The following is a 71,790-nucleotide window of genomic DNA, read 5'->3' on the forward strand; positions in this document are numbered from 1 at the left end:
TCCCCATATACTCCAAAATATTTATTGCAGCATTTTTTTTTTGTGATAGCTAAGAATTGGAAATGAGGTAGATGCCCATCAATTGAGGAATGGCTAAACAGATTGTGGTGCATGAATATAATGAAATATTACTGTGCTGTAAGAACTATGTTTAATGAATACAAATAAGTAGAGGAAAGACCTATATGAACTGATGCAGGATAAAATAAGTAAAGAGAAGGAAACAAGCTACACAATAAGTACAGCAAAGGGAACTGGAAGAACACCTACACACCAAGAAATCAAAAGTGAATATAACAATATTAAAAAAGATCAAGCGGTACTGGAATGAAGAAACATGAGAGGACACCCCTAACCCAAGCCCCGTGAGAGGTCCACAGGGCTTGTTACAGATTGCATGTTTTCAGACTTTTTTTTAAATGTATCGATCAGTTGCGCTAAATCTAAAAAATTTAAAAAATTTTTTAAAATTTTAAAAAAATCTAAAACATACTATTTGCGATATGGAATGGTTCTTTTGGGGTGGGGATGAAGCGGAGGAGGGATGATTGGAAGAACTATGATGATGTAAACAACAGATGCTATCAATGAAAACTTCTTTTTCTAAAGACAATAGACTGTGAAGGTTTTACTTCCTTTCAAACATTTATAGCTTAAGCAGGGCGCAATGTAGGGGTAGGGGTGGGTGTGGGGGAGGCGTCGGGATCACACTTCCCTACCACCCCCATAACACACACAGAAAGACCTCTGTAACAGCCAAGAATAAGATGAGGAGGGACTGTTTTATCATATCCCTAGTATCTACCTAACATAGCTTTTGGCATATAGCAGGTGTGCAATAAATTTCACTAAAATGAATTAATTATGAATAAATATGAATTAAGGCATAAGGATATGAAAATAAATTATTTTTTATTTTGAGGGGTTTTTTGGGGGGAGATAGTTGAAGTTAAATGACTTGCCCAGGGTCACACAGCTAGTAAATGTCTGAGGTTGGATTTGAACTCAGGTCCTCCTGACTTCAGGGCTGATACTCCATCTACAGTGCTACCTAGCTGCTCCAATAATGTGTCCAAATTATGTAGAATGGGAGTTAGACCTTGTCTATGTGACACCCAGGGAACCCTGTACTCTTCTCTCCCCAATCCCACATTCACTGGTCCACTTATTCATTTAGCAAGCCTTTACTGAGGGTCACTTACTCCTTCATTCACTCATTTCATTCAGATAGCCAGCCAGATCAAATTGTGGAAGAAATAGAATAATAACAGACTTAGGCTTTCTGCTGGAGGTTCCCAGTTGGAAGAGAGGGAAAGAGAATGAGGAACAGGAGGAGGAACAGATGTGGATCTGCTTCTGTGAAGTTAGAATTCAGTCAAAGGGCTGCCCTTGAGGACCTAGAAGGCCACATGTGGTCTCGAGGTCACAGGTTCCCCACCACTGATGTGAAAGACTTGCTGCAGCTTGGAGTGACAGGTAGAGAAAGTTTTCTGAAAGATAAGTTTGGGCTGGAGTCCCAGGCAGCGGGGGAAGCTCTTTCCCACAATATAGGATCATAGATCTAGACTGGAAGGGACCTTAGAGGTTACAAAGTCCAACCTTCTCATTTCAGATGGGGAAACTGAGGCCCAGAGGGAAGTGACTTACCCAAGGACAAAGAGCTAGCAAGTGACAGAGCTTGAATTAGAATCCAGATCTTATTTATGGACAGGGGCTCTTTCTATTAGGCTGGGTTGCTGAGGGTAGAGCCTGATCCCTAGGCTTCAGAGTAAGAAGGACCCATGCTCAGACTCTGGGGTTCCTGAGCCCGAGAGCTGAAAGTCTCCCCTCCCTCTCTCAGGAACAGGGTTTGGAATGTATTTGAGGGAGGAGAGGTTCCTGCCTGTGAGGAAAGCCAGGAACAACCCTGGGGGTAAGGAAAGCAAACTGGAAACATGTGCCATGGTTGGGGCCCTTGCGTGGAAGGAGGTGGGGATTCTGGGTAAGAACATGGCAGCCAAGAGGCTTCAGTATGTCTGTTCTCCCCCACCCCCCTCCCCTTTCCACACCATGCCAGGATACCTACATGCACACACACACACACACACATACACACACGTACATGTACACCATCTCCTTCCTGCATAAGTACATTGTGCAGTCTTCCATCTCATCTGGTTGGGCTTGCCAGGATCAGTCAGAACGGCCATAGCTTTAGCCATTGATCTCAGACCAAGAGAGATAGCCACTGGTCACCCTCCCTTCCCCACAGATAGGCTCCCAAGTGGGGTATATGCTAGGTTCAGAGCTGTAACAAGGACTTTTTGCGCCCAGGCCAAGTACCACAAATTTCATCTCTGTTAGGTATAACTGGCTTGTCTTTTTATGTATACTTTTAATCTAATATCATAGGATTTAGATGTGGAAGGGTTGTTAGAGTCCCCCTAGGGCTAATCCTTTCATTTTGTGGAAGAGAAAACTGAGAGTCAGAGAAGGAAAAAGCTTGACCATGGACACAGAGGGAGCAATAGCTTATCCAGGCTTCAAACCCATGTCCTCTGACTCCCAATTTCTTCTCCCACAGCACTATCTCAAGTAGAAGGTGGGATTGGGTATAAGAACTCTGAACTCAGGAAGGTGAGAAGCTGGAGTCTTGACCCTGTCTGAAGGAGTCGTTGGTGGGGACATAGTATGTGGGCAGCTAGGTGGCACCAGAGTGTCCACAGTGCCTGGCCTGAAGAAGGAAGACTCATCTTTCTGAGTTCAAATCTGGCCCCAGACATTTATTAGCTGTGTGACCCTGGGCAAGTCACTTAACCCTCTTTGTTGGAGGAGAGAAGAATCCAGAATCAACACAGAAAATATGAGAAGATGCTGCTACTATGCCTGTTCCCAACAGGACTGAACATCTCACAGCCCTTGTAGGAAGTCAGGACTCCAAGAATGTTCCCTCTTATATTAAGGATTCCCTGAAAGAGAAGATGGAACTATGTTTCTTCCCTCCTACAAAAATGGGACTATGGATAACTCTGTCTATACCAGATGCCCTTTTAAGTTTTTCATTTCCCCCACTTATTCACTGAAGACACAACTGTAGTGGTCCAGGAGAAAGGAGAAGATGAGCCCTAGTCTTGTTTCTGGTCCTAGAACTCAATGGTCCTTAAGAACAGACTTGGGGAGGCCCCAGTGGGAGCACCGTCCAGCACATCCAGACTCCGGGGGAGAAGAAAAACATGAGGATGTCTGTTTTCAATTTGGCTAGGGATGCTGATCCATACTGATCCCCCTACACCACCACCCTGAGGGAAGGAGCCAGCATAAACTGGAAGAATGTGCCTTCTTCCAGACCCTGCTGGAGGTCTCCTTTGGGCCCTGATGGTTAGGACACAGGAATCTCTATGTCATGGCTCTTGTGTTTGGCTTCTCAGGGGAGAGCTCTCTTGAGGCCTAGGAGCCTCACCTCTTGGCCTAGGAGGACTCGGTATCCCAGAGCCCAGAGTACAGAAGTTGGAATCAGGAAGTTAATGCTCAAGTCTCAGTTTTGATACTACTAACTATGTGAGCCGGGCAAGTTAAGGCTTTTTGTGCCTCAGCGTCTCCTTTGAATGACCCAGGAGGGGAAGTGAGGCTGGTGCCCTTGCACAGCCCTCCCTCACTCAAAACAAAGTCAGGTGCAAGTCATGTCATCATTTCTCTGATGTCATGGTGTTCTTTGAAAATGAAGGATGAACACAGACAGACAGACAATAATTCTTTAACCAGGATGAATACAGTGGGTTCAATCTTGGAGGCTTATCAGCATCAACATGTCTCTATGACTCATTTTTGCCTTCAGCCAAGGTCTCCCCTGGAAATATTAGTTTTTGACTCTTTTCTAGTTCAGTGGGTCAATAAACATTTATTGAGTGCCTGTTGTATGCCAGGCACTGTGCTAAACATAGGGACACAAAAAGAAGCTAAAGTCAGTCCCTGACCTCAAGGACCTCACAGTCATTTTAATGGTGGAGATAAGCAAACACATACGTACAAACACTCTCTATGGGATAAATGTTGCCATTTGTCCTTCATCTTCTAAGAGGACCAACGATGTGGTGATGTCTTGACTTGTGAGTAAATTGGATTTAACTGAGGCAGAGTTGCACAGTCATCAGCCTCACTTTCTCTTCCAAAATCACTGAAGATAGTTCCAGCAGCAAGACAAAATTTCAGATGACTGGCGATGGCTGGGAGGCAGAGGATGACCATGCTGTCGGATGCCTGACCAAGGTCCTCAGCGCCTGCTTTCATGGCGATTCTCATCTGCCCATTCCGCCGGGGCAGTCTTCACACGCTTGGAGTCAACATCTCCCTAAATCACTGATGCATCTGAGGCCTTTCAGTTACCCTCAGCCTGGTTTAGCCTGTTTGCAGAGGTGGTTTATGAGGGTGTGGTGGCTGCAGCTTCTTGGAGACACAAGTGTGAGTTGGGTGAAAGGTAGACACCAAAGGTGGATGAGCAGCCTTGGGAAAGGCTGGAGAAGCCCTCACACCAGAGGTGTTAGTCCTCTCTGACCACCTCATAGACCTCACAGGATAAATAGGAAATAATTAACAAAGGGAAGATGCTAGAATTAAGAGATGTTGGGAAAGGCTTCCTGTAGAAGATGGAATTTTAGCTGCAATATGAAGAAAGCTAGGGAAACAAGTAAGTGGAGGTGAGGAGCGAGGGTATTCCGGGCACAGGAGGACACTCAGAGAAAATACCTGGAGTTTTTTATTTCAGTGTCCTCAGTTCCCTAACAAGCACCGAATTATTACATTCAAAGTCTGTGGAAAAGATCTGAACTCATAGACAATCAAGGACAGCATCCTATCTGGTGAACCCTTACTTCTCCAGGTCTTTATAGCATAAACATGGGATTGATGTTGGCTCCTAGTGAGGAAAGACCTAGGGCAGTCACTAGGAAATCAGTATTTCTTCCCCCTCCAACCTCCCCCCGCCCCCCACCAACCTCAGACCTGCTTAGCTCATGTAACTCACTGAAAAAAGAGGTCTCAATCTGCTCCTCCTTGTAATGGCTCTGTGTCTCATTAACCAACTTTAGCTCCTGCCCTCGAACGAAGTGCCTGAGCTTGGTCTAATGCCTCCCCTTGGTCCAGGAACTCCTCTTTTTGGCCCCAGAACCATTTGGCACAGCCACTGCCTTCGTCTCATGCTGCCACCTAGTTCCAGCTGCACCATCCTTGGGGAGGTGTCTCAGCTCTCTTAGAATGTGCTGGCCTGGGGTCTTTGAGCTAGTCATCAAACTGCCAGACTCTTTGTTATTCAGGCCCACACAACGACCCACAAAAGGATTTCATTAGGCAGCTGAAGGAACCTCTTTAAGACTTGCTATGTCATTCTTATCAAGTGAAGGTCTCCAGCTTTCACTCACATCTGAGTTAAGGTAACTGAATTCCATTTACCTCTCCGCAGTCTCCAGAGGCAGGTAGAATGCCCCTCTCTCCAACATCCCCCACCCTCCCCTCTCCCCAATACACATACATAGTACCTCCCACTGTGTTTTTATGAGACTAGGGAAAAACACTCAGATTATTTTCCATTTGCCGTCACAACTTCCATCATTCTGTCTAGTGATTAGTGCCAGGCCTAACAAATTACCCTGAAGTCTGGAGAAGTATGAATACCACACTAGGAACCCTGTTGGGTGAGGGGCAGAGGTGGCAACCACTGTTGGCAATCCTGCTACAATGTCCTCATTATACTTGTATTACTGACCTCATAGAGGCAACTTTGACATAATGGAAAAAGCTCTGGCCACGGAGCGCAGCCAGGGACGCTTGAGTTCAAGTTCAGTCTTCTACACATGAGCTGTGTGACCTTAGCCAAGTTACTTAACCTCCCAGTGCACTAGCAATTCCAAGACTATAAATTGCCGAGAAAGTGCTGACCTATGGTGGTAAAGGGGTTTTCCTCTCCCAGGAGTTTTCAGAATCAATAAAATCACAGACTCAGTCCCTATCCCCTATTCCTATTAACCTTACAAGGATTAGTTGGGACAAAAGCTCTTTTTCAACCTGACAGCACTGTAGAAAAATGAGTTGTTATTGCTTGTTTCTGAGCAGAGTTGTGTAGAAATCTGCGACAGTTCTGCAGTCAGAAAAACTCTTTGAGAGAACTGAGAAAAGGATGTACATGTTCATATGACCTTGTACATGTACATGTATATGTACAATGAGACATACTCTCATGTTTGTATGTGCACACACATACTTCTATGTATATAACTCACTGGGTACGTGTATTCACATGTTCAAATGCAATCAGGCTGGTTTTCCCAAATGCAGATGGGAAGCCTCATGCCTAACCCTCCCCTACCATCCCAACACACTTAAGACCTGTCCCAACATGGTCTGTGGTGTATGGTGTGTTCCTGGGACAAGCCTTGCTGGGTTCCCCTGGCTCATCCCTTGGCCTGGAAGTCATATCCAGGGCTTGGGCAGGGGAGGGGCTTCTATCCTTGACTGTGAGCCCTTAATAGGAGATGAAGCTGAGTTCCTATCAGTACTAGAGCTCAGGACAGGCTGACCCCTTCTTCAAAAAGATTATTGGGAAGGCTCTCCCTGTGGAAAATCTCTATCCTGTCCTTACCCTCTCCTTTGTGCAGAACACACCTTCCGTGCAACTGTGGTAATCCAAGTTCTGAGAAAACCCAGCCTGTGGAAACTCCCATCTTCATCCTTACAGAACAGTGGAGTCTCAGAAGCCCTCAGGCAGGAGGAAGGAGGTTCCTTTGATGATAACATCCCCAAAGCTCCAGCCAGAAATCTGAAAAAGGCAGCCTAGTATAGTAGGAAAGAAACCTACACTGGGAATTAAGAGATCAGCCTTATGACCTTGTGCAACTGGTCTAACATAGAACGAGAGAGGTGAACCATGTGATCTCTGAGATATTGTCTAGTTCTGATATGGTAAACGGTATGGAATATGTGCCTGGAACCTGGTTATGTTGGGAAATAGAAAGTACTATCTTGCTAAGTTCCTACAGATTTCCTGCCACCCCCCATCCCCTAATGGCCTGAGACCCATTTCTTTGACTTGGTTAAGGAGAGGTCTCCATCTTGGATTAACCATGCTCTTGTTGTCTCACTACACAGAGCAAATAAGTTCAGATTCTGGGGTCTCCTCTCTCTCCCATCCTGTCCCATCTCCCCATAATCAACAAAGACCTGTGCTATCCTGTAGATTCTACCTCCTCAGTACTGCTTTATTCTCTCCCAGTAGACTTTGGAGTAGATTTGAAGTCAGAAGAGCTGGGTCCATATCTCTTAATTCTGCTGTATACTACCTAGGTGAACATGGCAAATGATTTACTTTTTGGGGGTTTCCTCAATGGTAAAATCCAAAGTTTCTTTGGATCAAGTGATCTCCAAGTTCAAGGAAAAGACAATGGGGATATAGTAGAAAGAGTACTGGACTTGGAGCCAGGAGGCCTGGGTTCAAATTTCAGTCATGGCACTTACTGGCCTTATGCCTAGGGAAAGTCATTTGACCTATCTGTAAAGTGGGGCTTATTGTACTTGTAACACATAATCTCACAGGGTTCTTGTAGGGCAATGTTTCTTAAAACTTCAAGGTGCTCTAGAAGTTGGAGTTACTATGATGATTTACACCTCTCCACTTACTCCTGGGGTCCACCCCCTGGACCCCAACCCCAGGCTGGGCCTTCATCACTTCTCACTTGGATCACTACAATCCACTCCTAACTAGACTCCTTTCTCTTGTCTATAGCTACTAAAAAGAAATAACTTTTCTCCTATTGCATATTTTTTCCTTCCTTCATTAGCTAAAGCTTTTTACTGAAGAAAGTGTCCTTAGAAAAGGACCTTAGAAAAGTGCCTTATATTAACCACTGTCCCTAGGTGAAAGGAGAAATCTCCCTTGCTCCACCCTGCCCCGTATCCCCTTCCTCATGCACTTAAGGAAAGTGCAAAATCAAAGAGGCATAGATATGGAGGTAGGAAGGACCAATCCCCTCTTTTGGCAGATAAGGAAACTGAGGCATAAAGAAATGAAGTGATCTGCTCGGGGTCACACAGATAGTGGTGACAGAGAGAAAAGACTCTAGAAGCTGAGGAGGCTGGGAAAGACCTCCTGCATAAGATGAGCCTTGAGCTTGGTCTAAAAGAGGCAGGGGAAGCTAGGAGTGAGAGGTAAGGAAGGCCAGCCTTTCACTTGTTGGGCACAGTGAGAGCAAAAATTTGGAACTGAGGGATAGAGTGGCACATGTGAGGAACAGAATGGGCCAGGTAGCTGGATTAGGTAGTACATGGAGGGGATAAAATAGAAGACTGGAAATGTAGAAGAGAACGAAACTCTCTAGAAATCCCACAGAAAATTTCTTTCTGGGAAAACTCAAAACATTCAGGGCAATATTCTAAATCTGGAGGATTGTATAGGCCCTTAAGAATGGTGGGTATGAAGAATCATCAGCGAACGAATGATTGCCTTTATGACAACAATGTGCAACGTGTAGCCAAGTACAAAATCCCCCAAATCCTTAGGACAGTACTACAGATCTGAAGGACTGTAAAGGATCCATAGGGGACGTGGAGAGAGGCAGGACCCACCAGAGAGTGGGTGAGGCATTGCCTTAAAAAGCTTTTTTTTTGATAACAACATTAAACACCAAGATAGTTATATCTGTGTTGTTGGTTTTGCCATTCAGTCTGGTCTGATTCTTTATGACCCTCTTTGGAGTTTGTCTTGTTTTGTTTTGTCAGGGATACTAGAATGAGTTGCTATTTCCCTCTCCAGATCATTTTACAGATGAGGAAACTGAGGTCAATGGGGTTAAGTGAGTTGTCCAGGATCATACAGTTGTAAATGTCTAAGGTCAGATTTGAACTCAGGAAGATGAAGCTTCCTGACTCCAGGTCTGGAGTCTATCCACTGCGCCACCTAGCTGCCCTCATCACTATTCACATTTAAATTAAATTCAGTTCAATGTAGTATCATGGCGCTTTCAGTTTCTTCCCTTAAGCGCCCATTAAGATTCTGTCCATTCGCTCTTGTCCACTTTCTCTCATAGGATCTTGGTTAGAGTATAATCCATTCTTCTGGTTTTGATTTTTTTTTTTGCTCTGCATTATTCCATAAAGGTCTTTCTGGATTTTTTTCATTTTCCTTGCACTTGTCCATCTTAATTGCCATTAATATATCATAATTTATTTAACTATTTCCCTTTCCCTCCAGTTTTTTACAATTACATATAATGATGGTGCTACGAAAAATCTTTGAATAGGAAGTTCTTTTTTTCTTAAAGAAATAACAATTGGGATATATTCCTAACAAAAATTATCAAGTCAAAGGGTAGGATTATTTTTGTAACTTTTACCATATACTTCCAGATGAGTCTATGGAAAGATTCTGCAAAGTTGTGATTCTTCTAGAACTGAATGGAGGTACCTGTTTGCCACAGCCCCATCTGTACTGAGTTCTTCCAGTGCTTGACTCCTAGTAACCCCAAGTGTACAGCTTTTCCAGAGGAGTTCCAACCATAGGGTACCACTACTACTCAGGAGAACTGTATAGGTCCTGGGGGGAGAAGATGTGACTTACTAGAGATCAAAGAGGTGAGGAGATAAAGGATGTTGTATCTAAAATGTTAACTTTTTTATTAAATTATTTTATTTGTTATCAGTGTTCTACAATCACTTCCATATATCTTAGATTCACGCCAATGTGAACTCCCCCAAGGAACTTTCAATCAAATGAAGGAGAGGGAGGATAAACATAAAATTAATTATAATACAGTAAAGAGTGAGATAGGGCTGCTAGGTAGTGCAGTGGATAGAGTGATAATCCTGAAGTCAGAAAGACTCATCTTCCTGAGTTCAAATCCACTCAGACACTAACTAGTTGTGTGATCCTAGCCAAGTCACTTACCCTGTTTGTTTCAGTTTCCTCATCTCTAACATGAGCTACAGAAGGAAAATGGCAAACCACTACAGTATCTCTGCCAAGAAAACCCCAAATGGGGTCAAGAAGAGTAGAATATGACTGAAAAATGACTGAACATGCAACAAAAGAGAGAGGTAAGTACACAGGAGAGGTACAGGCAAAGCACTATGACTAATCCCGAGAAGGGGCTCAAACACAAACCTCTGTTTTCATGGTTTGGTTTGGTTTGGTTTTTCCCACTGCACAGCACTGGCATGACTGCTCTCTTAGCTTCTATTATTTCCCAGCTCTGAAATCTCCTTCATCTGGATCTTTCCCTAGGAGTTTACCCATGCAGATATCCCCTGGTATTTGTTCAGTCATGCCTGGCTAGTGCTCATAGAGTGTGGCATGGTCTTATCTATAACTCATTTGCCCTTATATGTAGCTATCAATCATTCCATCAAAAAATCATAAATTCAACACTCACCGTGTGCTAGGCACTGGCTGAGCTCTGGGGATACAAAGAAAATCACAAAACAGTCACTACCTTCAAGGAACTTACATTCTAATGAGAGAGACAACATGTAATAACTAGGTCTGTATAAGATACATCCAGAGTAGATGGCAGGTAATCCCAGAGGGGAAGGGGTCAGCACCTGGAAGGGTGTGGAAAGGCTGAGTGACAATTCAATCTGCCTAGACATTTTACAAAAATTTTTTTTTCCTTCTACATATCCCTTTCTTGCCAGTAGTAGAAAGATTAAACCAAACTATATCCCTGAATAGAATGATCTTTGTTGAATATTCTGTTCCTGAGATCAAGAGCATAGCAAACTTGATCGTGATATTTAGGGGGAACAAGAAGAGTGAGAACTACAGAAGATGGACAGACCCAGTCTAGGATATGGGTTCAGAACCTGGTCACTGAGAGAAGGATGAAAGGATTGAAGTTGGGAAGAAAAGAGATGGACCAGAAACTGTCTTTGGCTCATTGTGAATAAGGGAGAATTGGTAGGTATAATGGAGAAAGCATGGCTGGTCAAGAGCTCGTTAGTGGATTGGAAGTTAACTTCAAGTCAACGGTATGATATGGCAATCAAAAAAGCTAATAACAATCTTAGGTTGCCCAAAGTGAGACACAAATGTCCAGAACATGGAACCACATCTGGTGCTCCATGATGCTTGGAGGGACCTGGAGTAAATAGCAATGATTACTTTTCATCAAAAATGCAATGTACAATGAAAGAATACTATATTTGGAGTCAGAGGACCTGGGTTCGAATCCTGATTCTGTTCCTTTCTGTATGACCTTGGGCAAGTCACTTTATTTTTGCGAGTCTCAGTTTTCTTCTTTGTAAAATAAGGTTAGGCAAGATGATGTCTTAGGATCCTATGATCCCAAGTGGTTAGCACTCCCCTTAGGGTTCTATACTTCCCTCACTCATTCAGGTGTCTGCTCTGGGTATTGGAAGCATGAGAGAGGATTGAGAGTCTGGGACACCTTCCTCACCCATAAGGTGAGGGGGAAGAGGGGGGCTCTTCTAAAATCCTTTCAGTTTCAAATTCCAAGATCCTAAGAGGAAAAGGGCCTGAAGTTCCTCCTCCAAAGACTCTTTCTCTCTTTGGAACCTCTGGAGACCTAATTAGGTCTAGATAATTGTATTAACTGACTAATTAACAGAGTGCTGATCCTAAGCAAAACTGCCTGTGGGTGCAGAGCTCAGCAAGCCCGGGACAGGCAAAGAGAGGGTTGGGACATTTCAAGAAAGCCTGCTAGAGGGCTCTGAAGGTCATTCTAGCCCAAGGCCTGACAGGTGCAGAATGGGGAAGCGGAGGGTGGGGAAGCCAAGTAGGTCCTTGTGGTCTGGGATTCACTCCAATATGTGTCTTTGCTTGGGCTGTCCCCAGGCCCTGGAATGTCTTCCTCCCTCCTTTCTGCTTCTCCAAACCTTTCAAGAACCAATCCAAGGCCCACCTTTTCAATGAAGCCTGGGAAGGAAGGAATTCCTGGTCTACTCTAGCCTATGGCTATCTCTCTCATCCACCTTGGACTGGCTACAATTTTTCCTTATGTGTGTAACATGATGCTACATAATGGCTTCAAGGACATGTGTCTTCCCAACCATATTTTAGGCTCCTACAAATCATGTAACCTGAAAGGACTAGAGATGTAGACTATCTATATTTATGTGTATATATATGTGTGTATATATATATACATGTATGTATGTATAGAAATCGTGATAGAGAAAGAAATTTGAGCTTGCATTTACCAATCAAGACAGCCTTACCAAGGGGATGAGTTCCAAAGCTAACTGGATTAATTACCCCAGGAACTGGGACTTTTTTTCTGGAAGTCTAGTATATATAGATATATACATACATGTATACACACATACATGTATGAACACAATGTGTATTATATATATGCACATATATCCATCCATCCATCCATCTCTCTCTCTCTCTCTCTCTCTCTCTCTCTCTCTCTCTCTCTCTCTCTCTCTCTCGTTGTATATAACCTACTATGTTTAACTGGCTCTAGACAACTAGAACAGCCCATGCTTCACATCCCATGTAGCTGTCCAGCCTAGTTATCTGCCATCAGCCCTGCTACCTTGAGTAAAATCCTACCTTTCTTTCCTCTTCTTGAGCTGGATGAAGTAGTCAAACAAATACTATCATTTTGCCATTATTAATGAAAAGAGAATGTTAATAAATTGCCCTATGGATCAGTCTACCATCCCTGCAATTCTAACCCTTCCCTGGCTACAACACACACACATATACATACATATACGTACTATATGTACATATGTGTGTCATTTCTCCTTCTTAGAATGTATTCACCTTGAAGGCAGGAACTGTTTCACTTTTTGCATTTCTATCCCCAGTGCCTAGCACAGTGCCTGGCAAACAATAAGCATTTAATAAATATTTTTTCACTTATTTATTCATTTATTCACTTAGTCCAAGTGCTCTTAACCTGGGGTCCATGAACTTGGCTTTACAAAAAAAATTTTGATAACTGTATTTTAATGTAATTGTTTTCCTCTATAGTCCCATATATTTTATTTTTGTATTTAAAAACATTATTCTGAGAAGCAGTTCGCAGGCTATGAAAGAGGACCATCACTCAAAAAAGTTAAGAATCCCTGTTCTAACCTTACTGCCTCCATTGTAAAATCTGAGACTTAGAAAGAAAGAAAGCACTTTTGTCACCATTTGGCAGAAGAGAAAACTGAGGTTCAATGAAGTGACTTGTGCAAGGTCTAGCATGGCTGAGACTCAAAACTAGGCCCTCTGACTTTAAGTCAGTTAGAACCCATTAGATTCCTTAATCCAGTCCCCTCATCATCTGAGGCTCCAAACAGAGAAGTGACTTGTCCAAGGTCACACAGAAGGTAATTGGCAGAGCCAGGCCTCAAACTCTGATGTTGGCAGAAGTCTTTGCTGGGGTGAACGGAGTGGGGAATCTTGTTAAATCTTTGGGTCTGTTAAAGTAGAAAACAATAGTGAAGTTGGTACCAGTCAAATCTCCAGGAGGACTTTGAAGGACCATGGATTTGGAGCTGTAAGGTACTTGGGAAATTATCAGACCCAATTGTCTACTTTACAGATGAAGAAATCAAATCTCTGAGAAGTTGCCCAAGGTCAGGTTAGAATTCGAACCCAGGTCCTCTGACTCCAGAGAAAGTGTTCTTTCCACCTTGTGTTTCTTACATTTCTTTAGGAAAGAAAAAACAAAGCTTGCCAGGAATGTAAACTTCCGGCAGGACTGGGGCTGAGCTGAGGTTGCTGGCCTGTCTGTCTGGAAAGGATTCCCACCTGGAGGCTTGGAGCCAGCCTGGACCTCCTTCCGCTGCCTTTAGGGGGCAGGTGGTTAATTCCCATCATGTGGCGGTGTCTCAGCCTCAACAGTGTTTACCATCCCCTGTCCCCTCTGATTAAACGCTCTGCGGCGAGAGCCACGTTTGGCTTTTGTTGCTGTAAGACTCCCTGGAAGAAGCAATTCAGTTAAAATAGTAATTAGCCTCTCGCACACAGAGATCCCCAGTGCAATCTCTGCCACAGCAGTGCCACACACATGTGCAGGGGAAGGGTTCCCCTCCAACTCTAGCGCCATCTCCTGTCCCCTTGGATCTGATCCCCTCCTGTTCATAGCCATTCCAGAGGGCTAGACATGGCCCCTCTTTCCAGGTCCCCAGCCTCAGCCTTCCAGCCTGCTGGCCTCTCTTCCTCCCAGTTTGGTTTGAGTAGACTGTGCTTCCCCAGTAAGTTTGGGGTCTTCTGGATTGGGAAGTCCCTTCTGACAATACAGATCAAACCTGGAAAGACTTATATGAACTGATGCTGAGTGAAGGGAGCAGAACCAGGAGAACATTATACACAGATACAGCCACATTAAGTGTTGACTAACTTTGATAGACATAGCTCTTTGTCGCAGTGCAAGGATCTAAGACAACTCCAAAAGGCTCATGATGGAAAATGCTATCCCTGTCCAGAGAAAGAACACTGGAGTCTGAATGCAGATAGAAGCAGACTGGGTGCTCTCTCTCTCTTTTTTTGTTTTGTTTCTTCTTTCTTGTGGTTCATTCCATTGGTTATAATTCTTCTTTACAACATGACTAATGTGAAGATATGTTTAATATGAATGTATATGTAGAACCAATATCAGATTGCATGCCATCTTGGGGAGGAGGGAGTGGAGGGAAGGGGAGAAAATTTAAAACTCAAAAGCTTGTGGAACTGAATGTGGTAAACTAAAAATAAATAAATTAATAAAATAAAACACAATATAGAGCAAAACCTGTCCCTTCCCCTGCTCTTGTGATTGCGCACCCTGTGGGATTCTTGTTCATGTTCTCCCTGGTTTGCCACACATCCTCACATCCTGCTCAGAGTTTGCCACCCAGCCTCCTGGAGACCCTCCTTCCTTTTGCCTGACATTTCCACGAGTACTCTGGTTGTTTACCTGTTATCCTTCACTCTTGCCCCCTTTCTTTTATACCTATTCAAATCCTGCCCATGTTTGAAGGTCCACTTCAAATCCCAACACCTCCAGGGATCCCACCCTAACTATTCAAGAAATATCCTTGCTCATGTATAGTGGAAACAGACACTGAAATTAAGGGGTTGTGAACAGAACCATGGCCTCTTCCCACCTGGTCCTCAGGATAGCTTAATCAGGAGTGGGCACACAGTGGGGCTCAGGAGAGATATGGATGAATGCCTACCCCATGGAAAAGGAATAAGGGATAGCCCAGAGACCTAGGCTTATTAGCTGGGTGACCTTGGGCAAGTTACTTCGTTTATCTGAACCTCACTAGTCTCTGCTGTCAAATAGTGATAAAAATAGTGCTACATCCATCAGAGGGCTGTTGTGAGGAAGTGATCTGTAAACTGTGAAGCTCTGTATAGCATGTGAGCTATCATTATCCCTCCAGCTCACAAAGATCTCTCTCTTCTCTGAACTCTAGAAATGGCATTTAGAGTCTGAGTGACGTACTCTAGCCCTTGGTCACACACGATCAAGTCTTGGCTTTTAACTGTTCCGTGACTGAGTTTTCTTTCCCTAGAGAAACTTCCTGGGAGCTCTCTGTGGCCAGGTGACTAGCCTCTTCCTGTCTGGTGCTGAGTTGGGATGGGCATATAGGCAGATTCAGTATGGATGTAATAAATGTACACAGTGGTTGGCTGGGAACTAGGTAAGATAAAGTGATAGTTCACCAATCAGAGACTAGGATCCCTAGTTCCTTCAACTGATCTTCATATGAGAGATTTTCCAGTGCTTTCATTATCCTGACTGCCTTCATCCACAGATGCTCTAGTTGTCAATGATGTTTCCAAGATGTCATGTCCAGAACAGAATACAATATTCAAGACCTCATTTGACTGGGGTAGAGTGGACAGTATTATCTGCTTTGTCTGGGACACTGTTGTTGTTGCCCAGCCATGACTCTTTATGACTCCTTTTGGGGTTTTCTTGGCAAAGATACTGGAATGGTATACCATTTCTTTCTTCAGCTTATTTGAAAGATGAGGAAACTGAGGCAAACAGGGTTAAGTGACTTGCCCAGGATTATATAGCTAGTAAGTGTCTGAGGCCAGATTTGAACTCACCAAGATGGCTTTTCCTGACTCCACTCTATCCACTTCGACACATAGTTGCCCTTGGACACTATGCTTCTGTTAATTCAGTTTAAGAAGGCATTAACTTCCTTGGCTTCCGTGTCATTGTGCTGAATCATATTAAGTTTGCAGTCCACTAGAACTCCTAGGAGTTTTCCACATAAGCTTTAGTCTCACTGAATCTCCTCCATTTGGTACTTGAATGGTTGATTTTTTGATTCCACGCATAGCACTTGGCATTTATTCTTATTAAAATGTATTTTATTAGATTTAACCTATTCTTCTAACCTGAGGAGATATTTTTGGATCCTATTATCCAGTGAGTTGGCTATCCATTCCTCCCAGCTTCAAGGCATCTGTAAATTTGACAAGTATGCCAACTATACCTTCATTCAAGCCATTGATAAAAAAAATTTTGAACAGCACAGGGCCAAGGATAGAAATCCCTGGGGCTTTCTACTTCCTCCAGGTTGACATCGATCTGCTAATCACCACTCTTTGGATCTAGTCATTCAATCAGTTCTGAATTCACTTAACAACCATCATCCAGCCCACATCTCTCCATCCTGTCGACAGGGATGTCAGGAGAGACTTTGACAAAGGCCTAGCTGACAGCCAGGTTGGTATACTATGTCTACAGCTTTCCTTCAGGAGGGAAAACCTTTCCCTTGGGGGGCCTCCTGATCCTTTTCTGGAACCACACTTTCTTGGGGAGCTCTGCAGACTGCACTTATATACAAACATACATATATATATATATATATATATATATGTATGTGTGTGTGTGTGTGTATGTGTGTGTGTGTGTGTGTGTGTATGGCATGGGTTTATTTCTTAGGGGCTGAGAGGATTTGAATTTTGCCATACCATTGGCATTGTAAAGTGAGTCTAGGAAAAAGGGCTGGGGTCCTTCATCCAGATGATTCATTTGTTTTCTAGTAGTAAGGGTACCTGAATTTAGATCTCTCCCTCCACCTTTATTCAGTAGGGAGGAATTGGGGAGAAATAGTTTTGGTTTTTTTTTTAGGAGATGGCAGTAGACCCTGATTGATTCCTCCGGTTAGGACACAATTAAGAGCAAATGACTTTGTCCTTTTGTAACGTTAGTCTGAGTTATGTACCTAGCATGCTCTAACTTACGAATTCCTTTACTTATCTAGGAAAGCTAGATTATGATCTTCTGAAGTTCAAGTCCTTTGGGGACTTTGTACCTCCCCCAGGTACCCAGGCCAGGGCCTTTCAGTAGGTGCTTAATAAATGTTTGGTATTAAATATATTAAGCATTATTAGTATTAATTTACTATTATCCACCATTGTTATTAAATTATCAACCAGAATAAATTGGTTAAATTATCAATTATAATTAATTGTTATTGATATTTGAATATTAAAGCTATTTATGTGCATATATGTAGTATTCCCTTCCTAGAAGTACTTTCCCAACTCAGCACTCACAGGTTGCAGGTTGGGTTTTTACAAGCCTTTAGTGAAGTTATCTTTAATAATGAGCCACAATTAGCTCAAAGCAAAAGCGCTTATCAAGATGGCATGATAAGAACAGCAGCTCCATAACATTCCCCCATAAACTTAGGACATTCTCCCTCACAAATATGCTCATTGTCTGAGGGAAGAGTAGGCAGAGACAGAGTACGTTGGTAGTGAGACCCATGGAGGTAACTCCTACCTCCAGCACTGGTGGGTTCTAATATGCTTTCTCTTTTCCTGGTGTTCCAGTTTGGGTGTAGCATTTCTGTTGGGCAGGTCACTCAGTCAGACTTTCTGGACTGGTTCTTCTCCAGATCTCATCTCCTATTTGCTAGGGCTTGAATCCACATATGACTCTCTTCTCTGCTGCCAGGGGTCATGTTTCTTAAAAGTCTTTCTTGCCCCGATTTCTCTCTCTCTCTCTCCCTCTCCCTCTCTCCCTCCCTCTCTCCCTCCCTCTCTCCCTCTCTCTCTCTCCCTCTCTCTCCCTCTCCCTCTTTCCCTCCCTCTCTCCCTCCCTCTCTCCCTCTCTCTTTCCCTCTCTCCCTCCCTGTCTCCCTCCCTGTCTCCCTCTCTCTCTCCCTCTCTCTCCCTCTCTCTTTCTCTCTTTCTCTCTCTCTCTCTCTCTCCCTCTCTCTCTCTCTGTGTCTCTTTCTCTGTCTCTGTCTCTCTCTGTCTCTCTGTCTCTCTCTCTTTCCTGAATGTAATATATCTATTGGATGAATAGCTCCACTGCAAGAAGTTCACTCTACCCCAGAAGAGGAGGCAGTTATATTCCACAAAGTCACTTCCTGACTCAAATGTCTCTGCTGCCTCCAGGGCTGGCAAGTTTATTTTCTAAAGGCCACCGGGGACATGGCCAATCTTTGGCAAGCTTCCCTTCCAATTTCATCAGGGAAATTTTTTTTCACACTTCCTAAAGGGATAATGGGACATAGAGAGTCTTTGTACTACACTTTAAAAAAATTCATTAACACTTGGTTATCTCAATGAGTATATCAACTGGTGGGAGGACATACCCATCCCCACCCCCACACAATATATGTGTGCATATAAGTATATGCATATTTATTTATTTATCACCCAATCTAGTCTCCATGGGATAAAAGTAAAAAGAAGAGGTTTCTTCTTCACCACCACAGAAGAACAAGGGGATAACTCTGAGTATCTAGTAGGTCACTGAGCCCACTATGAGGGTAGCAAAATCACAAAGACCCTCTAAATGCTGGGGAAACTCTTAGCAATAAAAATGCCTTGACAAACAGTTCTAGAATTCAATTGGCTCCACCCACCTCCTTGCTAGTACTTCTTTATATGCCTTTACATGTCTAGGTGGAGGTAGAGAGTATGAGGTTAAGGACAATCCTAATAGGAAGTCAACCTAGCTGAAACAGCAAAGCACTCTGACACCATGTGTCAGGCAAGAAAAAGCCCTGCTAAAACCTCAATCACCACCTCCCTTCAGATGTGGACAGAGATAACTCAGAAGCTTGAGCCCAAGAGTCTGGGTAATACTAAAGCTCCACATCACAATCAAACCACCAGTTTTGCTTTTAGCCAGGCCTCTACAGTCATCATCAAGGGGAACAACCCTCCATCCTCACCACTACTAATACTACCTGCTGACAAATCACCATTGATGGGTGGATAATTCCTAACATTCCAGGAAAAGCAGTACTCACCTACACTATTGACCTTGCTTCTAGCAACCCTCACAGGTACAATCTGGGGAGCAATCCTTATGGAGAAGAGGCAGACCATTCCCACCAGCTACTACCCTAAGTCAGTCTAGATGAAGCACTAAGGCACCGTCAGGAAGATACAAGAGGTGGGATGTATGAAACAAGACAAACCACTGCCACCATTTTGTTCACCGCTTGACTACCTTTCAGACCTCCAAGGAGATAGCCCAGGACCTGGAGTACAAGAACAAGGGAAAGCAGTAATCCTCAAACCACTGGCTCTGCTTCCAGCCCAGTCCTCCTGCAAGGAACCCTTAGAGAGACTGTTTCTGCAGGTGCTGCAGCATAGTATGTCCCTTATCTCCAAAGCAACCACAGCTACTAAAGACCTAGAAAAGAATGTTCTTATCACCCAAAATCCTTGGTACTGTCAAATAATTCAATATCAAAATAGATTTAGGGGTTTTTTTCCCAGTGAAAATGACATTAAAGAAGATCATTACCATACACTTTGTTGTTCTACCCAAATGATCATGGAGTCTTTCCATCCAATTTGCAACTAAAACTTTCTATGTGTTGTTTTTCATTAGAGTTTCATTGGAATAATAGCAAAGACTGGCTAGCTTTTCTATTTGTGTCCCTAGAACTTAGCACAATGCTTTGTACATAGAGTGCACTTAACTTTTTTTTTTTCATTTCATTCTTTCATTCCTAGAGGGTGTGAGGTCTGGTACCATTCCATGTGCACGTTAAAAAAATTCACCTCCCATTGAATACTTGGCCACTAGATATTCATAGAGACAAAGCTTTGATTCTGGCCCAGGAGTTAGTTACATCAATCCACATCCATAACCAGAGTGGAGACAAATAGGCATTTCTCAAATGTATTTGACATGGAGCAGTACACCTCTTCCTACCTTTGGTGAAAACTGGTATTCCTATCCTCACAGTTAAAGTCCTTAGATGAGCAATTGAACTGCCCAGGGCTACATAGCTAAGGGTCCTTCCCTCAGAACGTGTGTGTGTGTGTGTGTGTGTGTGTGTAGGGGTGGGGGGTAGTGACAGCCAGCCCTGGCCTTTCCCAGTACAACTATGCCCAAGATACAGCTGTTCTCTGAGCTTGTCTTCTACCCTGTCCTCCCTACCCCAAATGAGTTTGTCTTTGGGTAGTTACAGCTAGTTATGGCTTTCTACCAGCTCTTTTCCAAGAAGAGAGCCACTATGGTGTAGAACCCTGAAGTTTTAAATAAAGGATAATCTTTCCACACTGCTGAAACTGTCTGTGTGTGTGTGTGTGTGTGTGTGTGTATGTGTGTGTGTGTGTGTGTGTGTGTGTGTGTGTGTGTGTATGAAGGGGACAGGTAGGCCAGCCACCTTCCTTCAGAGTCAACCAGACACTGGGGAGTTGGGGGGTGGGGAGGAAAAAGGCTCCTGGGAGAGGGATGCCATGGAAACGAGATTCTGGAGGTGGAGGCCTGGGGGTAGTTCAGTTGCCCAGCTCTAGACCACAAGCCAGACACCTCCCCTCATGCCAGGTCACTGGGCAAATTTTCCAGATGTGGGAGGGAGAGATGGGGGGGGCAGTCAGGGAAGTGGTGACAGGAGATGGGGGAAGAAAGTAAGGGCTTACACCAGGAGGCTGTGGAGGACCCTGAGAGGCGCAGGGGGAGGGGAGAGTCAGGTGAGGCAAAGGAGGAGGGTCAGGAGAGACCGAGAAGGCAAAGAGGGAGTATAGGAGATGGTACAGGGAGGAAAAAGCATAGAAAGGGATGGGGAGGAAAGGGATAAGGGAAAAAAGGAAGGAAAGAGTGAGGGAAGTTGGGAAACAGGGAGAGGGAAATGATAAGGATGAATAAAGGAAAGGAATATGGAGAGTAGAGGAAGGAGGGAAGGAGGATGTGGAAAGAAGGAAAATAAGGATGGAGACAAACGAGACAAGGGGAAAAGGAGAAGGGATGAAGGAGGAGACTAGGAACATGGGGAGAGAATACTGGAGGAAGTAGGGAATCTGGGACCCAGAAAAGGGAAAAGAGGAGGCAGGGGAATGAGGATGGGAAGGGAGGAAATCAGAGAGGCAGCGGCGTGTGTCTCTGTCTGTGTGTCCGTGTGTCTGCGTGCGTGTGTGTGTGGACTGGGGTGGTAAGAGAACTCAGGGGAGGGGGGACGAAGCACCAAAGGAGGCAGGAGTGTCCCCCGATCCCAACCCCAGCGAAAGCCCCAGTAGCAGATGCGGGCTTGGACAGGCAGTCTCCCGAACCACACGAAGCTTCGCTCTGGCCCTCTTCTCCCGCTCCGGCGCTCGGGAAAGCACCCAGTTCTGTCCGTTGCCCCGGAGCGGGAGCCGGTTCGGCCCTGCCCCAGGCTGTCCTCGAACTCCTAAAATTACGTGCCCGCACTTTCAGACCCTTCTGGGAGGGCAAGCAGGGACGCCCTCCGCCCAGCTGTGCCCCCTCGAAGCAGTCCATGGCGACTCACTTCCCCAGGACAACTTGTCACCGCTCCCGCTCTGCAAAGACCCCCCTCCCACTGGTCCCCGCCTGAGTTGGAAGGGGGGGAAGGAGTTCATGGGGGCTCCAGGGGAGCAGGACACGGGGGTGAGGGCGTGAAGGACTTAAGGAACCAGCCGGGCACCGGGACCAGGGTGGCAGAGTCTGGCCGGTACCTCCAGCTCTCGGAATCGGGAAAGCACCAAGAGCGTGTCCAGGTGTTTCCAGGGTCTTCCTGCACTCCTGGGATGCACGTATGCCCAGGTGTCCCGCAGCGGGTGCGTTTTTGTCCTCCCAGCAAGGCGTGCATCTGGGCTACGTTCGTTCGGTGCCTCCGAGGCCTGCGTCCTAGGGACTGTCCCGGGTCTGCAGCGGCTCTCTAGGAGCACACAGCGCGCCTGGGACCCGGGCCCAGCCGAGGTCCCAGCTCCTCGCCCCCCAAGCAGCAGGGCTAGCCCAGGAGGCGGTGGCGGAGAAGGACTGGGGAGGCAGCGGGAGGGCGGAGCGGGGGAGCGCACTCCGCACTCCGGCAGGGCGAGGCGGGGCGGGCTCGAGCCGGGTTGGGGCGGGGCGGGGCAGGCAGGGGCGGGGGCTGCCGGGCCCCTCCCCGCCTCTCCTCCCCCGCTCCCCGCTGCCTCCCTGGGCCGGCCGGCGGCCGTGCAGAAGCCGAGACGCCCGGCCGAGGGAGCGCGGCCAGGGCCGGGATGCACGCCCCGCGCGGCGCTCCACGGCCCACGCTCCGGGCTCCGGGCGCATCGAGGCTTCATGGGACGTAGCGGCGGCGGCGGCGGGGAAGGCAGCGGCGCGGGGGGCCCGGGGCCGGGGCTCCGGGCGCACCTCGGGGCGCTGCTCCGCGCGCCGCCCCGCGCGCCGCTGCTGCTCTCTGTGCTCCTGCTCGGCACCTACTTTTTCTATTGCCTGTCCGGCCCCTGCGCCGCCGCCCGCCCCCCGTCGCAGCCCGCCGCGCCCCCGGCCACCCGCAGCCCGCAGCCGTCGTCCTGGGCGCCGCGGCCCGGGCGCCTCCTGCCAGCCGCGGCCGCTGAGCCTGAGGCGCCCCCGGAGCCCGAGGCGGAGCGCGGCGGAGCTGGGGCTCCCCGAAGCCCCGGGAGCCCCGGCGGGGGCGGGCTGCCCCTGGCCAGCAGTTTCGGGAGCCGGCGCTTCCCGCAGGCGCTCATCGTGGGCGTGAAGAAGGGTGGCACCCGAGCCCTGCTCGAGTTTCTGAGGGTGCACCCCGACGTCCGAGCGCTAGGCGCCGAGCCCCATTTCTTCGACAGGTGCTACAACAAGGGGCTGGCCTGGTACAGGTAAGCGTCCCGCTGTCCTCCTCTGCAAAGCCGGGGTAGGGATCTTAGACGGCCGGAGATGCCAGGGGTACGGTCACCCTGAAGGCAGCTGGCATCTCCTCACCCCCTGCTTCCCTGAGAACTTCGCCCAGTCCGGGACCCTTACCCCTCCTCCCTCCTCTCTGGGATGATGCCCACTTCTCTTCAACTTGGTGCACTTTTCTTTACTTTGATATAATTCTTCTTCCACCCCAGCCTGGGATTTTTACTTGTCTCAGCCAGATCCTTCTATCCGTGGGGGAACTGAGGCCTCCTGGTTTTCTCTTTTAGGTCCAGGCAGTCTCCTCCGGGCACCCAGAAGGGTTTCTGCCCCTCATGTCATTTTCGATACCCGCCTTCCCCTCCCTTCCTTTTTGGGGGTAGAGGGAAAGCCTTCAATCACAGTCTCCTTTGTAGCCAAAGCTGCTTAAAACAGTTTTCAGGGTCTGTCACAGTCAGTGAGGGTAGGGGGTGGGGAGGGTGTTGCCCAGAAACTTTTAGCAGCTTGGAGGAAAGTGGGTCCCAGAAGTTCTGGAAGGCTTTTAGCCAATAGCCTGAAAGAGAGTGGTATCCTTCAAGACCCCACCCTACCGGACCTGGTCCTCTGGAAAGGATTGTCTTTCACAAGGAGGAAGAACTGTCCGTGTGGACTGGGGCCCAGTATCTAATTAGGCCCCGGTGGAAGGCAGGGGAACAGTACAACCTCCCAGATTTGGGCTTTGGAGTGATCTCTATATGTGTGTTGGGTGTGTGTGTGTGTGTGTGCCCGTGCTGTGAAACCCCTGAAACTAACTCAGAGTGTAGTTCAGGAGAATGAGGTCGGGATGTAGGCTCAGGAGCCCACCATCTGCCTAATTGTGGTAGGAGCCTAGAGAAAGTCACTGAAGATGGGAGAGGGATATGAGTGAGTAAGGGGAGGGGACAAGTCCATGACAGTAACAGAGCCTTGTAAGATGGGGTCGGTTTATAAGGAAAGGCAACGTAGAAGGGATCTCCTTTGCTTCTATATTGAGCTGGTGACTAGAACTCAGTCTTGTGAGTTTTTTGGTTTCTAAAGTCAGGGTGAGAGACTGGCTGAAGGTTTATGGAGGGGAGGGAATGGAGATGTTTTTTATATCTTGGAGTGGTATAAACATGTTTCCTATTAGCTGGGAAACCCCAAAATGCAGAAAGCCAAGGGTCTACTGGCTTGCCAACTGGCAAAATGACTGGCCAAGAGTTGCCTCTAACAGACACAGTTACTCAGTTTTCTTGAGTGGAACTTGGGGAATGTGCAGTAGAACGGGTACTGAATTGGTGGGGGGAGGTGTCTGCCACTTAGGATCAGTTTGATTTTGGATAAATCATTTAGTCTCTCCAGGCCTTAATTACAATTCCTGTTATAAAGTGAGAGAGTTTTATTAATCTGTACTTCTCTGCTCTTGGATTGGGAGTGAATCTTCTCTTTTGGCTGTTATTGTACTCACAGTATCTTTGCTACTGACCTGTTAGTAGCTTATTTGGGACCAGGAAGCAGCCCAAAGGGAGAGTCTTCCCATGCCTGGAAGTCTTAACTAACCCTTTCTAATAGGGAAAGACATTGTGTTTGGGAAAGCGAATAGACTGACAAAGCTTAAAGACCTTCCCTCTTGTGCTAAGCCTGCAGGGAGCCGCCCTCCCTGTTTGCCAGCTCTCAGGGATTCAGGCTTTGTGAACCACAGACAGGCAGCTCTAGGGGTTTCAGGGTCTGACTGGACATGGGACAAATATTTGGGAAATATTCTCTCTATTCATTCCTAACAAGTTCCATCAGTGCGTTGCAAGTATGGAACCCTGTTTTGGGGGGCAGGCGAAGGCTGTTGGCATTTGGGGGGAGTTGGGGGGCAGAAATGAACTGATGTTGTAAGAACAATTTTTGTACAAAATTTCTAGTCCTTTAGCGCCCTTTTTTCTTTTCTCACCCTGACTCCTTTTCCCCAGAAGAAGGACTTGGGGCAATGTCACTGTGACATGAGGTAAAATCTCTGCCTCATGGCAGTTAGCAGGAAAGGGTCCCACAACTCCCCTGCTGACTCCTTTGACACAAGCAGAAATTAAGTACCGTTGCTGGAGGAAGCAGCTGGCCCAAGCATCGAGTGAATGAGCTTATATGGTCCTGGAACTAATGCCACAGAAATGACTGGCCTGTGGCTGTTGGTCCTAGCCTAGGCTGGCTAACTTGGAATTTGCCCCCTCAGCTTTCTTAGCTTCCACTGCCAGATCTGGATGTCAGGCACATAATCCTACACCTTTTAGGTTTTAGGGCCTTAGAAGTCTATGAACTTTGGGCCTCCAGTGAGGGGAGAAGTTTTGGGGAATATAGGGAGTGGTGTTGCAGACACAGTGCTTCCTGGGAAGAACTCAGAAGGCATCTTGGTATAGTAGAAAGATGAGCAGAGTTGGCATCAAGATAGCCTGGGTTTGAATTCTAGGTCTGCTTTCACTTAATACTTGTGAGGAGGCCTTGGGTATTTCACTCTCTGAGCTTCAAGTTTCTTACATGTAAAATGAGTAGGTTGTACTAGATGGTTTCTAAGATTCCTCCCAGCTCCCATTTCTGTGATAAGTTTATTGCCTGGTATTTTAATTAACAGGAAAGAGAAAGGTAGAGTGTCTGTGACTGTCAGAAATCCATAGACCTTTCAGATGTTTGGTTTTCCCCTTTTTCTCTGCTTTAGTTTAGAAATGTGTGTGTGTGTGTGTGTGTGTGTGTGTCTGTCCATCCATCTGTCCATCCCTCTGTCTGTTTAGGGAGAGCTAGAACCCAGCTTGGTTGTTCTACATGTTGTGGCCCAACCTACAGGATGAAGTGAATCAAGGAGTTGATGTGGATTTGAGACAGGCCTTCCGTGTTTGTGTGTGTGTGTGTGTGTGTGTGTGTGTGTGTGTGTGTGTGTTTGCATCCGGGTGAGCCCCTGCTCCAATTACAGGGTTACTCCATTAGCTTCAGGATTTAGTGTTATTGGCAGTTGGAAAGTGGAATTAAGGAGATGCCTCCAGGAGGAAGGGAAACCGAAGCCTTGTGATCTCCTCGATAGAGGCTCAGACAGTGTAGACATTTTGGTGTCCACTTCTATCACTGATATCTCCTGGTTATCCTGGGCTCTACTAGTGTACCATGTGTCTTCCAAGGAACACCATGATCTAGGTGATAGCTGTCTCCTCTGAGAGAACAGGGCTAATCCCTCCTCCCCTTCTCTCTCCTCCCCCCCTTCCTTCCTTTGTACTTTCTTGATGATCAGACCACAGGACTATATGCAATTGACTCTAATTTATCTTGGAGGTTGGACCATCTTATTGATGATTGGATTTATAATTTGTAATGGTAGTTCACATGTGTTTAACACTTTGCAATTTACAAAATGCTTTCCTCACAATAACTTTCTGAGGATATACCCTCATTGTCTCCATTTTGCATATGAGAATGTGAACATCTTGGGAGTGAGGAGTTTCTTTTCTTTTTAACGTTTGTATCTCCAGAACCTAGCCTAGTACCTGACACACAGTTGATGCTTAATTGTGAATTTGATTGAGAAAAATGAGGCTCAGAGGAGAAGTTGAATGACTTGTCAGTGTCACACAGTAAATATCTGGTTTCCTGACTCCCAGTTCCAGCCCAGTTTCACTCTGATGCCGTATTGGCCTGAACTGCCTGGTTGGTGTCGGTCAGGGTAACGAATATGCTTTGTGCACTGGCTAGACCCATTTCCTACAGCTGAATATAAACTGCTAGAGGGTAAGAATGACTTCATTTGAATGCACTTGGCCTTGTACTAGATCTGTGCTTAAGAAAAGTTTGTTCAATTGAATTATGTGGAAAGCATTTCTATGATAATTACCCTGAGAAGCACCATGAGGCCCCCTCTTGGGCTTTCCAGGCTGAGCTGGAAGGAGGCTATGGGTGGCAGAAAGTTCTCTGGACTGGGAGTCAGGGCATCCCGGATTGCAGTTTTGTTTCACTCTGTGACCTTGGGCTAGTCAATTCCCGTCTGAGTTCCTGTCTCCCCTTACAGAAAAAGAGGAATTTGGACCAGATGATGTTTAAGGTCCCTTTCAGCTCTGACAGTCTGATTTGTAGATTGTCTGCCTTCCTTCCTCCCTTCCTCTCCCCCCACCCCCCAAGATAAATGGCTGTAGTTTTTTAGCCCCTAACCCTTTAGCCCTTGAGTTTATACTGATAGTGATATAGAAGCTGCTTTTTTTTTTTTTAGTGGTTCTGGGTTCACGTATCACAGCCCAATCAATCTCTTAAGGGGTGTCCCTGAGCAAGAGCCTCTCTGGGACCTCTTTTAGGCGGAAGAGAGGGTCAGAGGAGACAGTTTTTAGCTTGCAGGAAGCAGGTATGTCTGTTCAGGAGGGAACAGCTAGCTATATTTCCCCCAGCATTCCTAGTGGCCCAGGTTCATGGGAAGAGTTAATTCTCTGTTTTCAGAGGTAACCTGGGCTTCCCTGGAACTGGATAGAAAAGTTTGGAAATAAATATTTCTGCTCCAAGAGACTAATAAAGATTATCTTGGGGAATCTTTTTTATTTAAATTCAAATTTATTTTCAATTGTGAATTTCTCCTTCTTGCCTCTCCCTCCCTTTCCCCCACCAATTGAGAAAGCTAGAAAAACAAAACCGTTACAAATATGTATAGTCATGCAAAACAAATTCTTGGGGAGTCTTTTATGTAGGGTAGGTAAAACCGTGTTGCCTCTGCATAATGAAGAGATGGTTCCTGAGAAACAAAACCTTCTATATACATTCTAGACCTTCAGAATGACAGATCTGGGAGGGTCCTTTGGGGTCATCTGGTCCAATTCCCTCAGTTTACAGATGGTGAAATAGAAAAAGGGATAGAGGTTTATTAGTGGGTCACACTGAAAATGAGAGGATTGGAACTAGAACTTCCAGTCCCAGACTCTAAATCTCCCCAGGAAGTTTCTGGTTTTATCCAGAGGTACTGTTATTCCCTCTACCTTCCTCCTCCTTCTCCTCATCAAGCAGATTCAATTTCAGCTATAGTACCATAGAGTTGTAAGGGACCTCGGAGACCCTCTAATCCAACCTTCTTATTTTACAGATGGAAAAACAGGCTCAGAGGTCAAGTGGCTTGCCTAAGGTAGTAATTAATTAGGAAAGGGAGGATAGGAACTTGGGCCCCAGTCCACTTTAATTTAAAGAATTAGCATAAAACTGGAGATAATTTGAAGAGAGTGACAGGGAAAGGATAGCTGGGACTCACACCAGAGGTTGAGGAGTTGCTACCTCTTACATATGGAAGAATGAACATCTCTGAAATTTCTGCCACGATCCTGTTGGTTCAAGTGAAGAAATCCAAGCCTGCCAACTCTGGCAGTCAGTGGGAAGGACTGAGCCAGACCCTCATTTATTGATTGAAACACAGTGTCAATAACCACTCCCCCCTCTCCCCACCAGGGGATTGGTACTGTCACTAATGATCTTTGTCCCATTCTGAAATAATCCTGTTGTCTCTCTAGGTCATTTCTTCCCCCTGAAGTTAAGAAAATCTCAATGGCTGTCCTAATTTCCAAGAGCCTTGGCTAGTCTAATAGGGTCTTTAGATGCTTGAGCTAAAGTGGATTTTGCTACTTAGCTCTGCCCAGGAATCCTGAAGCAAATAATTATGGCTGCTCACCCTGAGGAGGAAGTAGGATAGAGCAGGAAGCTATGGGGAAGCCTGAATGTTAATTGGAGCCCATATTTAAGAGCTTATTACTGACCTTTGAGAAGTTTTGACTGTATTAAGCTTGGGTGGGGATTGAGAACTTGGCTAATGAAAGGGTTGAGCAAAGGCGCCTTAATACCAGGGTTTAGCCCTAAAACAGTTTTCAAAGAGCCCTTAGAATCCGTCTGCCTCACCCTGCTGTCTTGCTGGGAGCCATTTGGAAGGGTAGCCTGCCTTGGACTGGGGGTGCCCGCCCAGGAAGGAAGGTCCTTAGGGTGAGGAGGCAGGGCCATGGCGAGGACTGCCTGGCTCAGCCCCCAGCCCAGGCTCAACATTATAGATGAGGAGCCGAGCGGAGGCCATCTCCTTAGAGCCTCTAAGAAGTTTGTTTTGCATGTATTTGTTTGAGTGGGGAACGTAGGAGTATGTGTGATTGTGGGTATGTGAGGGTGTGAAGTGTGTGTGGGTGTTTTTTTTCTTAATGTAATTATATAGGTCTGTGAGTTCATGGTGGGATGTTTGTATGTGGGTGTGAATGTACCTGTTGGTAGGACCGGTGGTTGTAGTTTTTTAGTGCATTCAACAGACTTGAGATATTTTCACCTTGTAATAATAATGCATTTAGATAGTGATTTAAAGTTTACCAAGTACTGTTTGGCAGCCAGGTGGTGCAGTGGATAGAGTACCAGTGCAGGAGTCAGGAGGACCTGAGTTCAAATCTCACCTCAGACACTTGACACTCACTAGATGTGTGACCTTAGGCAAGTCACTTAACCCCAGTTGCCTCATCCTGGGTCATCTCCAGTCATCCTGATGAATATTTGGTCAGTGGATTCAGATGGCTCTGGAGGAGAAGTGAGGCTGGTGACCTGCACAGCCCTCCCTCACTCAAAACAAAGTCAAGTGCAAGTCACGTCATTATTTCTCTGATGGCGTGGTCTTCTTCGGCAATGAAGGACGCACACACACACACACACACACAAAGTACTCTATATGTCATTTCATTTGATCCTCATACAACCCTACATGGGCAGTGAGGCTTTGAAGTTGAGACTTGACCAAGATTACCCAGTGAATATTGGATAGATTTGAACTCAGGTCTCCCTGACTCTTAAGACTGGAGCTGTATCTACCACTTCAGCAGCCTGTTGGGAAGAGGCAGCCATTCAGTAGACTGGAAGAAGGTGGAGTAAGTTAGAGGAGAGAGAGGAGCAGTTTCAGGGACCTGAGTTCTTGGGGTTAGCTGCACTGGCTGGCTGTTCCTCCTTGTCTACTTCCCTGATTAAAGACCCTCTCCTGTCCTATGCTGTCTTCGAATAACCATCTTGTTTTAACCTTTCTACTCAGAGGGGTATGGATGTCCCCAAAGGGCAGAATTTTGCCAACAAAGTAGGACTCTCCAGAAGAGATGGTAGGAAGCCCCTAAGTCCCTGGAGGCCAATCTTGTGCTTCTGTCTACAACCTACAGCATTAGGGTCAGACCCAAGGGGGTCATGGGGAATCCAAACTTCAGGGAACTGATGAGGGGGAGGAAGGAGAATTGCATTAATATAGTCACTGGGGTCTTATTACTAATCAGCATGCATTAGTCTGCAGGGAACAGACATGTGACCTCATTAAACGCCCCTACTGATGATCAGGGCCTTATTGATTCATTGAGTAGTCTGGAGGTCATCCCTTTTCCTCCTTACCCCTGATTCAGCCTGTATAGCAGAATTTTGACTCTGGAGGCAGCTGTGTATAAATGCTACTATGTGCAGATGTGGTACCTGAGGATGCCTTGGGCCTGCCTACATATTGGAGACTATATGTATGAACGTAGGACTCCCATACATTGACTCTCAGTGCTCCCCCGAGCACACGCCTGTGGCTGCTGCCTGCTCTGAAGTCACCATTGTAATCTTCTGCTCTGTGACCCTTGGCTAATTGGAACAGCTTCAGAGGGGGCAGCTGTTGAGTGAGGCGGGTGGGGGGGGAATGGCCCCCCAGGGAGCAATCCTTCTGGATGGGCACCATATGGTAGAGCCACTGGGCCGAATGCAACAGAGATAGCCCTGGGCTCTCTGTCTCTTCACACAGCAGTGAGTTACCACCCTTGAGACCTTTAGGGAAGGGATCTTGGGTCAGGGGAGGGGGACAAGGATAGGAGAAAGAGGCACAGAGAATCTCAGGTACCCAGCAGGTCATTGGTGGAGAATAGGACTCGGAACCCATGAGTCCTTGAATGCCAGTCCCTGGTCCCCAGCCTAAAAGGCGGAACTTCCCCTCATTCCTCTCCTCCCCTTCCTACCCCCACCCCCATTCCTTCCTGGGGAACTGCTTTTTCTGTGTGCAGTGACCTTCCCTCCATCCTTCTTTCTGTCCTTTCTTTTTGGTTATTCAGAACTTCTGGGGGTGGAGAACAGAGTGGGGTTCCTTAGGCCTCCAGCCCAGCTTGTGGGGGCAGGGCTTTCTACTTAGAGAAGGGACTAGAGGTGGAAAGCTGCCTGCCCCCTCCCTTCTCCATGTCCTCACCCAGGGACCATTTTTCCTCTTCTCTCCTTTCTTCTCCCTGCAGCCCCTATCTCCAAAACTAGAGGGGAGGGGAGGGGCATGGGTACTACACTATGGCCATTAAGCACTCTCTAGAAGGGTGGGTGTGGGGTGACAACATCTCAGAGTGTCTCTTTCCCTCTTCAGCTTCAGATTTAGTAACCCCCACCTCTTCCAGGTTGGGTACAAAGGCTCTTGGAGCCCTGCCAGAAAGGCATCTTGACATCCCCAAACATTGAAAGGGATCGCTGAGCTGGCCTGGGGCCAAGTGGGATCATTGACCAAGTGGGGCACCTATAACCTGCTAATCCAATTTACCTGAAGTTCTTTTGCAGAGCTACTACAGAGTAGATTTTATGTACTCTAAAATAGTATGATTGGATGATTCACAGCGGAGGAGGGAATAGGAGAGAACCCTCCCTTTCTGCTGCTTTGTTCCCTGAAATACAGGCCACACCCCTGTAGGGGGACCTTATGCAGATGCAACTCCTCTGGTATTATAGGGTTTTCTTTGCTATTCAAGTCTCTGAGTCTCAGCCCAAAGCCCAGGCTAGGGGGAGGGGAGATGATGGGGGAGACAGGGCTATTTATCTGTAATGAGGATGGTAATCCAGGTCCTACCCACATCCCAGGGCTCCCTTCCATCCCCCGGATAAGGGCCATTTGTTAAGATGATACTAATTACTGTGGTCCCATGGTTGACTGAGTAGGGGTCCGGGGTAGTATCCCAACTGAGCCCTTGTAGTGTGGGTACCTATGGAGTGATGTAAGAAAACTCACTGGACTTGGAGTCAGAGGTTTGAATTTTGATTCTTCTGTTTATTAGCTGTATGACATTGGGTCAGTCAATTTACCTCTGAGGACTTCAGTTTGCTCATATGTAAAATGAAGAGTTTGAGACTAGATCTCCAGGGTCTCTTTCAGCTGTAGTTGTCTCTGAGTCTTTGGAGGGAGGGACCGTCCATTCTACTGCCTGTCTGGGTAACTTATCTGGACGGTCAGGCGAGACTGAGGGAGCAGTTGGTCGCCTGAGGCTTGATGGAAGCCACAGGGAAATGCATACCAGATGTGGATCAGCGGAGATAATTTGTTAGACAATTTGTAAGATGCTGGTTGTATGGGGGTGTGGTTCCCCCTCAGTCCCATAGACTCAGACCCCGGCCCCTTCTCCAAAGGGAAGAAAGGGGCCTATAGGGTAGGATTGGGGGAAGGTACCTGCTAGGAGACTGGGGGTCTTAGGCAGAAATTTCCCTTCTACTTCTATCCCCCACAGGCAGGGAACCATATTCATAATGGTGTTAGGTGTGATGGGAGATGACTATGTCCCTTTTTCCTTTTTGTCCTAGTCCAGAGAAGCCTGTTAACTGGGGCCCTGTTAACTGGGGGAGGGGCACAGAAGGTACCCTGAGTGCTCTTGTAATTGGTCAAGATTAGCTGTGCCCATCTCCAGCTTGCTACCCACTGTAGATATCCCCCTGAGGGGATATTCCTCTGGATGGAGGAGGCCCAGTTTGGAATTACAGCCCTTTTCTGGAAGCCTAAAAGAAAGCAGGCCATGGACCAGCATGCATCTGATCAAAGTGCTGAAACTTGTAAAAAGTGGTTTTTAAGGTTTACAGAGTACTTGGAGTCACAGTATTATCACGATGCTAAGAGAATAGAATAGTGTGTGCTCTTTATCCCCAGCTGAGCCTATCCCCTCCCTTCTGGGTGGTAGCAGGCAGGAATTATTTTGGGGGAAACATCTCTGGATCTCTGATGTTCCATCCCACTCAGGTGAGTGATCATAGCACAAAAGGACCAGGAAGGTTCAGGAAAAGGAGAGATCTTGGGGAGTTGGGCTGGCGGAAGAAGGCTTCCTGGGGAAGGCTGAGTTTTAAAATGTGTTGGACAGGTCATGTTACCTTCATTTTGCTCCCCTATAAAATGAGAGGTTTTGAATAGATCTCCTGGGTCCCTTTCAGCTCTGGGGATCTGAATACGAAGGATCCATCCTGCTTATCTTGTTGAAGACAGGGTGTTCCATGAGCAGGGAGTAGGGTAGGGAATGGCAGAAGATTTGAGGAGGGGCATGAATTCATCTTAATGGGTCGGGGACCACAAACATTTGGTTCTGGGTGATTGTTCTTCACTAACCCAAGGGCCCATCCTTTTCTCCCTCCAGTACTTAAGCCATCCCTCAAAGAATCGAGCTGTGACTGTGCTGGGGAGACTGGAAACAGAGCAGCAGACTAGGAAACTTCAGAAGCTGTTTCTGATTAATTTCCCCTTTCTTGTCGATTTTTCTTTCCAGAAAAGAAGGGGGAAAAGGAGAAGGGGGGAGTTGGTAATCTATCCGGGTTTGAAGAGGGTAATCGGTTTTCAAATAGGCGGGGAACGGAAAGGAAATCCCTAGCCAGTTTCAAGTTGTAGCCGACCCTGAAATCCTGCAGGGCTTCCTGGAGCTGGGGGAGCCTAGCCACTGCCTAGACCAGCCCTTTGTCCGGAAGAGCAGGATTTAGCAAAGCGATTTTCTGATCTAAAAGTTTTGGAGTCAGTTTTTCTCCCTTGAATTTCCCCTCTTACCCCTAGGATTGGGGAAGGGGAGGGGAAGGTGGCTCTGGGGAGATGCTGTTTTGTTTCCTGTTCTGGGGCCAAGTATTCCCAGGATTTCTAGAAACAAAGCAGAGTTTTCCACTGGGGGTGGGGTTGGGGGAAGGGTATCTTCCTGAGTACTGCTTCAGATGCAGGATGGGAAGGTGAACCAATCCCCTAGGACTGCTTCTAGACTCAATGTCTCCCTCGATACACAGAACCCAGGTTGAAGATGGGACTGACCTAAAAGGTAAAGTTCCAGTAGAGTATGTGTGTGATGGGTGGGCAAAGTTGAGGGTTCATACTTTTAGAGACCTTGTAAAACCCACTAGCGTTGGGCTGATATCCTGCTAACTCACTGTCTTACCTATGTGACCTTCACGAAATTAGTTAATATCCTTCGGTCTGTTTCCTCATCTGTAAAATGAAAGCCTTTGAGGTCCCATCTGGTTCAAAATCTATAATGTTGTAATTCTAGTGAAGGTGGTGGGGCAGGACTAGGTCTCAAAGGCTTTGGGATGGACAGCCTTGTATGGCTAGGGGCACAGGGCACAGGACAGAGGAAACTGAATAACTTCCTACATCCCTAGCCCCCAAGTATGGGCTCACCTGGGCAGAACCCAAGCAGGAATTCTAGACTGGCTCAGTTCCCTGTGACTCAACAGGGGAAAGTCTATGGGAAGGAAAGGGGCGGAGAGACTCAGATCACAGTAGCACATCCAGATGGTCTAATTGGGGGGGGGGGGGGGGAGCTTAGTCTAATCCACTCTCAATTAGGGGTCAGTTGTGTTGGTTTGGGATAGGTCCTGGGGAAAGAAAGTCGTGATAAAAATGAATGATTCTGGAAAGTCACCAGCAATGCCTCCAGTTGTGGGCCCAAGGGAGCCTCCCTGGGGTCTTTAGCTCTTTTTTATCCCTGGTTTCATTCTGCTTCTGCTGCCCCTGGGGTCAGCTTAGTAGCAGCCTTGTCAACCACATGAATGTGTTTGTCTTCTAGTTTTTGATCAGTAAAAGGAAGTCACACTCTCTAAGTAATTGAAAAACCAATGAAGGTCCCCAGAGAACAGATAATGAAACATACCTCCCACCTCATGGCAGAGGCCAAAGACTACTAGGGCAGAATTTTGTGTACCTTGTCAGATGTGGTCATTTAATTGCTTTCCATTGTCAGACGAGGGAGTTCTGTCTTGGGAGGGTTAAAATGACTGTGATAATAAAGGTGATATTTTATTGAAATAAAATTTTTTAAGTTAATGAAACCTCCTCCCCCTACACACACACACACACACACACACACGCCCATTTTGCAGATGCCAACCCAGAGGCAAATAGTATAGGGAATCAACCAGGACAGAGCTAGGACCCCTGGCTGTGCATTCCCACACCTCTTCCTAGCAGCTGAGCTGTTCTTTTATTTCAAGGGTTGAAACTGGTGACCCTAATGATTTGTTTAGTGTCTGAACTCCCAGGGTTCCTCCCAGCTTCCCACCACCCTTTCTTTCTTCTGCTAATCTCCCACGTGCCCAGACTGAGGGTAGGAAAGCCTCAGTTTCTCCTGTAGTCAGTCTCTGCTATCCTGCCTCCTGCCTAGGGCCCAGAAGGGAAACTCTTCTAATAACCCATTCCCAGAGTTGTGAGGTTTGGGTGGCAGAGACATAAACCAATGCTTGCCTGAAAAGGGAGTAGGATTAGGAGACTGAGCCCCCTACTCAGATAACCAGTGCTGTTTGTCTGCAGTGTGAGAACCTTGAGCTGGAAGGAAGGCCCAGCTGTCCCTGGCTCCTGGATCTAAGGGGCTTATCCCCTCCCAACCCTCTGCTAAAACAATGGTGCTAAATTGGATTGGAAACAAATCTCTTCTGGCCTCCTCCTGGAGGGCTGTTTCAAGCCAGAGTATAGAAATGCTTCTTCTGTCAACAACCTCTCCCTACCCCCCCCCCCCCCCACCTCATTCCTTGTGCTGTATTCCAGTCTTGTTAAAAAGCATTCCCTACAAGCATGGGGACTGCTGGGTTAGGGGTTTGCTTGGGGGCAGGGGGGAGGTAGAGACAGACACACACATTTGCTCACTGCCTCTCTGGTTTAGATTAAGAATACCAAAAGCAGTTGTTCATTGTGGGCCTTCGGCCCCCACCCAGCCACAGATATGAAGATCTCCAAGGGCTTGGGTAGTAGGAGGGGTGTTACAGGGAAATCTCAGTGGTGGAGTGAATCTCAGTTCTCACCCTGGTCCTCAGTTCTTTGGTTTCCTCACCCATCCAAGTCCCACCATTCGTCAGCCATTCTATAGCGGGGCCCTGATATAATGAAGCTCACTTGGTAACTTTATTTGTGAATTATTTATTAATCATGTCTTGTGTGTAAAAAAAAAAAGGTGCTAAATTTGCTTAGTGGAGATTATCTTTTAATGGAGATAAGACACCAACACAGATAATGTACAGTACCATAATTGCTATGATAACTGCATTAGAAAATTGCAGAACAAAGTGCTATGGGAGGTTTGGACATAGAGGGGAAGGTCATTACAGAGGGGACATGGGTGGGGGGTGCTTCATGGAGGGATGGGCAAGGGAAGAGGGTGGGAATTCTAAGCTTAAAGAATAGTGTGAGCATGTTTGGATAATACAGAATGGACTAGTTTAACAAGATTATAGAGTGTAGAGGGAAGTAGAATTATATAAGACTGGAAAGGTGTGATAGCTTCAGACCATGTTGGACCATGAGGGCTAGTCTGGGCAAAGGAATTGGAACATCATTTGGGAGGCAATGGTGGGTCTACGGTAAGTTAATATTTTTCAGAACCTGATTTAGGACTCAAGGACTTGATCCTTGTACAGATCTCCTTGGACTACTTGGGCCCCCTGGGCTGGATGAGTCAGCTTTGGGCTCCCCTAGTACTTTGTTAATGTCTGGTTTTGGAATCTACCACCTCATCTATATTTCAGTATCTCTTCCTTCTTTCATCTTGCTTAATTTTTATGACTTTCCATGGAGGTCCAGGGATCGCAGGATCACAGAGTCTTAGGCCTTGAAGGGATCCCAGGTTCACCTTTAGAGCTGGAAGAGACCTTAGAGGTCATCTAGTCCAATCTCCTTACTTTTACAGATGAGGAAACCAAGCCTCAAAGAAGTCAAGTGACTTGCCTAGGATGGAAGAACTACTAAAGTTCAGAGATAGGATGTGAACTTAGGTTTTCCTTATTCCAAGCCCAGCACTCTGTCCAGTGTTCTATACTCCCTAAAGATCATCTAGTTCAACCCTTTATAGGAGTGGAAATTGAAGTCCAGAGTTAATAAATTACTTTCTTTCAGGTTACCCAGATTATTGGCAGAATCAGAATTTGAACTCTCTTCCTCTGACTCCAAATCCAGCACTCCCAAATAACTGGGAGAGCTGTCTGCTCTCTTACTGTACAGTATGGGCAGAGGAGTGAAAGACTAAGAGAAGCTAACAGCCAGCCCTTTTAGCCCACTAGTTTTCTGCTTAGGAAAGTGGCTGCTTTTGTGAACTATTGTGCCAAACAGAAATGAATTCAGGTACTTGCTGTGTTGGCCCTTTTGAGGGAAAACTGTTTGGGTTTGTTACATTCTTAGACTATAGGTTTATGAAAAGTCACAGAGGCCTCTTTTTTGGGAGGGATGTAGGGAGAGGCAATCAGGATTAAGTGACTTGCCCAGGGTCACACAGCTAGTAAGTGTCTGAAGCCAGATTTGGACTCAGGTCCTCCTGACTCTATCTACTGCACCACTTAGCTGCCTCAGAAGCCTACTTTTGTGCCTCATTGTGGTGTGGAGGAGCTTCTGGATTCTTGAAGGCTCTTCCAGTGGAGCATAAGAGACTGAAGAATCTAGCCAGGTACAAAGGAGTTCATTCTTAAGGAACTGGCCATGATGGCAATCCATGGAACTAAATACAAAATAGCCCTTAGTCCTATGCAAACCCAGGCTGCTCTTCTATAGTACCAGGGGCAAAGGGGAGGAAAATATGGCAGAGGATACTTTAAAAATGTAAGCTTTTTAGACCAGTTTAACTGTAGGTACAGAGATTATTGTCCAATGGCCAATGATGACGTACCTCTATGATCATTTGAACCACATCAGAGTTGATATTCTTGTGATAAACAGAACCCTAAGACAAGGAAATTGTAACTTAAAGAAAGGAAACATGGCTCCCAGGCTGTCTCTGGAGAGAGACAAAGAGCTGGTTTTATCAGGCACCCAGAGGAAATGAGAACCATCATTCTGTGGGACATTTGGATTATCTTGTTTCTGTGCTCATGGTGACCATGGCTAAAAAAGACCACCTTGAAGATAATTCCAACTTGTGCACTGACATCAGTTCATGGATGAGGAAATTCTATGATGAACTTGACAAGATCCTTCAAACCAACTTAAACGATAAAGTTTGGTACCTGGTGATTTCAGTGTGGACAGGGGAGGATGGCCAGGGGAAAAAAAAATATGTTGGAAAATGTGACTCAGGTTTGAGCAGTGAAAGAGGGGTGCCTGAGAAACTTCTGGTACATCTCTGTACAATTAATGCTTTCTTCCAGAAAAGAGTCAAGGCACGGAAAATGACGAGCCCTGAACAGCATCATAGAAAGTGAAATTGACTATATCTGGAGAGACAGGAAATGATCACTTAGTGCTGTCTCATTTAGTCCATTGATTAATCAGAGCAAGGGTCAAAATCAACACCAAATTAGGACAAGGGACAGAGATGGGAAGATAACTGAGCAACTGCAAAAGCTTCAACCTAGCTGTTCAAATGAGGAGTCAGTATTAAAAAACAAGAGGGAAGGGGTCTGAAAAAGGCAAAGAAATTGACCTTGACTGTGACCATTTACTGTAAAAATTTAACCAGTGTAAAGCAAGCCCTTCAATGAGGAAATTTTAAAGTGTGACTAGAAACTGCCCTTGGCTGCAAATGTGGTACATCTTTGCTCAGCAGAGAGATACGACAGTCAACTTAATACTAATGCTGCTGCTGCTGCTACTGCTACTACTACTACAAATACCACTATAACTACCACCACTACCACCACCACCACCACGACTACTACCACTACTAGGATTTATATAGAGCCTTAAACTACTTTACAAATATTATCTCATTTGATTCACACAACACCAGGAGATAGGTGCTACTGTTATTCTACCCCATTTTACAGATAAGGAAACTGAAACAGATGGAAGTTAAGGGATTTGCCCATGATTACATAGGTGGTAAGTATTTGGGACTGGATTTGAACTCAGTTCTCGACTCTAGGTCCAGTGCTCTATCTATTGCACCTCATTTGTAAAACAGTTTGGAGGAGGAAGACAGATAACTAGCAGCATTGCTTTAAAGCAAAAATGAGTCTGGAAAACGTGGTGTCGGACCTAACCGAGTCACATTACTCCAAGAATATTCCAGAGAGGTCACAGTGTGATAGATAAGGTTCTGGACTATGCCCTTACTACCACAGACACAATGCAAACAGCAACAACTCCTCTTTAGAGTTCATAGAGCACTTCCCTTACAACAAAATAGGTAGTTTTGAGTATTACTATCTGTTTTACAGATGAGAAAACTGAGGCCCAGATAAATGAAATGTTTTGCCCAAAGAAGCACAGCTAATGAGTGGCAGAAATGAGACCAGAACCCAAGGCCTGCCTCTAAGGCTGTTGTTTTTTTCTGTTATACCAGGTTCTGTTGGTCTCTGTCCAGTAGCCTAAACTGATGATTGCTGGCCCACCAGCCCCCACATATAGGTTAGAGGAGCTTGTGCTAAATTGAATTCAACAAATACATTTTAGATACAGAGGGAATCAAGGGCACAAGTAGAGGATTTGGTCTCAGCCACCTTTTCCTCAGGTGATCCAGTAAAGGAGACAGTGCAGACACGTGATCCTGGGATAACTGTTGTTAAAAACTGGGGGTAATGAAACAGGACTGGGTAGAACTGGCAGTGATCATGTAGAACTCACAGAGGAGACTGTGTGACCTTGAACAAAACTTCTTCCATCTCTGTGCTTCACTGTCCTCAGCTGTCAAAGGAGACAAGAAGATGGTTTTTGAGGTCCAGTGCTAGTTGAAACTCCAAGGACTTCCTGGGCGGAAGTCTTAGCCCTCACCAGAGAAATCAGATCATACAATGGAAAGTGTGTGGTGGCTTTGGAATATAAGAACCTGGGTTCAGATCCCAGCTCTGTTACTTACTAACTGTGGGATCATAGATAAGTCATTGAACTTTTTCTTGGCCTCACTTTCCTCATCTGTAAAATGGGAGGGTTGAATGAGATGATTTCTAAGGTCCCTTCCAGTCCTATATCTATGATACTGCTCTCCTTGGGAGTCTGTGGGTATTCCCTGCTCCCCCTCTCCCTAACTTCTTGCTATGGGTAAGCTCCAGGAAAGAGCAGCAGGCTCAAATAGGAGGGGCAGCCCTGCCTCCCACGCCTCTAAGATTCTTCTTATCTAGCACTGAACAGAGACCCCCTGGCTTCTGCGTGAAGAGTCCCAAACTAAACTGGAAACAATGTATCCAACAGCTATCTGTCAAATGTCTCATGGGTACATTTTCTCATGTGCTTCTCTTGACAAACCCATGAAGTACATACAATACTTACTTACAAGGTCTTACTCTTCCCGTTTTGCAGGTGAAGACACTGAGGATTGGGTGAAGCAACTTGCCCACTGTCACCCAGCTTGTAGGTCTGGGGAGGGCTTCCTCTCCAGTTCTCTCATACCCCCAGATCTGGTACTCTCTTCATGTCACGTCCTCATTCAAGCAATTCCTTATTGAACTTCTAGGCTCAAATATAAAACCTGTGCTTTGCTGTTAAGGCCCTCCATAGCCGAGCCCCTCCCTACCTTTTCAGCCTTCTTGCATCTTATCTTCCCCTCCCCCCATATACTCTACAATCCAGTGCCACTGGCCTCAATGCTGCTCATATAAAGCACTCCATCTCCTGTCCCCCTCACCTGGACTGCTCTCTCTCCTGACCTCCACCTTCTGGCTTCACTGGCTTCCTTCTATGCTTAGCTAAAGTCTCTCCTTCTGTATGACACTTTCCCCAGTTCTCCTTATTGCTAGAGCCTTTTCTCTGAGATGATCTCCAGTGTATCCTATATATATTTTTCTATAAACATAGTTGTTTGCATGTTGTCTCCCCTCATTATCCTCAAATGAGGATCAAATGAGATACTTAGAAAGTGCTTGGCCCAGTGTAGGTCTTATATAAATCCTTCCTTCTTTCCTTTCTTCCTTCTTTCCTCTTTTCCTTCCTCTCTCCCTCCCTCCCTACTTTCCTTCTTTCTTTCTGCTTTCCTACTTCTCTTTCTCTTTCGCTCCCTTCCTCTCTCCTTCCCTCCCTCTCTTCTTTCCTGCTTTCCTTCCTTCTTTCCTTTCTCCCTCTCTCTATGAGGTCCCTTAGGCTCTGTGACTTTCCACTAGAACAAGCTGCTTCTCAGATCATAGATTGGGCAGGACGTAGGCCAACTGTGGTCACTGGCAACTAGAAAGTGGTATGTATAGACAGACTTTCCAGAGGTAAATAGATGAAGCAGGAGCTACAGCTAACACCCTTGGGGAGTTCCCAGAATGGAGGGGGCAGGGAGGGTAGAGACATGGTATTTCCTGGTCTAGGGGTGCCTGGGCTTGAGCCAAGGATGGTGCCCACTCTGGGATTATGTGTGTGAGTGTGTTTGTGTGTGTGTGTGTGTGTGTGTGTGTGTGTGTGTGTGTGTGTGAAAGAGAGAGAGAGAGAGAAAGCTCAGAGAAGTTCTTTCTCTGTGAGTTCCAAACAGGGGACCTCCCATTCTAGCTTCCACCTCCAAATGTGGTCATGGACACGTGGAAAGCTCCATACACCGACTAGCCGGAGGTAAATTTTAAAAAAATTTTCTGCTGGGCTTTTCTCTGAACTAAGAAGGTCTAGTGTTGTTCCAACAGGATTAACAGGAGACTTTGTGATATTGTGGAACAAATGTTTTCCTGGGAGTCAGGAGACCTGGGTTCTAGCTCCAGATCTGTCATTTACTCTTTATGGAACTGTGGTCAAGTTATTTCTTTTCTTTTCTTTTTTTCTAGGTTTCATTTTGCCACTGTAACATAAAGGAATCAGATTAGAAATGATAACTGGATTTAGAGCTGGAAGGAATGCTGTAGGTCACTTAACTCTAACCCCCTCATTTTACAGCTGAGGAAACCAAGGCCCATTTAAATGATTTGCCCAGGGCTGGGAAATGTCTGCCCAGGAGAAGGGAGGCAAACTAATGGTATGGGATGAAACCAGGAAGCAGACCCACATCCCATCTCTGGAATCTCAGTTTGGTGGGGCAAGAGGAGATTTGTACCCATCCATTCCTCAGGGCATTCGTGGCCTGGGAGAAAAGAATAGACACTCTTAAAAAAGAATAATATTGGATACTGTCAAGGACTACAGGGAGTGCCTTTAGATTCTCCTCTCTTTCCTATTTTAAAACTCGTCCTCAACCCGCTTTTCCTTCCTCTTTTCTTACACATTACTCCAGTCTGTAACTGGGCCATACTGGCTTACTTGCTTTTCCCTCATGCCACGCAAGATGCTCCATCTTCCATCTCTTTGCCTTTGTCCCCAGTGTCCCCCATGCCTGGAATGTTCTCCTCATCTCCATTTCTTGACTCCCCCGCATTTCTTTCATGCATCAGCTCAAGCACCATTTCCCCTCAAGGAGTTCTTTCCTGCTCTCTCCTCCTCCCCCTATCACCCCAATCCTCTTCCACAGTTTCTAGAGCCTTCCCATCCAAGGTTACCTTGTGTCTTGCTTTATATGCCTCTTGGATATGCATATGTTGTCTCTCCTGTTAGAGCAGAATCTCCTTGGGATCAGGAACTGTTCCATTTTTTTGTCTCTGTGTCCCTAGCACTTAGCCTGATGCCATTTAGTAAACGCTCGTTTATTGATTGATATGGGTACCATAAACAGGAACATACAGACAAGTATGGACACAATACATATTTGCACAGATGCATATACATGCACGCACATGTTCTGTTCCTGTTCAAGCTATGGGGAAAGCTGGGGGGTGGAGTAGAGAGAATGAAGGGAAGGGCCTGGCACCAAGGAGGGAGGGAGCCCCTGAGAGATATGTGACTTGGGCAAGTCACTTTTTGGCTCTAGATTCAAAGTTTCTCTAGCCATAAGGAGGTCATGTGAACTTCCCCAGTAACTGATAGTGATCTATGTGAAACTGTTCCTAGGGCAGTTTGGGATTCCCCAACAGTGGAGGCCAAGGGCTGGTCTTGTGGGCTGTGAATCCTTGCTGGCTGTGCAAGACACTCCCAGATCAGGCCTCTGTGGAACTGTGCCCATGGGCCTGGAGTCCAGGGAATTTGCTGTTTGCATTCGAGTTTTTAAAACAATATGTTCTAAGTAGTTGATCTCTGGTCAGAGCCAGAGGTAACCTTAGTGTTTTTATGAATCCAACTCTTTCATTTTACAAATAGAGGAAAAAAGCCCAGAGAGTGAGAGTCACTAACCCTAAAATAACTTAGGAAATTAGCACCAGTGAGTCTAAAAAATGGACTTTAGTCAGGTCCAGATGGATACTGGTAGATGTGTTGGTAGTTTCAGAAACAGATCTGTCCCTGCTATGACCTGAATAGGATAATAGGGGAACATTGATTTAGAGCTATATGAGACTGGAGAGATTACTTAGTCTAACCTCTTTTTTACAGACAGGGAAACAGACAAGTAAATAAAGGATGCCCTCTTTCTTTCCCCCAAATTTGGTCATCAAATATATAGCCCAGTCATGTGGAATCCTGGACCAGCCCCAGGCTCCTTGGACCTCTCACCCAAGTCTACAAAGCAGCTCCTCTCCAGTTTTTCTATCCTATAAGAGAAATACCTCACTTAGGTTTAACTTGAATCAACAGTGGAAACAAGGGATGAGAAACTCAGATGTTCTGTAGTGGAAAAAGCACTGAATTTGGAGTGGGAAGATGACCTGGGTTACAATTTGGACTGCATGACCCTGGACAGTTCACTCTCCCACTCCTTTCTGGGCTTCAGTTTCGGTTTCTTAGGGGTCAGGGGGTGTGGCACTAGCTGATATTTAAGGTCTTTTCTAGCTCTACGTCTTGTGATTATTTTTCACCAAACAAAAGTTAGCCGAAGTAAGAAGAAAATTATAAAATGTTCAGAATTTAGGCTCCAAATGAGCCAACAAGGATGTTCTTAGCCTGGGGTCAGCAAATTTGTTTTCTAAAACATTTCAATAACTATTTTTAAAATCTTTTGGTTTCCTTTGTAATCCTACATGTTTTATGTATTTAAAACCATTATATTGAGGAGCTCGTGGCACAGAAAAGGTTAAGAAGCCCTCTTTGCCCCATGTGTTGGGGATAGACTGAGCTGGGGGCCTCTCTTGTCCAATATACTCTTCTGATTTTTTTCCCCCAACTTGCCTTAGGTGGGGTGGTGGACTGGGGAAGGAGGGATGGAGTGATGGCAGGGACTCTCTGTTGCCATGTGGACCCTGCCTGTTGACTCTGGCGGGTCTCTGCTGAGCAGCTCCCAAAGCCTGAAACCCAAGGTGGGAATGAAGCCACAAGCATGTTTGGAATCAGCCGTCTCAGCGCCCGCCTGGCCGTGCTGGCTCGGGGGCTGCACATGGAACTGTTTTGCTGTATTGATGCACAGGAGGATAAATCCACAAGACTGGAGGAATAGAGAGAGTGTCTGAGTACCAGTTTGCTATCCTTTACCCCCTGGGCCACCTTCTTGAATGGGCATGGGTGGGTTAGGGTACCAGCCCCTTGGCACTTCCTGGCTTCCTGGGCAGGGCTGTCCATGGTTACGCTGTTGTGTGAGTTTAATAGCTGAAGTTCTCTGCTCTCTCAGCAGGGTGGGTGCTGGGCTGGGAAGAGCTGTTGGGGGTCCTGGCTATGGACCCCTTCAGTTCTCAGAGCTCGCCTTTGATTAGAAGCTTCCTGTGCTGGCAGCCCTGAGGCTGACCAGCAAGGCAGGGTGTTGGCACCAGAGGCGTTCAGAGGGCACAGCTTCTGTTTCGTTACTTCTCTCTCCTATAGGACTCGGTGCATTGCTTGGAATTCATGAACTTGATGTTGGTGTGTTGGTTAATTTTCCCCATATCTACTAGGAGATAGGCAGGGATGGTGACCATTTTTAAGAGGTGAGAAAAACCAAAGTGTATTCAATTTGTGGTTTTTGAATTAAGGTTTTTTTTCACCTCTCTCTTCTGTAAAATGGGGATAATGTTCACATTACTTCCTAGTATCGATGGTAGGAAATGTGTTTTGTATATTGTAAAACTCAGTAGAACTGGAGATGGTATTAGGGTGTATTCTTTCTCTTTCTCTTCTCCCACTGTCCCAGGAGCCCCAATTAGAAAGGGTCAAGTAGGTGCTAAATAATTAAACAGGCTGGGGCTACCTGGGTGCCCTGAGGCATGCTCATGCCAGCCAACCTAAGAAGGGATGCAATTAGATGGAGACCCGCAGGGTTGGGCCCGGGCCTATGGCTGAGTCCTACCCTCCCTCTTCAGGAAGCCCTTATGTTGGACCTGGGCCAAAGCCAGTCTGAGCAGCTCCATCTGATGGGAATTAGGTCGAACAGACTTGGGGGAATTTTTCTTCTGTCCTCATTTGGGTTTACAGGCTATGAGCCTGGCTGGGTATGGTAGTTCCAGAGTTGAGAAGAACCAGAGACTGATCATAAGGGAACATCTGTAGCAACATCTGCAGCTTGGTGAGAGGGTGGTTTACAGCAAACACAATGTCAATGGCTCAGTTAGACAGCTCAGCCCTAGAGGCTGGCACCGGGAGGTAGGGAAAGAATCAAAGAAGCTCAGATCATAGATCATCTGGCTCCAACTCCTTCATTTTTTTCCTTCAGATTTTTTTTTTAAATTCTGAACTGAAAAAATGTCAAATAAGGAAAGCGTTTCTCTGTACAGAATGGAACAAAAGAAAAGGATTGTACATAAAACAGTTTATATCTACTATATGCAATTTGCTTTTCTTTTTAAGTATATAATAAATTAAACTTAACTCTCAAAGTTGTCCTGATTGCCTGGGATTCCTTCCGGCCTTCCTTACGTTCTCCTCTGTGTATTAAAAACAAAACAAAACACTTCAGTGACCGTCCTTTCTTTTCTCTTCTTCTCTTTTCTTTTTCCTCCCATCATGTTCTTATCCAAGGATATCCCTATCCTTCCCCTCCCATTGGAAAAAAAGAAAAAAATCTTTTAACAAATATACATAGTCAAGCAAAACAAATTTTCATGTTGGCTATGTTCAAAAATGTTTATTTCGTTCTACGTCTTGAGCCTGTCTAGGTCAGGAGGTGGGATCATGCTCCATCATTGATACTTTGGTGTGGTTGGTCATGGAATTGATCAGAGTTCTTAAATCTTTCAAAGTTGTTTTTCTTTAGATAGTTCCCCTGGTTCTGCTCGCTTCTCTCTGCAGTGGTTCTTGTAAGTCTTTCTGGATTTCTCCCAAACCATCCCTTTTGTCATTTCTTACGGTGTCGTAATATTCCATTTCATTCACAGCACATAATTTATTTAGTCGTTCCCCATAGATGGACACTCCCTTGGTTTCCAACTCTTTGCCACTACAAAAAAGAGCTGATATAAATATTTTTTGTAGTCTTCATTTGATTTTTTTTAAACCAATGCTTTATTCTTTAGATAAGGAAACTGAGGTCCAGATCGGGAAACACATTTGTCTAAAGCTACATATACAGTAACCTAGTTGCAAAGACAGGATTAGGATTGAGGTCTCTTGCTCAAAATAGGGCGTTTCTTCAACTGTGTCACATACTGGTTCCCCGGGCAGGGCTGTCCATGGTTACCCTGTTATGTGAATTTAACAGCTGAAGTCCTTTGCTCTCTGGGCAGGGTGAATACTGGGCTGGAAAGAACTGTTGGGGATCTCAGTTATGGATACCTCTAGTTCTCAGAGCTTGACTTGGGGAAACTTCTTATGCTGGAAGCCCTGAAGCTGCCAATCTCCACCTCCACCCTTCCCGCTGTCCCCTTCTCCCCAAAAGAATAGGGGATCTTAGAACTGCAAGAGACCTGAGAGATAATCTTCCCCAATCTTCCTGTTTCATAGTGGCAAAACAGAGGGTGTCGGGTTAAAGTACTTGTCCAGGCTTTAGAGCAAATAGTTAATGCTTAATAAATGCTTGTCAACTACCTGTCTAGAGTGGCTTCCTAGTCAGTGCTGGGTCTGATATGAACTCAAGAAAGATATGTTAGATGACCTGTCCTCTGCATGGCCCTGGCATCAGCTCAGAGGCCAGGACATGACCCCGGGCCCATTTTAGAGGGTCCTTCTGAGACACCTCCTCAGGAGTGGTTCCTCTCCCCCCACTTTGTAATAGTAATGGGCGAGAACTCACAGGCCTCTGTGTGTGTGTGTGTGTGTGTGTGTGTGTGTGTGTGTGTGTGTGTGTGTGTGTGTGTGTGTGTGTGTGTAGAGGGGTAGACCTAGATATTTCTGCCTGACTTCCAGGTGCACTCTCTGCAACTCAGAAATTCGGGGACAACAAAGGGAAAGGAAGTAATTTATTTATCACCTTGGACAGGGGCTCAGATGGCTAGACTCTTGTCTGCAAAATGAAAGGGGCTGGGTGATCTCCAATTCCATCCCTACCAACTGTGACTCTGAAGCGATCCCTCCTAGCTCTCAGGGAAGGATCACTTCTGAGAAATGAGGTTCTAGCCTCTTGCCTAGTTGCCTGATGACTGGGCCTGGGAAGGCAGCTGCTCTTACACATTCCCAGAGGGAGTATATAGGTGTGGATGTGAGGTGGTAGTTATGGGTTAATCCAGTAACCTGTTTTCATTTTGCAGTAGAGACAAGGAAGGAGATGTCTGGGGAATGAACCTCTCTCTGTTCTCCCTCACCTATCAGTCCGAAAACCATACATCATACATAGATCTTAAGAATTAGATTCAGAAGGGTCCTTGGAGATTATCTGCTTCCAGTCCCCTCATTTTACAAACAAAGAAACTGAGGCCTTAAGTGATTAAGTGACTTGCCTAAGGTCACACAACAGTAGAAGCAGGATTTGAATCCGGGTCCTGACTTCAGTTCCAGCACTCATCTTACTGTACATCATGTTCCTCGGTGGGAGGCTGTTGTTCAGGGAAGACTCTGAGTCTCCTTTGCTTTGAATAATTGAAGGGGAAAGGGGAGAGGTCCAACTGGAGACTGTAGCCTGTCTGTTGGTACTGATAAAGTCACAGGCTGGACACCTGTCACAGGCCCCCTGGGGACCTGTGTCTGACTCAGACACTGAGTGGGAGGGCAGGTGAGCTATGACAGGATTTCAAATGGCAGACATCATGAGGTTGCACCTGTCCTTCCCCAGGGCATTGGGGAGTGTGGTTATCACTGCAGAATCCCTCATTTCTTCCCTTCCTTCCCCTCCCCCAATTATCTAATGGCCTACCTTCCCCCCTTTTATTTTTGCATTACTGAGGAATCTGGTGCAGTGTTTTAACAGTAAAAAGAACACTAGTTTCAAAATCTTGAGAACTGAGGCTCAAACAAAATTTTTTATTATGTTCCCCAGAGAGGGTCTCGGCCTCAGTTACCTTCTCTGTAAAGTGAGGGGATTGGACATAGTGATCTAAATTCCTTCTGGCTTGCAATCTAGATATCCTATGATTCAGTTGGTGAGGATGGGTGACAGTGTCTACGTATGTCTGCTGGGGGGCCCTTGGCTCTGTTTTTCCCATTTAGTTGAATGGGGAGGGCATGCCAGTCTTATCATCTACTTATCACACCCACTGAACAAGCCTTCTGCCAGGAACTGCCAGAAGGGAAGCTGGAGGGACTTCCCTCATCAGCTGCCTCCGTTTTGAGGCACAGTTACTAAATTCCTCCCCACGATGACATATTGAGAATTCATTGTGAAAGCACTTTCTGAGATGTCGACAACCAACTCACCACGCTAGTACCACAATGCATGTGAAGATCTTAGAGGTCTTCAACGGTCACATGACCGAAATTAACCAAAAATGTCATATGACTTCTGGATATTTTAATCCTAGGGGGTGTGTGTGCGTGCGTGTGTGTGTATGTGTGTGTGTCCAGGAGGAGAGAGGGAACATCATTTAACCAGGAAAGACCATACCTGGAGCATTATGTACAGTTCTGAGAGTCCCATTTTAGAGAAAAATTAACAGGTGGAAGGAGTCATCTAGGGGAGTACAACTAGGGTGATAGGGTGATGAAGGAGGAGTCTCAAACTCACACCAAAAGAAAATCAGTTGAAGGCGCTAAGGGTGTTTTTTAGCTTAGAGAAGAGGAAGATTAGAAGGTATGCAGCAGCTGTCTTCAAACATCTGAAGGTCTCTCTGTGGGGTTGAAGGATTAAAGTTGCTCCTAGAGGGGAAAAATGGGATCAATGGGTGGAATTTATGGGGTTCTGGGTTCTTAGTTCTGGGTGATGAGTTTCACAGGCTGGAATTGTTCCCGGGGTGGGGCAGATGGGAGAACCCGACTGCCAACCCCGAATCAGAAAGTCAGAGGCTGGGAGGGTGTGCCCTCCCCATCAGGCTTGTTTGGCCCAAGAAGAGGGGCAACGCTGCATGCTTCCAGGACGGCAGACGCCACTAAGATCTGAAATTTCCCTGGAATAAAATACGAGGGCTCTCAGGAATGAGCAGAAACCCTGCTTGCTGGCTTGTTCTGGGCTTTGGAAATTCATCTACAGGGATGGCAATTAGAGGGTCTGGGAGTCTGAGCTCGTTAACTCCTTTTCCCCTTTCTCCTCCCATTCCCCAGCCATGCCTGAGTCAATAAAGGAGGCAGACTCAGAGGCATTTTGAGAGCTGTTAAGAGAGTGCCTGCCTGGTTCCCAGGGTGATCCCATCACCCTGGCACCCTATGTCATCACCTTGTTATTTGACCATCTGACATCACCCCATCATCTATTACCCTAGCTCCCCCTAAACCCCCTCACTCCATAGGGCTGCCACCTTGTAACTCTGGTATTGATTGCCCCATCACCAGCACCACCGTATAATAAATAAAAACCTCACACTGATTTAGTACTTTGTCATTTTCAAAGTGCTTTCCTCACTACAACCCTGAAATAGAAGTAGTGCTGTTATCCTCCCTTTAAACATGGTAGCCTGAAGCTGATCACAGGGCTAGTAAATACCTTAGGTGGGATTTGAACCTTGGTCTCCTGCCTGCAAGTTCAGGACATTTTCACCACACCCTGTTGCTTTCTATCCTGTTGCAGTGTGACTTGATCATTGGGGAACCATCTCTAAATACTGAGGCCAAGATGGGTAAAGGCTGGGACCTTTAACCCTAAGGTCTGTTAAGTAACATCTTTCCCCAAGATGAGTTCTTTTTTTTTAATTTTAAAACATTTAAAATTTTTAATTAAAAAATTTTTTTTTGAGACTATTTCTTTGTGGTCCTGGGGAATGTGGTTGCCTGGACTGTGAACAAGCAGTGTGATGGGAGGCAGGGAGCCCCTCAGAATCTTTGGTAAGGAAATGAAAATTGTATCAGAAGGATCCCTGGGACCAGTTGGGTGCACCCACTCTGCATTCTATTGGGCACCAGACAGTTCTGTTTCGTGTTCTGGAACCACCTGGCAAAGGTTAATTAGAATTAACACGATTGTAATTAAAGGGAGTCTGTCAGTGGAGTGGAGGAGTCCAGGAAGCTGTCCCTTATGCGAAGGAGGAGGGGGGGTATCAATAATTAATGGCAATAATTTAGGGCATGGTATGAGTTAATGAAAATGTACAGTGGAGTAATTACAGAGGACGGTGGGAGCCTTTGTGTAGGGGGAGAACCAGCAAAAGCCTAGGACAGCTTTGGTTGAGTAGTTAAGAGAGGATAGCCAAGGAAAACCTCCAACTTTCACAGCCTCCTGTCAATGAGAGGATGAGATGGGTTCCAGCTGATTGGGGGTATCACATTGGGACCATGAACAGGGATGGATCCTGTATGGGCCTAAGTTCTGTACTTATTCAGGGTGTGCCAAGAAGACCCAGGTGTTATCTATATGTTGGAAGTAGCCCCATTGGGGTCCTGATAGTACAGATGCATGTTCGTCAGAAGCTCTCGGTCAGAGTGCTCAGAAGTCACCAGAATGAACTAGGAGCTCTGACCATGTTTGGCCAGGGAGAAGAGTTGTAATCTAATGGAAGTAATACTGACTCTTAAGTTAGAGGTCCTGAGTTCTAGTCCTGATTCTGCTATTTCTTACCTAGTTGTGTCTAGTCATAGGATTTGGAGCTAAAAGAGTCCTTAAAGACCTATTATTAGTACAACCCCATAATTTTACAGATGGGGAAACTGAGACTTGAAGTTAAGGGCATGAAATAGTTAACTACTTGTCTGGACCTGTTTCCCCAACTGTAAAGTGAGGAGCCTGGGTTAGATTCTCTCTTGAGGTGCCATTAGCTTTTAAATCTTTTGGATTCTATAAATCTGGTAAGGACAGTGAGAAATAATCCCTAACAGCTACCTTGTGTCTGTTTTCCTTCCTCCTTTATATCTTATCTGATATTCCTACTTTGTTGAGGGGGATTTGCAATCCCTGTTGAACCTCAGAGAGATTTCCCCTACACTCCATCTATCCCAAGCTGGTCCTCCCTCTCACAGGTAGGGCTGTGGTGAGGGTGTGGTTGGTGTGGGTTAAATGCTAGGCTAGAGTAGAAGAGAATTACCCTTTCCCCATCTCAAACTTTCTCGTTTTAAAGGGCTGAGTATGTTGGCGGAGAGAAAAGGAAGGAAAGAAAAGGAGAAAGCTAATGTGGGTCTAAAGCAGGGGAGAAGGGAGTGGGAGTTAAATCTTCAGCTGCCAGGGAGATCTTGTTTACCTGTTATCCTTAACCACCAGGGAGCACTGATCAGAGGCTTGATCTGGGAGTCATGTGATGAGCTGTTTCTGATCCTAGATCTGCTCCTCACTACCTGTATAACCTTGGACCCATCACTCATCCCTCCAGGCTTTTGTTTTCTCATTTGGAAAAACGGGGTAAAGGGCTTTTCCAGTTCTAAATCTTATGATCGTAGAACACTGGTATACTTAAGTCCAAGAGTTCTTAACCCAGAGCCTCAGAACTTAATTTGTTTTTGGATAACCATATTCCAGTTGATTTCTTTTGTACTTTATTTTGTGCGTTTAAAAAAACCGTGCTGGAAAGGGGTCCACAGATTTCACCAGACTGCCAGAGGGGTCTAGGACACATTTGCTGTGGGGTGGGAGTCACAAGACCTGGATTTTGGTCCAACCACTAATTCATTTTATGACTTTTGGTAACCTCTGTGGGTCTCAGTTTGCTCATTTGTAAAATGAAGGCACTGGACTAACTGTATCTTGTATGACCATAGGCAAGTCACAATCTCTGGCCTTGGTTTCTTCATCTATAAAATGACATCGTTGAGATAGATGACTTCTCTCTAATAAGTCTAAATCTGTGAAAATGACATTGGATCATCTACTTAGCCATCTCCCCAGCCTTGGCATAGGTTATATCCCAAGAAGGGGTACCTTCCCCACTCCTGTTGCCTGACCCATTCCTCTAATCCTATAACCTCTCCCTGGGTCTCAGGCTGTTTTTTCTCTGTCTCCCTCTTCCTAATGTAACTGAATTAAGAACCAGGCACAGACCCCCTGAATGCTGGTGTGAGTATGTATCCAATAAAGTACAGAAAGCAGGGAGACAGAATGGCTTCTTTCTTCATCTCTAAAGCCCAGAAGGAGCCAGGCCTTGGTTCTCTTGTCTCTGGCTATGATCTAGGACAGACTTCAGGTTTTGTTCTGGCTCCACACTCCTTCAGGAGGGAACAGATGTTTTTGCCCTGAAGACTTGGAGGCTCCATCTGTCTCTTAGGTCCTTGGAAGTTGGGGGGGAATGACCCTCTTCCCTCTTCTGCAGCCCAGGCGAAGGTCCAGCAGGAACATCTTGAGAATAAGTCAACAAACACTCATTAAACAAGTACTGGATGGAGAATCCCCATTGTCATAACATAGTGGGAAAGAATGTTGGATTTGGAGCCTGAGGACTGGGTTCAAATTCTGATTGCCACCTGGGTGTGCAGTTTAACCTCTCTGGGTCTTTTTCCTTGTTAGTAAAATGATGGGATTGGATTAGATGTCCTCTCTATATCCAACTTTAAATCTATGAAATGATGCTTGGTCTTTTACCTCCTTCCCACGCCCCCCCCCCCCCAATCCTCTGGCTATAAATCTTTGGTCACTGAAGCATGTTTAGGTTGTTGTTTTTTCCCCAAAAGGAGGTGAGAAATTATGTCTCCCTGGGGTTGCACCAGGAGTTTTGGGGGAAGAGCAAGGGAAGAGATGGGAAAAAAGTATGAGGAGAGAAAAATGTTCCTGGGAGATATAGCATCGGACACAGCCCACCACGGACCAGTCCCCAAACCAGCTTGTTGTTGGGGGGGGTTGTCCTGTGCTTTATAGGAGCTTTTCATGAGAGCCTCTGGCCCCCTAGAGGGGCAGCCTCATTGTCTGAGGGGCAGTCACGCTATAAGGAAACAAGACCCGAGGCAGGAAACAGGAGGGGCCAGAGTCCATTCCAACTTTTATACATCCACTCCTTGATGCTCAATAAGCTAGGTCCCCAAAGCAGTCGGGAAACAGCTCTTTCTGCACTTCTACCCCTGCCTCCATTCCAAGCCTGGCCCAGATAATTCAATTCAACAAATTCTGCAAACATTTACTGAGTGCCTCCCTCAGCCTAACCTCTTAGCAATCGCTTGGTAATTGTTTCCTGTGTGTTTTGTCTCCCCAGCCAGACCCCGAGCTCAGCCCAATACTTCTCGTCTCCCCCACAGTATTAGGCTCTATAAATGCTTGTCAAAGAAATGAATGACTAGATGGATGGACGGTCCTGACCCTCTCCTCTACCGATCACAGGGCCATGGGCTCAGAGCTGTGTCCCTGGGAGTGGGAACAGGCAGCATTAGCTTCACTCTCTTCTCTGTTCATCTTAAGATCAATGGTGGGCATTTGTAAGAGGGCTAGGAAGGCTTGCTCTTCAGCTGGGGTGAGGGGTTATGTCTATGACTGATGCTAGAGGTCAGGTGGGGGCCAGCGGTGGGGCTCAATCTGGGGCCTAGATTTTAGGATTTGGAGCCATAAGGAACCTCCAGAGATCATTTAGGACAACCCCCTCATTTTATATATGAAATTGAGACTCAGAGAGATTAAGCTAGTTGTCTGGGGGTAACATAGCTAGTTAATATCTGGGAAGAGATTTGAACCCAGAATTCCTGGCTGAGGGATAGAGCTCAGTGATGCTTCCCCCTACATTTCCGTTCTTACCCATATATGCTCTTAAAACTGGATATATGTGGTGATTGTAGTGTGCCCCCAAAGGTATTTCAGAGAATGAAGGTATAATTGAAGGGGAGGGGTGGCCGTATGGTCATGTTCATTGGGTATTTTCTGGTCCCAGGAGCCCAGTTATCTTAAATCTTCTTATTTGGGTAGTTTGATCACTGAGGTTCCCTTAGATCTCTGCCTGCCTCTACCATAGATTATCTTCTGGGAGGGATGGAGGAAAGTTCATGAACTGGTTTGTGCTCCTGGGCAATCCTGGTGAGGAGCTAGGAGTCCTGGTGAGGAGTTGGGCCCATGGGAGGCATCTGTGATGGTGGCTAGGACTCCATCTGTGTGCCAAGTTGGTCTAGACTTAGCAATTTAGGGGCAAGTTGGATGGGTTGGGGGAGGAAGATTGTAGGGAGCCTAGAATGTCAAGCTGGGAAGGGTTGCTTTTCTCCTTTGGACATTGGAGGACCTGGTAAGATTTTTAAGCTAGTATATGGCTGGATGAAAGAGTGTTTTAGGAAGATTAACTATGTCTCAGCATGGGTGTTCCATGTGAAGAACAGTTGTGATAACTGCAGCTATTACTGTTTTAATTAGTGATCTGTGTAGCAAAGCCCTAACGATTCCATCGGTCACTAAAATGGGGACTCTAATCACAGGGTTATGAGGGAAATAACCGGCCTTAACACCTCTATCCTGACCCAGCACTGTAGAAGGCAACGGGTCCCCTCTCCTCTGCCCTAGAAGACAAGGTAGAGAGCAGCTTTGATTTCCCATCCCCTGAAGATGAAGCCCCAAAGAGACAAGAAGTTTGGGTAGTAAATCTCAGGGCCAGGATTTGCATCTACGTCTTCAGATTTCAAATCTAATGTTCTTTACACTGTCTTTTATAGACTACTAGTTCAATGGAAGGTAGCCAGGATGTCTGTCCCGTGGTGGCAGGGCTAAGGGGTCAGTAAGGTTGTAGGAAGATTATTGGTGTTGAAATGATAACTGTCTTGTCTAGGTAGAGAAGTGGGGGACCAAAGGTTCAGGATGGCATGTGGCAAATCTGTAGGTTTGTTTTGCTGAACTACTTTGTTATGAAGGAAAATTCTCCAGTTGAAAAGAAGGGTCAGTTATTGGGTAATGACAGTGTTATTTAAAAAATATAAAAAGATGGGAAAATAAAATACAAGTATATATGCATATATTTGTGTGTATATATACCTATACATACATACATACATACATGTATACACATATATACATGTGTGTGTGTGAGACCTCTCCCTAGACAAGTCTCATATGAATAATGGACCTAACGAAACTGATATCTAGACTTCACCCAGATGAACCATGCCAGGATAAAAGTAAATAGCCCGAATCCCAACCCTTTGGATAGACCCAGAGCAAATGATCTAGTTTGGAGCTTCTAAAAGGAAATTTCTGAATCAGAATGGACTTGATTTGTCCTTCCAATCTTCAGGGTCCCGTGAGCTGCCCTTCCTGTTATACAACATGACTGTTCTGCGGGATCGGATTTGGGGAGGAAACATAGTCCTCATTCTTAGTGGGGGCCTACTCTGAGGGGAAGGCACAGTTCTGATCTTAGGGAGCTGCTGATCTATGGAAGGAGATTTAATGCCTGGCATTGAACCAAAAAAAAAATTAGATCTAAAAGGGTCTCACTTGGTCCAACCCCTTCATTGTACAGATAAGAAAATGGGATGGGGGAAAGACAAATGCTCTCTAGAGTTCATGGATGGGTAGAGAGGTGCTAAAACAACTTGTTCACATGACCCCTGCCCTCTTGTCTCCCCAGAAGCCTGATGCCACGGACACTGGATGGCCAAATCACCATGGAGAAGACCCCCAGCTACTTCGTGACAAAGGAGGCCCCTCGGCGCATACACAACATGTCCCAGGACACCAAACTGATAGTAGTGGTACGAAACCCTGTTACACGGGCCATTTCAGACTATACTCAGACGCTGTCCAAGAACCCATCCATTCCGAGCTTCCAGGCGCTGGCTTTCCGAAATGGCAGTACTGGGCTGGTCGATACCGCGTGGAGTGCTGTTCGCATTGGCATATATGCCAAGCACCTGGACAACTGGCTGCAGTACTTCCCACTGTCTCACTTCCTGTTTGTGAGTGGTGAGAGGCTGGTGAGTGACCCAGCTGGGGAGATGGGCCGAGTGCAGGATTTCCTGGGCCTCAAGAGGGTTGTGACGGACAAGCACTTCTATTTCAATGAGACCAAAGGCTTCCCCTGCCTGAAGAAGCCAGAAGGCAGCAGCCGCCCTCGATGCCTGGGCAAGTCAAAGGGCCGACCCCACCCCCACATTGAGGAGCATGTGGTCCAGCGCCTGAGAGAGTTTTATCGACCCTTCAACCTCAAGTTCTACCAGATGACCGGGCAGGACTTTGGGTGGGACTGACCCATACTATACGTACTCTAATGGTAGTGGGGTGGGATGGGGAGCCCCTGAACCAGGGCAGGGGCTGCCAAGAGCAGTGGGAGTCACAGCTAAGACAAGGGAAAGATCTCAGAAGACACCCATCTGGGCCTTGGACTTGAGCCTAGTACCAGGCTTTGGAAAATTTGACAATGATTCTAATTTATATCTGCTCTCCTAGTAGAGAGCAAGCAATTGTACACTTACTGAGTAGAGAGAGATATTTAAAAAATAAAACAGTCAGATAAATATTCTTCCACATAAACCCTTGTGGTCTCTATTGCTTGGATATGTTTTCAGGAGGGGAGGAAAAGTGGGAAGATGGGAGGACTGAGTTTTAATCTCTTCATATTTGTGTAGCTCATAGTCATGTCCCTTATTGAGAATAATTTGAGGGGCGACTGGCAGGAGCCAGAAGTGTAGGGATTGGCTTTCATCCATGCAACTTCATTCTGTACTCTTCATCCCCAGAAAGTGTCTAGCCTTGGTACCTGTCTGCTCTGCTGGCTGGACATGTCACCCAAGTGATGGTGCCACTGCTATCTCTGTCCCAGATTTCCAAATCACCCTCCCTCCCCATACATACACCTATCACCACATTCTCCTCCAAATGCTTTTTCTCTGCTGATTCCTCCTCTTAAAACTTATCCCTAAAAGCCTTCAACTCCCACTGACTTCTCATCCTAAACCCCACTCCCACATTTCCAACCCTCAGCCACCACACTGATACTTTACCTAAAACCTTCATCCCTCATTAACCCCTCATTCACCACACTGACCCCTCACCCAAAACCTGCATCTCTTACTCACCCCTTGCCTCCAAGCTTCGTCTCCTACATACCTCTTACCCCAAACTTAATCACTCACCCCTCATCAATCCCTCTCAGTAAATCATCATTTCTCTCCTCTGCTTTCATGCCAAATTCTCATCTCCCTAGTCTTTATCCTTCACGTGCTCCTCATCTCACAGAATCACAGAATCTGAGAGCTGGAAGGGATCTCAGAGGTCATTCATTTAAAGACATCCCTGAATTCCCTTTACAACATTCCTGATCCAGCCTCCCCTTGAAGACCCCATTAAAGTGGAATCCACTGTCTCCCAGAGCAAGCCATTCTACTTTGGGAAAACTCTTTTTAAGGAAGTTTTACTTTCATCAACCTTAAATCTACCTTCCTGCAGTTTCTAATTTTGCCCTCAGAGGCCAAGAAAAACAAATCTAATCCCCCATCTGTTGGATAGTCCCTTTAAATATTCGAAGACAGCTATCATGTTCCCTCTAAATCTCCTTTTCTCTAGGCTAAACATCCTTGCTCCTTCAACCAGCTCTCATAAGACATGGTTTTTGGTACACTCAAGATCCAGAGAGTCCTCTCCCAACTCATGGGAGACAGGATTTCTCACCTTTTGTTGGAACCCCACCTCCCAACCCATGCTTCAGAGATCAAAGATTTAGAGCTTGGAGAGACTCCAGAGGTCAGCCAGTATAACCCCTTCATTTTATAGATGAGAAAACTGAGACCTAGAGATATTAAATGACTTGCCCAGGGTCATACAGGTGATAAGTATCAAAGGTGAACCCAGGTCTTCCTAGTACTGAGGCCAATTCTCTGTGCACTATGGCAAACTGGCTCTTCTGGCACAAGTGACCAATTAATGATTTTTTTGGTCAATTCAGTTTAACAAATATTTATTATCCACCCATTCTATGCAAGGCAATGTGTTAAATATGGAGGATACAAGAAAAAAAAACCCTCAAGAAATTTATATTCAATTTAGGGATATTCTATTGGGGGAGACCAGATTTTGGAAGAGTGCATGGAATGGGTAGCACATGATCTGAATCTTGAAGGAAGATAAAGATTCTGAAAGATAGAAATGAAGAGGGAGTACATTCTAAGGATGGAGAATGGCCTGTGTAAATATCCTGAGGGAGGAAGATCAGATGTCAAGTTTAGGGACCAGAGAATAGTTCAGTTTAGCTGGAAGACACTGTGTGAAGGGGAGTAGTGGGAAATAAAGCTGGAAAGGCAGGTTGTGGAGGACCTTAAGTAACAAATGAAAGAGTTTGTATTTTATCTTAGAAGCAACAGGAAGCCACTGTATTCTTTGGATCTGGTTACTTAACCAGTTCTGAATAAATCTAACTTTGACATCATCTAGGCCACATCATGTCCACAAGGATAACGAGAAATTTTGTCAAATGCCCACTGAAATCTTAGCATGCTATACCTAAAGCATTCCCCTGATCTCTCAGTGTAGTGACCCTGTCAAAAAAGGAAATGAGATTAGTCTGGCATGACCTGTTCCTGATGAAGTCAAGTGATCCCGTCCTTCTTGGGTTGATTTCCTACCCCCACTCTGCCCTAACCCCCAGAGTATGAGGTTATTGGATCCTACCTATCCTCTCTCTGAACCTTCTAAAATCTGCTTTCTGAAAATCAGAAAGAACCTGCTTTCTTCTGTCACAGTATAATGGAACGGTCACTTACCCCAAAGGTTTCCAGTGTTCCTATTTCAGCAATCAGTCTGGTCAGAACCCAGTTCCTCATTAGGTACACATTGCCCCTAGCTACCATTTTTGTTTTATTTTATTTTAAAGTTTTAATTGATATATTTTGTTTTCAGACCATGTACATTTCTCAGTGTAGCCATTCACCATCTCAGCCCTTCCCTGCCCTCAGTCATCCTTTATAACAAAGAATAAAAGAGAGGGGAAAAAAAACTAGTTCAGGAAAACTAACCAGCACATCAACCCATTCCTTCCTGTATTTTAAACTGTGGTTTGGAAATGTGAAATTCTACTCTTAGATGCCATCTTCATAAGCAGCTGTTCTTCACTTCCCAAATCTGCTGTTCCCATCTGAATCCCTCTTTTAAACAGCAATAAAGACCAGTTGGACCCCTGAGACCTTCACTTTCTGGCCCAGGATCTCACAATCCTTAGGAATTCTTTTTGTGTTCTTTCTGGTGATATCATTTGTCACCCCGTGAATTTCCTGGAGTGGATAGTGGTCATAGATAGGGCTTAATAATTCTTGAAGTTCTCCATCATATTCTGGATATATGATCCAGAATACAGCAAACCTCTCTACTGTTCATGACAGGTTGACAAATAGCTACCTCTGTCCCTCTCAAGATGGAAGTCTTCAATCATTACCACTCATTTTTTTCCTCCTTTTCTTCTTATTGAATGACCCTTCTCCTGATGGCATCAGTAGCTTCACATTGTCCTTCCTTGGAGAGTGAGAAATTGCTACCTCCTAAGAGAGTCCAGCTTCATCCTCTTCCCTTTCCTCTACTCGCTGGCTTCCTGGCACAAGTTGGGATTTTTACCTACTGAAAATTATTTATCTTCTTTGTTTCTACTTTCAAGCCTTTCTGCCATTTTTTCAAGGAAGATTTCATTCTCTCTGATAACCTGGAGTGTAGAGAGGCATTCTTTTAGGCTTTTCAGCTTCTGCTCTATGAGAGAGACAAAATGCTGGTTGTGCACGGGCAGCTGAGGCAGAAACACAAACGTAGCACGCTCCCCGAAGGATCGCTCTAAAATTTCTTTTCACACCATACTGAAAGTGAGGTATCCAATCGTCTGTTCTTGTTGGTATTTCTCATGGCTAATTGTCCCAGCAAATTGCCTCTTGGTCATGCTTGTTTAAGGCCCTTGGTGGCTCAGTTGCGAAGCTTTATTTATTTATAGTACATTTCCCAACTCTTCTCAGAAGAGGAAGCTGGATTGTTCACCTGCCTGTGCCTGGAAATTAACAGAGGCTCAAGTAAAACCTAATTGCCAGCCACTTCTATCTCTTACTACTTCTTTAATGCTCTCTTGGCAATGAGATTCTAGAAATTTCTCAAGTATTTTGACTTCTCAAACTCAAACTCTTCTCCCCCATTGTCCCTTGCTTTCTCTCAATGATTTGTTGTTCAATCATTTTAGTCATGTCTTCCTTCTTATGACTCCATTTGGGGTTTTCTTGGCAAAGATACTGGAGTGGTTTGCCATTTTCTTCTTCAGCTCATTTTACAGATGAGGAAACTGAGGCAAACAGGGTTAAATGACTTACCCAGGGTCACACAGCTAGTAAGTGTCCGAGGTCAGATTTGAACTCAGGAAGATGAGTCTTCCTGACTCCAGGCCTGACATTCTATTTACTGTGCCACCGAGTTGCTTCCAAATCTCAATGATGCCTAGCCCCAAATTCAGGAAACAAGTCAAGACACCTGGAAAAACCTCTGAATGGATAGCTTTCCTAAGGCTCTTGGAGGATGGGGGCTGATTACCTCTAAAGAATCTTTAAGGAGAAAGGGAAAATGGGCCCATGGCAGGAGAAAAGGAGCATGATGGAATTTCTTGGGAACATGGACCAGGGAGTCTTCATTGACCAGTGGGAGAGACCTAAAAGAGAGGCTGGAGTACTGACCTGGCTTGAACTACACTCCCTGGGCCAAACTGAGCTAAGGTAAGGTTGAAAGACATCAGGGGCGGTGATTTGAGGATTCAGCTCTTAGGTGTTCAAACTCCAATTCGAGTCTATATTCTATTACAAGGAGCAGTCTCCTCTAAGCGTGTATGTAGACACCATTTCCATTCAATTCAACAAACATTAAACAACTAGTGCATGAAAAGCATTGTGCTACATAGGTCTGACTTTCACTTCAGTTCTTTTTTTTCCTTTTTGATTTTTAAAATGTTTTGCTGATACTCTTTATTTTCATCATTGTAACTACCCACTGACTCCCCCATCAAATAGAACCTTCCCTTGTAACTAGTACCAACAAAAGAGAACAATGCATTAACTATGCCTGAAAATATACGCCTCTTTTCAGACTTCCAGTCCACTCCATTTCTGTCAAAAGGCTCCCTTCGCCAACCGTCTTTTAAAGTCATTACTGAGTTCCAGAGTCTTTCAGTGCTGTTTTTCTTTGCATTGTCGTGGTTAAGATTTAAACTGTTCCCCTGATTCCGCTTCCTTCATTTTGTATTATTTTATACAAGTCTTCCGAAGTTTCTCTAAATTCTTCAGTCGTCATTTCTTTTGGCATGATAATATCCCTTAACATTCACACATCACAATTTGTTCACCTACTCTCAGTTGATGGACCCTTTTTTCTTTCCAGTTCTTTGCTGTTACAAAAAGTACTGCGATAAATATTTGTCTAGATGAGGCTTTCCCCTCCATCTTTTACCGCTTTTGGTCATAAATCTAGTAGGTATATTGCTCCACAAAAAGTTTGTATAGTTCAGTGACTTTTAAAGTAAATTCCAAATTGTTTTCCAGAATGATTGGACCAATTCACAACTCCTTTGGCAAGGGTATTAGCGTGCCTGTCTTCTCACAGACCCTTGAACATGAACATTTTTGTCTTCTATCATCTTTGCCAATCGGATAGATGTGAGGTAAAACCTCAGAGATGTTTTAATTTGAATTTCTGTTATGATTAGTGATTTGGAGCATTCTTTCATATGGTTGTTGATAGCTTTATTTTTCCTTCTTTGAAAACTCTCTGTTCACATCCTTTGATCTCCAGGGCTCTTTCCATAACTTCTAATCTTGTGATTTAAGGGCTTCTGCTAATTAGTGTCCTCATTCTCCCCACATCCCGTAGAACCTCACATCTCAGTTCCCATATAACACCCAGGCTCATATTCTCAACCCCACCCTGCAGTGTAAGACCCTTTATCTCAGAAGCTCCCAGTCTTTTTCCATTTGTACTCTTTAGCTCTCAGCAAACCTTCCTGTCCCCTTATGAAAGGAAATGCATTTTAGTTTCACATGCATATGCATGTGAGAAATATAATAAAGAAATGAATTTCAATAAGGTATTGAGATGACCAAATATATGTCTGTATTCCCTTGGCAAACTTCTCCCATCCCCTAATGGTACTCATACCCCAGGCTGGAAATTCTTTCTCTGTTAGAAATTTTCCACCCTAACACTGAGTTTCCAATACAGATAAGTTTCTATGTTCCCTCCTTTCTGCTGAATCATGCCCTTCCCTCTATCTTTTTGTCAAAACCACTCTAAAATCACCTCCCTCAAGAAGCTTTCCCTGTTTCCCCAATTAATAAATGATCAAAGGATATGAACAGAAAATTTTCAGAGGAAGAAATTAAATCTATCTATAGTTGTATAAAAAATGCTCTAAATTAGAGAGATGCAAATCAAAACAACTCTGAGGTACCACATCACACCTATCAGATTGACTAACATGACAAAACAGGAAGATGATAAATGTTGGAGAAGATGTGGGTGAGTTGGAACACTAAATTCATTGTTGGTTGAGGTGTGAGCTGATCCAACCATTCTGGAGAGCAGTCTGGAATTATGACCAAAGGGCTACAAAAATGTACATACCCTTTGACCCAGCAATATCACTTCTAGGACTGTATCCCAAAGAGATCATAAAAATGGAAAAGGGCCTCACATGTACAAAAATATTTATAGCAGCTCTCTTTGTAATGGCCAAGAACTGGAAACTGAGGGCATGCCCATCAATTGGGGAATGACTGAACAAGTTATGGTATATGAATGTAATAGAATACTATTGTGCTATAAGAAATGATGAACAGGAAGACTTTAGAGAGGCCTGGAAAGACTTATATGAACTGGTGCTGAGTGAAAGGAGCAGAACCAGGAGAACTTTGTACACAGCAACAACCACAGTGTTCGAGGAGTTTTTCTGGTAGACTTAGCCCTTCACAGCATTGCGAGGACCTAAAAAGTTCCCAATGGACTCTTGAGGCAAAATGCCTTCCACATCCAGAGAAAGAACTATGGAATTGGATTGTAGAATGAAGCAGACCATTTTCTCTTGTGTAAAAAATAAAGAAGTCCTCCCTGAGTTCCACCAATCCTAGTTATTCAGCATTCCCCCAGGAGATACAGGTGCCACCAGAGTTTCCATTTCTCTGTCTTTAGTGTGCTCAGCAGTACTTTAGGCTTGGGCATAAAATGGAGAGTGGTAAAGATGGAGAAGAATGGATCCAGTAATATTTCTGACTGGACTTCTAGCCAGAGTGCAAATGTAGGAGCAGGAAACAGAGCCTGAGCTACTTCTTTCAAAATCCAGGAGCCTAGATCCATCTTATTCCTGATCACCTTAGGTGATCCACCAATACTAAGGTGCACACAAATGAGCCATATAGGTGGCTGCAGTCATGGGCAAGCGGGGCCCCTATGGACTTGGTGTGGCCTATGCCTGGGTTACTTGTTTAAGTGCTAGTTTCAGGAGTTTGCATTTTATCCTAGATGCAATAAAGTTCTGCTGAAGCTCTGATGTCAAGGTAGTGGCATGGTTAGAAAGTAGTATTCGATTGATAGTCATGTGGAGAACAGATAAGACAAGGGTGTTCAATCAAGAGGCTATGATAATAGCTAGACAAGAGATGATGATGAGTGAGCAGAGAGAAGGGGACTGTTGAAAGAGATATCATGAAAATAAGGGCTAGAATCTGGCACCTGACTCAATATGAAAGACAGGAGAGGGAAGAGTCAAAGATAACTCTGAGGTTATAAACCTGGATGAAAAAAATGGTGATACCCTCAATAGAAATAGGATAATTTGGAGAAGGCATAGGTATGAGGGGAAGATAAGGAATTGTGCTTTAGATATGTTGAGTTTGAAATGTGGATGGAACATCCAAGTGGAGATGAGGGGGCAAAGGGATATGATCCATAGAACTGTCCTGAAGTTGATTCTACCTACAGCTTTTACAATCAAGCATTGAGCCAGTCAGGACCTTGGTCTCTTCTCAGATAAGTTTTTTTTAAAAACATAATTCAATTTTTTTCAATGTACAAAAATTTATTTGTTCTCCTTCTCACCCCTCTTTTCCATTGGGGAAGAAGTGGGGGGGAATCCCTGTAACACATATGCATAGTCAAGAAAAAACAATTCCCCTATTGGCCATGTCCAAAACATATATGCTCCCTGAGTTCTCCATCTTTTATGTGTATGGAAGTGGCACAGTACATAAAGTGCTGGACCTAGAATCTAGGAGACCTGAGTTCAAATCCAGCTTCAGACATTATTTACTAGCTGTGTTACAATGGGCAAGTCATTTGACTTCTGCCTGCCTCAGTTTCCTTATCTATAAAATGGGGGAAAAATAGCACCTACCCTCCCAGGGTTGTTGTGAAGATCAAATGAGATAATATTTATCAATAGGTTTTGCCAACCTTAAAGTATGATATAAGTGATAATTACCATAATTCTCATCATCATTTCAGTTTCCATGTAACATCAAGGCTCACATTCTCAGTCCCACCCTACTGACTATTGTAATTATCACATAGATTTCAGCTAACTAGTAACCATTCTCTGTCCCCATCCCTGGGATCTTCAAAAAGTATTGAAAATACTTTTTCCTCAATATGAATACTCCTCCGACTCAGCTCACAACCTCCAAACCTTAATAAGTAGGATAACGTTAATGAGTTACTGTAGCCAAAATGACTCCTCCATTCAGCCTTTTAGGGATGAGCATCTCCAACCTTGGCTTGGTTGCTCCTCTGACAACAGGCCATTACTAGCCTGTTGGTGATTGTTGGGCTCTGGCAGTACCTTAGCAGCACAGTCTTGGAGAGTTGAGTGGTCCTCCTCCATGTCTTGTCAAGGTATAAGAAGAGGATTTTTAGTGGAGGAATGGGGATAATACCAAGGGGCAAACATGGAGAAACATCCCCATTACCCAAGGAAGAGGAATTTAGCCTCATTTGTCATAGGGAAACTCTTTGTTCTTTATAGGTCCTTAGGACATAGCTCTCCCCAGGATTTGTCCAGGGCATCCTTTGTAGTAGAGACGGGCTACCTTATGCAAAGATTGAGGTTCCTAGGAGATCTTTTGTTGCTGGGAAGCTGGGTCCAGGGTACTAATAGGGGAAAGAAGGGAGCGTGTTAGGGGTTGGTGATGTAGTGTGAAAGGGGAAGCTGAGCTAGGCATAGATGATAGGAAGCTCTAAACAGGAGGCAGGGAGGTTGGATGAGGTTGAGAAATAGAGAGGAAGGAGTAGTGTGGAGATCTTCACATCAGCCAGCGTTTATTAAGTGCCTACTATGTGTCAGGAAATGTTCTAAGTACTGGAAACCAGCAGAAATGAAACCAGGAGGGGGAATTCTGGAGACTTGAGGGTATGTGGGCTAGTCTGTCTGAGCTAGGACTGAGCTTGGACAGCTGGACCAGCCTCAGTGATGAGAGGATTCTAGTCTGGGGTCTTGGGAACTGGGATTTCAGAAAGCTAGCCCTGCATGCGCCCTTCACCTGAGGAAGGAAACCTGTCCTTAGCACACACAGCTGGGCTCTGTAACTGGGCAGTGAGCCTGGACCTAGATCTCCTACAAGGCTGGGACAGGTCTAGACCTGTCCTCACTAGGACTTTACATTACCACAGAAATGACTCTTGGGGGATAGAGAGGGTTAGATCAGGGATTTTTTTTTAACCTTTTAAGACCTTGTCATGGACCCTTTGATAGTCTGGCAGACTGAACTCCTTAGAATAATGTGGACGCCTTTTAAATGCATAAAATAAAATACAGAAGATTACGAAGGAAATCAAATGTTAATAAAAATTAAGATGTAATTGTTTCCCATTCAAGTTCGCAGACCCCCTGAAATCTATCCATGGATCCCCAAGGGATCTGTGGCCCCCAGGTTAAGAACCCTAGGTGCTCAGCAGTTGCCGAAGTCTTTTTTAACTCTCAAATTCTGTGATTCAGGGCCCTCCTTTCCAGGCGAGGGTCAATGAAACCTAAGATAGAGTGGATACCTCTCCCTATTTCCACCCCTTCTTATTCACACCTCCCCACCTCCATTCTCTCCCCATGAACCAGGGCCCCAGCCTCCTCTTGCTGCATGAGAAAGGTGCCCCCAATACCCTATCATGCTTCTGGCTGGAGCAGGGTCAGTCTTGCCACCCAGAATGGCTCTGAGGCCCTCCTGGGGGGCTGTGGTGGGCTCAGTCAGAATGCCCGCCTGCCTGTCTGCTGCGCCCTCCCTGTCTGGCCAGTGAATGCCTCTGAGTCTCCCTCTCTTCTCCCCTCCCTCCTTCCCAGCTTGATCGCCTTGCTGTGGCTGACGTGGGGGCTTTAAAGTTTCCCAAGTACCTCTGAAAAGCTGGACAGCCTGCTAGTGATCCTATTTCTCAGCTCAGTGGCCCCATTCAGCTCGGGCCATATTGATATGCAAACCACCAGGGCCCCAGGTCTAAAGCTGCTCTGTCTCCCCTGAAAGCGAGGGCGCCTTTTTTCCCCCCCGGCCAGGCCTTTCTGGCCGCACAATGCCCCCCGCCAGGCCATTGAGAGCCTCTGAGGCGACCCCAAATGCGTTGAAAGGCTCTCGGCCCACTGCTCTCAGAGCTGCCCAGCCAGGATTAAAGCTTGTGAAGTGGTACACAAACCCCAGCTTAAACTAATTGCTGCGGCCAGGGGTCAAGTGTCTGTATTCATGGTACTCCAGAGGGGCCACTTGTGGGGCTTCCCAGGTGATGCCAAACAAGAGGTGGCCAGAACAGGAAGCCTGACACTCCCCACCCCCTGTCAAGCCAAGGGAAGAGCAGGGCAAGGCAGAGGGAGGCAGGAGGGAGGCGGCCTCCAGATAGCACCAACCCTCCCTAGACTTCTGCAGGCAGGAATAACAAACACCCCGAGAGCTCAGAAATGCATGACTTTCTTTTTTCAATTTAATTTTTAAAATTCTGAACTTAAACACTCCCTTTCTCTCTGATCACGGAGAGAAGATTTTGACTGCTTTTAAAATGAGCTTTGAATCTTAGTTCTCCAAGGAGCGCTGGCTGGCAGAGTCCAGAGGGGATCAAGTACTAACAGAGCTGGGTTTTGTATCTAGGTCATAAACCCACAGATTGGCACTAGAAGGGACCTTAAAGGTCGTCTAGAGATCGCTACGTGGCTGGGTGGAAAGAGCATTGGATCTCGAGTGGAAAAGATCTGAGTTCAAATATGGCCTCAGACACTTAACTAGCTATGTGGCATCGGGCAAGTCATCAACCTCTGCCTCAGTTTCCTCAAATGTGAAATGGGGACAATCATAGCACCTACTTCAGGGTTGTGAGAAAAAGTGAGATAAAATTTGTAAATCTTTAAGTCCTGTTCAAGACAAGCTTCTTATTTCACTGATAAGAAAACCGAGGTCCAGCAAAGACTTGCCCAGTATCGCACAGGGAGGTAAGTGAGTTCTCTTACCTGGGGTTCTTTCCACTGTATCACCCTCACTCACTTTCTTTTGGGGGAAGGGTGGCCCATGACACCTGTCTTCAAGTGTTTGAAGGTCAATAAAGAAGAATTAATTAGGCTTGTTCCTTTTGGCTCCCAAGAGCCGAACTCACAGCAGCAGGCAGAAGTTACAGATTTAGGTTTGATGTAGGAAAACACTATCCCAAAGTGGAATAGAGTGCCTTGGGAGGTATCAGGTCCTCCTCTCTTGAGAGGTCTTCTGGATGGCCTCTGTTGCATAGGGGATTCTTGTTTAGGTACGGGGTGGACTAAATGGCCCTGGGACCGAGATCCTTTCCAACTTGGAGATTCTGGGATGCTAAGTTAGAATCAATGATCGATTGATAAGCATCTGTCAGTCCAGCCTCCCGAGGTTGCCTATTTGCCCCGGGCTACACTGTAGCTGGGGGTGGTGAAAGTGGGAGGGGAACTGAGGCTTGCTGGTGGCTGCTTTCTTGCTTTGGCACCTGTAGGGTAAAGCGTCTACCTGTTTGCCCGGGGCTGTACCGAAGCATCCGGAGGCCTGACCACCAAAGGATGCCTGTTTGCTCCAGCTACACTGAAGTACATGGTGGTTCTGCCCTGGCTAGGCTAAGGCATGTGGGGGGTCCTGGTGTTGGTGTTTGCCTGCTCCACCACACTGGGGCTCAGGATTTCCTGCCAGTTTGCTGAGGTGGGACTCGATGCTGGTTTGCTAGGACACTTCCTGTCCTATTTCACCCAAGTAAGATAGACCTTTCCTGCTGATCGTCCAAGTTTCCTGCGCTAAAGGATTGTTTCACCTCATCTTTTTGCTGGTTCTGCTGTTCCTGGATTTGTTTTGGGTCTCTATTTTATGGTAGTTTGGAGGTGAGTGTGGAAGTATGGGAGAGTTACTGCTTACTCTGCCACTTTGGCTCTTGGAAGTCTAGGGAAGCTTACAATCTGTGTGTGTAAGATCCTCCACACCAACTTTTCCATTTTACTGAGAAGGAAACTGAGGCACAGAGAAGCAATGAGACATGTCCAAGTTCACATCGGCAGTATGCGATATTTTCAGTCCAATGAGTCCCTTGGTAATAAATGGAGGTTTCCTTTTAGTACAAAGACAGGGAGACTTTTGAGAATGAGAATGACTCATAATAAAAGATTTAGAGCTGGAAAACATCTTGAATGTTAGCTAGTTTAATCCCCTAAATTTTACAGCTGACAAAACTGAGGCCTAGAGCAGTTAAGTGACTGGTCCAAGATCCCAGAGGTAATGGGTGTTTAGAGGTGCATCTAAATAACTGTGACAACATGAGCTCCTTGAGGGCAGGAGCTGTCTTTTGCTTCTTTTTGCATCCTTAGCCCTTAGCACAGTGCCTGGCATATAGACGTTTATTAAATTGAATTGAAAAATAATTCCCCCAGCCAGGTCATTGTTTCCAAGGGCAAGCAGAGCCCCTGTGGATTTTGATGTGGTTTATGGCTGGGGTGGTTTACCCTTTTTCGGTTTCCTTTTTCTTCACCCCCTCATGACCTCCTTCCTCATTAGTCACCACCCCTCAGAGGGTAACCTGAAGCTACTTGTTTGCCTTGGGTCCTGATTATAAACTCAGGTCATATATTTGAAGTGTAGGAAGGTGAAGGGACTCGAGATTTCAAACCCAGTCCTCTGACTTCAAATCCATCTCACTTTCCACTGCATCTCCTGAGGCAGATACAGTGTACTGAACATCTCTGAATGTTCATAGATGAATGACTGGAACAGCTGGGTGACTGGGACAGCATAGGATCTGAGTAAATTATGGGTAAGATGAGTAGGATCTAGATAGGCAGAGAGTAGGGGAGAAAGGGGAGTATGATCGAAGTACAAAGGCAGGAATGAAGCTGATATATATGTGTATGTGGGATGGGACATAGGAGAACAGGGTCAGGGGGAACTGGAGACGTGCAGACTGTCAGAGATGCTGTAGGTGTCCCTCTTTAGGTATGGGATTGGGCTGAATGATCTTTGAAATCCTTTCTAATTCTAAGATTCTCTAATTCTACTGGTAGGTAAGATGACTCTGGAGGATGGAAGAATTTTAAAGGAAAGTCAGTGGGGCAGCTGAGGGGCCCAGCAGATAGAGCCCCAGCCCTGGAGTCAGGAGGACCTGAGTTCAAATTCAACCTCAGACACTTGACCTTGGGCAAGTCACTTAATTCCAGGGGCCTCTCAAAAACAACAAAAAAAGGCAAGTTAGAAATTGGTCTGGATATGATCATAAAAACTCAGAATTGGATTACGTAGTTCAATCCCTATCTGAAGTAAGTCCTCTTTGTAATATCCCTCTTAAAATAATTACCGGCCTCTGCATAAAGACCTTCAAGGATGGGGAACTCACTCCCTTCTGAAATAGCCCATTTCACTTTTGGATAGTTCTATATGGAGGTGTCTTCTTACGTAGAGGGGAAGCCTGTTTGGTCCTAGCATCTGGCAACAAGTGCATTCTCAGATCTATCAGACAGCCTTTCAAATAATTGACAGAGAGCATGTCTTCCTCCTGCCCTAAATCTTCTTTTGACATGCCTGGGAGGAGCACATTAATCCCTACACTTTAGGGTAAGTTAGCAGAACTCTTCTCTCTGATAGGCATCTCAGAGCAGCTTGAAGGCTCTAGGTAATAAATAGAGTATCTGAGGGGAAAGTCATAGACAAAGGTTTAGAACATAACGATATGTACCCAAGATCCTAGATTTAGAGTAGGAAGGGACCTGCACCCAACAGGTCATCCTGTCTGAATCTCTTATTTTACAAAGAAGGAAACTGAGACCCATATCCCAAAAGGCTGAATGACTTGCCCAAGGGCACGTGAGCAGAAGTGTCAGAGGCAGAATTTGAACACAGGTCTAGTGACTCCAAACCATCTGGACTAGGCAATTGTGTTGAAGTTAAAGTTCAAGCTTTCTCAGTTTGGCCCTGGGGTCCCAGGGTGTATGTAACCCAAAGATGTATAAAGGCTGACTCCGCCTGAATCCTAACTCTTATATATATATATCCCTGGAGGTTTTCTGAGAGTTATTTAGGATTATTTTTGTTGTGGTTGTTACTATAGGATTATCTCCCTACCCTTCCATGCTGGCCTGGCCCAACTGAAGCATCTGCTGCCTCCACCCACAATTCACACCCTCTGATCTACATCGGTATCAAAAGCTTTTCTTATCATTTCCAACTCATATCCTCCAATCAACCAATCAGGGACAGAGATCTGACTAGACCCCAGGGCTCCAGACTCTCAGCCCAGGGGCCTCACTATTGTACCACACATCTCAGATACCAAGTCTCCTATCAAGGGAGTCCCTCTAGGATTACCTGTCATCTATTCTGTATACATCTTGTATATGTCTACTTATTTAAATGCTACCTCTCCCAACAGAATGGGAACTCCTTGAGGGCAAGGGCTAATTTTGCTTTTCTTGGTATCCGTAGTGTTTAGTATATATATATAGTGTCTAGGTTGTAGTAAGTGCCTAATAAGTGGTTTTTGATTGGCCGGCTTGCATCATAAGAAATAGCAAATACGTATGAGGTAACGAAGACCCAAAGAAGCAGTAGACGTAATGATTGCAATAATGTCGACAAAACCAATAACGGAAGGCAGATGAACTCAGATTAATTGTAATAACCAATGTTCATCCCAGAGAACAACGAGGAGAGGATGAATGAGTAGGGCGTTTCTATTGGCTTAACTGTTTTTTATTATTTTTGTTGCAGGGGTAAACTCAGCTGCTGTCTTGGTGGGAAATGACAAAAGGGATCAGGAACATTTTTTTTTACAAAGATAAGAAAAAAGTGGGAAGAATTTAGGAGAGATTTTGAAAGAAGAACTTAGCAGGGCAGAAAGGGAGAAGATGAGAGAGGAGTTAGGTTGTTGGAAAGTTTTGAAACTGGAAGGATGGTGGTGGTCTTGGCTGACCTGTAAATAATTACGGTTAATGTACACATGCATGTACATTTACACATGTGTATATG

General features: G+C 45.5%; 1 protein-coding gene across 1 annotated transcript; it reads left to right on the forward strand.

Annotated features, from left to right (window-relative positions):
• The first annotated feature begins 22,339 nt into the window (after positions 1 to 22,339).
• On the forward strand, positions 22,340 to 56,848 carry HS3ST6 (heparan sulfate-glucosamine 3-sulfotransferase 6). Its single transcript, XM_072599575.1, has 2 exons — positions 22,340 to 22,993; positions 55,947 to 56,848. Exons 1-2 carry the CDS (start codon positions 22,455 to 22,457, stop codon positions 56,563 to 56,565), a joined length of 1,158 nt encoding a protein of 385 aa, XP_072455676.1. The 5' UTR covers positions 22,340 to 22,454; the 3' UTR covers positions 56,566 to 56,848.
• The last annotated feature ends 14,942 nt before the right edge of the window (positions 56,849 to 71,790 follow it).

The sequence above is a fragment of the Notamacropus eugenii genome, chromosome 1 (assembly GCF_028372415.1).
Source record: "Notamacropus eugenii isolate mMacEug1 chromosome 1, mMacEug1.pri_v2, whole genome shotgun sequence".
In the NCBI taxonomy this organism is placed as follows: domain Eukaryota; kingdom Metazoa; phylum Chordata; class Mammalia; order Diprotodontia; family Macropodidae; genus Notamacropus; species Notamacropus eugenii.

What these genes read in the sequence shown, in the direction of transcription:
- HS3ST6 (XM_072599575.1), top strand. Translation starts at nt 22,455, where the DNA reads ATGGGACGTAGCGGCGGCGGCGGCGGGGAAGGCAGCGGCGCGGGGGGC. An exon ending in AAGGGGCTGGCCTGGTACAG is followed by an intron (nt 22,994 to 55,946) that starts GTAAGCGTCCCG and finishes TTGTCTCCCCAG; the next exon opens with AAGCCTGATGCCACGGACAC.